General features: G+C 39.2%; 3 protein-coding genes and 1 pseudogene across 5 annotated transcripts; 1 reads left to right on the top strand and 3 right to left on the bottom strand.

Annotated features, from left to right (window-relative positions):
* Positions 1-15,935: 15,935 nt before the first annotated feature.
* Positions 15,936-16,874, bottom strand: LOC148007790 (olfactory receptor 5P55). The gene has a single exon (XM_087610265.1). It carries the CDS (start codon positions 16,866-16,868, stop codon positions 15,936-15,938), a length of 933 nt encoding a protein of 310 aa, XP_087466391.1. The 5' UTR covers positions 16,869-16,874.
* Positions 16,875-19,213: 2,339 nt separating this feature from the next.
* Positions 19,214-30,188, top strand: LOC148007789 (glyceraldehyde-3-phosphate dehydrogenase pseudogene; annotated as a pseudogene). Its single transcript, XR_015648820.1, has 2 exons — positions 19,214-19,244; positions 29,101-30,188. The product of XR_015648820.1 is annotated as a glyceraldehyde-3-phosphate dehydrogenase pseudogene (transcript).
* A 5,226-nt stretch (positions 30,189-35,414) lies between these two features.
* Positions 35,415-36,347, bottom strand: Or5p53 (olfactory receptor family 5 subfamily P member 53). The gene is given in 1 exon segment (NM_001000734.1): positions 35,415-36,347. A coding segment is annotated over 1 exon segment (933 nt).
* Positions 36,348-64,592: 28,245 nt separating this feature from the next.
* Or5p52 (olfactory receptor family 5 subfamily P member 52) lies at positions 64,593-70,927 on the bottom strand. Of its 2 annotated transcripts, none has more exon segments than NM_001408747.1 (2): positions 64,593-65,917; positions 67,665-67,730. In NM_001408747.1, coding segments are annotated over 2 exon segments (990 nt in total). In that variant the 5' UTR covers positions 67,704-67,730; the 3' UTR covers positions 64,593-64,966.
* Between the last annotated feature and the right edge of the window lie 1,162 nt (positions 70,928-72,089).

Genomic DNA, 72,089 nt, shown 5'->3' with positions numbered 1-72,089 from the left:
TAATGTAAAGCGGAAAAAGCTACTGGTCCAAAACATACAGGAAATCCAGGACTCAATGAGAAGATCAAACCTAAGGATAATAGGTATAGAAGAGAGTGAAGACTCCCAGCTCAAAGGACCAGTAAATATCTTCAACAAAATCATAGAAGAAAACTTCCCTAACCTAAAAAAAGAGATACCCATAGACATACAAGAAGCCTACAGAACTCCAAATAGATTGGACCAGAAAAGAAACACCTCCCGTCACATAATTGTCAAAACACCAAACGCACAAAATAAAGAAAGAATATTAAAAGCAGTAAGGGAAAAAGGTCAAGTAACATATAAAGGGAGACCTATCAGAATCACACCAGACTTCTCGCCAGAAACTATGAAGGCCAGAAGGTCCTGGACTGATGTCATACAGACCCTAAGAGAACACAAATGCCAGCCCAGGTGACTGTATCCAGCAAGACTCTCAATTAACATTGATGGAGAAACCAAGATATTCCATGACAAAACCAAATTTACACAATATCTTTCTACAAATCCAGCACTACAAAGGATAATAAATGGTAAAGCCCAACATAAGGAGGCAAGCTATAACCTAGAAGAAGCAAGAAACTAATCGTCTTGGCAACAAAACAAAGAGAATGAAAGCACACAAACATAACCTCACATCCAAATATGAATATAAAGGGAAGCAATAATCACTATTCCTTAATATCTCTCAATATCAATGGCCTCAACTCCCCAATAAAAAGACATAGATTAACAAACTGGATACGCAACGAGGACCCTGCATTCTGCTGCCTACAGGAAACACACCTCAGAGACAAAGACAGACACTACCTCAGAGTGAAAGGCTGGAAAACAACTTTCCAAGCAAATGGTCAGAAGAAGCAAGCTGGAGTAGCCATTCTAATATCAAATAAAATCATTTTCCAACTAAAGGTCATCAAAAAAGATAAGGAAGGACACTTCATATTCATCAAAGGAAAAATCCACCAAGATGAACTCTCAATCCTAAATATCTATGCCCCAAATACAAGGGCACCTACATACGTAAAAGAAACCTTACTAAAGCTCAAAACACACATTGCACCTCACACAATAATAGTGGGAGATTTCAACACCCCACTCTCATCAATGGACAGATCATGGAAACAGAAATTAAACAGTGATGTCGACAGACTAAGAGAAGTCATGAGCCAAATGGACTTAACGGATATTTATAGAACTTTCTATCCTAAAGCAAAAGGATATACCTTCTTCTCAGCTCCTCATGGTACTTTCTCCAAAATTGACCATATAATTGGTCAAAAAACGGGCCTCAACAGGTACAGAAAGATAGAAATAATCCCATGCGTGCTATCGGACCACCACGGCCTAAAACTGGTCTTCAATAACAATAAGGGAAGAATGCCCACATATACGTGGAAATTGAACAATGCTCTACTCAATGATAACCTGGTCAAGGAAGAAATAAAGAAAGAAATTAAAAACTTTTTAGAATTTAATAAAAATGAAGATACAACATACCCAAACTTATGGGACACAATGAAAGCTGTGCTAAGAGGAAAACTCATAGCGCTGTGTGCCTGCAGAAAGAAACAGGAAAGAGCATATGTCAGCAGCTTGACAGCACACCTAAAAGCTCTAGAACAAAAAGAAGCAAATACACCCAGGAGGAGTAAAAGGCAGGAAATAATCAAACTCAGAGCTGAAATTAAACAAGTAGAAACAAAAAGGACCATAGAAAGAATCAACAGAACCAAAAGTTGGTTCTTTGAGAAAATCAACAAGATAGATAAACCCTTAGCCAGACTAACGAGAGGACACAGAGAGTGCGTCCAAATTAACAAAATCAGAAATGAAAAGGGAGACATAACTACAGATTCAGAGGAAATTCAAAAAATCATCAGATCTTACTATAAAAACCTATATTCAACAAAATTTGAAAATCTTCAGGAAACGGACAATTTCCTAGACAGATACCAGGTATCGAAGTTAAATCAGGAACAGATAAACCAGTTAAACAACCCCATAACTCCTAAGGAAATAGACGCAGTCATTAAAGGTCTCCCAACCAAAAAGAGCCCAGGTCCAGACGGGTTTAGTGCAGAATTCTATCAAACCTTCATAGAAGACCTCATACCAATATTATCCAAACTATTCCACAAAATTGAAACAGATGGAGCACTACCGAATTCCTTCTACAAAGCCACAATTACTCTTATACCTAAACCACACAAAGACACAACAAAGAAAGAGAACTTCAGACCAATTTCCCTTATGAATATCGACGCAAAAATACTCAATAAAATTCTGGCAAACCGAATCCAAGAGCACATCAAAACAATCATCCACCATGATCAAGTAGGCTTCATCCCAGGCATGCAGGGATGGTTTAATATACGGAAAACCATCAACGTGATCCATTATATAAACAAACTATAAGAACAGAACCACATGATCATTTCATTAGATGCTTAGAAAGCATTTGACAAAATTCAACACCCCTTCATGATAAAAGTCCTGGAAAGAATAGGAATTCAAGGCCCATACCTAAACATAGTAAAAGCCATATAGAGCAAACCAGTTGCTAACATTAAACTAAATGGAGAGAAACTTGAAGCAATCCCACTAAAATCAGGGACTAGACAAGGCTGCCCACTCTCTCCCTACTTATTCAATATAGTTCTTGAAGTTCTAGCCAGAGCAATCAGACAACAAAAGGAGATCAAGGGGATACAGATCGGAAAAGAAGAGGTCAAAATATCACTATTTGCAGATGACATGATAGTATATTTAAGTGATCCCAAAAGTTCCACCAGAGAACTACTAAAGCTGATAAACAACTTCAGCTAAGTGGCTGGGTATAAAATTAACTCAAATAAATCAGTTGCCTTCCTCTATACAAAAGAGAAACAAGCCGAGAAAGAAATTAGGGAAACGACACCCTTCATAATAGACCCAAATAATATAAAGTACCTCGGTGTGACTTTAACCAAGCAAGTAAAAGATCTCTACAATAAGAACTTCAAGACACTGAGGAAAGAAATTGAAGAAGACCTCAGAAGATGGAAAGATCTCCCATGCTCATGGATTGGCAGGATTAATATAGTAAAAATGGCCATTTTACCAAAAGCGATCTACAGATTCAATGCAATCCCCATCAAAATACCAATCCAATTCTTCAAAGAGTTAGACAGAACAATTTGCAAATTCATCTGGAATGACAAAAAACCCAGGATAGCTAAAACTATCGTCAACAATAAAAAGACTTCCAGGGGAATCACTATCCCTAAACTCAAGCAGTATTACACAGCAATAGTGATAAAAAGTGCATGGTATTGGTACAGATACAGACAGATAGACCAGTGAAATAGAATTGAAGACCCAGAAATGAACCCACACACCTATGTTCACTTGACTTTTGACAAAGGAGCCAAAACCATCCAATGGAAAAAAGATAGCATTTTCAGCAAATGGTGCTGGTTCAACTGGAGGGCAACATGTAGAAGAATGCAGATCGATCCATGCTTATCACCCTGTACAAAGCTTAAGTCCAAGTGGATCAAGGACCTCCACATCAAACCAGACACACTCAAACTAATAGAAGAAAAACTAGGGAAGCATCTGGAACACATAGGCACTGGAAAAAATTTCCTGAACAAAACACCAATGGCGTATGCTCTAAGATCCAGAATCGACAAATGTGATCTCATAAAACTGCAAAGCTTCTGTAAGGCAAAGGACACTGTGGTTAGGACAAAACGGCAACCAACAGATTGGGAAAAGATCTTTACCAATCCTACAACAGATAGAGGCCTTATATCCAAAATATACAAAGAACTCAAGAAGTTAGACCGCAGGGAAACAAATAACCCTATTAAAAAATGGGGTTCAGAGCTAAACAAAGAATTCACAGCTGAGGAATGCCGAATGGCTGAGAAACACCTAAAGAAATGTTCAACATCTTTAGTCATAAGGGAAAGGCAAATCAAAACAACCCTGAGATTTCACCTCACACCAGTGAGAATGGCTAAGATCAAAAACTCAGGTGACAGCAGATGCTGGCGAGGATGTGGAGAAAGAGGAACACTCCTCCATTGTTGGTGGGATTGCAGACTGGTAAAACCATTCTGGAAATCAGTCTGGAGGTTCCTCAGAAAATTGGACAATGAACTGCCTGAGGATCCAGCTATACCTCTCTTGGGCATATACCCAAAAGATGCCTCAACATATAAAAGAGACACGTGCTCCACTATGTTCATCGCAGCCTTATTTATAATAGCCAGAAGCTGGAAAGAACCCAGATGCCCTTCAACAGAGGAATGGATACAGAAAATGTGGTACATCTACACAATGGAATATTACTCAGCTATCAAAAACAACGAGTTTATGAAATTCGTAGGCAAATGGTTGGAACTGGAAAATATCATCCTGAGTGAGCTAACCCAATCACAGAAAGACATACATGGTATGCACTCATTGATAAGTGGCTATTAGCCCAAATGCTTGAATTACCCTAGATCCCTAGAACAAACGAAACTCAAGACGGATGATCAAAATGTGAATGCTTCACTCCTTCTTTAAATGAGGAAAAAGAATACCCTTGGCAGGGAAGGGAGAGGCAAAGATTAAAACAGAGACTGAATGAACACCCATTCAGAGCCTGCCCCACATGTGGCCCATACATATACAGCCACCCAATTAGACAAGATGGATGAAGCAAAGAAGTGCAGACCGACAGGAGCCGGATGTAGATCGCTCCCGAGAGACACAGCCAGAATACAGCAAATACAGAGGCGAATGCCAGCAGCAAACCACTGAACTGAGAATAGGTCCCCTGTTGAAGGAATCAGAGAAAGAACTGGAAGAGCTTGAAGGGGCTCGAGACCCCAAAAGTACAACAATGCCAAGCAACCAGAGCTTCCAGGGACTAAGCCACTACCTAAAGACTATACATGGACTGACCCTGGACTCTGACCCCATAGGTAGCAATGAATATCCTAGTAAGAGCACCAGTGGAAGGGGAAGCCCTAGGTCCTGCTAAGACTGAACCCCCAGTGAACTAGTCTATGGGGGGAGGGTGGCAATGGGGGGAGGGTTGGGAGGGGAACACCCATAAGGAAGGGGAGGGGGGAGGGGATGTTTGCCCGGAAACCGGGAGGGGGAATAACACTCGAAATGTATATAAGAAATACTCAAGTTAATAAAAAAAAAAAGAAATATATCTCAATATCAAAGATAGATATTTCCTATGAGTAAAGGATTAGAAAAAGATTTTCTAAGCAAATGAACCAAAGAAGTAAGCTAGTATAGCTATTCTAATACCTATCAAAATAGACTTCCAACCAAAATTAACCAAAAGTAATGGAGAAGTCCATTTTACAATCCTCAAAGCAAGAGTCTACCATGATGGACTCTCCATTCTTTATGTATATACCATAAATACCAGGGGAATCACTTTCATAAAACAAATATTACTATAGCTTACATTATACATTAAACCTTACACATAGTTAGTGGGAGACTTCAATACCCCAGTCTCACCAATAAACAAAACAGGTCATCCAAGGACACATGGAAAAGATCATCCAGCATGATTAAATAGACTTCATCCCATGCATATGTAATCCATCATATAAACAAACAGTCAATCAAACAAAAAAAAAAAACACATGAATATCTCATTAGACCTGAAAACCCTTTGGAAACATACAATGTCCCTTCATGATAAAAGTCTTAGAGATCAGGCACTTTCAGATCCCTGTTCATGCACTTCCTCCAAGCTTGAAATCTCCCACTGGGCCAGGGTACAGGTCTCTATGAATAGCTTCCAGTACACAGACTGACAACAAATAATATGAAATGTCTTGGTGTAAGTCAAATCAAGCAGGTGAAATATCTATATGACAAGAACTTCAAGTCCCTGAAGAAAGAAATTAGAAAACAAAAAGATTTCCCACACTCATGGATTATTAAAAGTAGCATAGTGAAAATGGCCATCTTTCAAAAGGCAATGTATAGGTTCTATGCAATTTCCATCAAAATTGCAACCGTTTTTTACATATCTTGACTAAACAATACTCAACTTCATAAGAAAAAAACAAAACCCCAGGAGAGCAATAGCAATACTGAAAAATGAAAGAACCAGAAGTACAAAAATAAAGAGGTTCATCAATGGAATAGAATGAAAGACTGAAAATGAGCCTACACATCTATGGATATTTACTTAATTTTTCCAAAGAAGCCAAAATCATACAACAGAAGAAAGCATCTTCAACAGATGATGATACTAGGTATAATTGGATTTCTACATGTAGAAGAATGAAAATTGATCCATATTTATCACCCAGCACAAACCTCAAGTACAAGTGGATCAAGGACCTCAAAATAAAACTGAATACACTAAATCTAATAGAAGAGAAGATGGGAAATAGCCTTGAGAGCATTGGTACTGCAGATGATTTCCTGAACAGAATACCAGTGGCTCAGGTTCTAAGATCAATGGTTGATTAATGGGAATTCATAAGACTGGAAAGCTACTGACAATTAGGAAAAAAACAGTAAACTACACACTGTAGAAATTGTCTTCACTAAACCTACATTTGATAGAGAGCTAATATACAAAATATGTAAAGAATTCCAGAAATTAGACATCAACAAACAAAATAACCCTGTACAGAGATAAACAGAGAATTCTCAACAGAGGAATCTTGAATGGCCAAGAAGCACTTAAATATTCTTCAGAGACTGTTTTAAAGGATGTCATTTCCCTAATTTCTTTCTCAGCCCATTTATCCTTTGAGTAGAGGAAAGTTATGATTTTTTTTGAATTAATTTTACGTCTAGTCACGTTACTGAAATTGTTTACCAGCTGTAGGAGTTCTTTCGTAGGTTCTTTGGGGGGTGTCACATATGTATACTATCATGTCATCAACAAATAGTGATATTTTGACTTCCTCCTTTCCAATTTGTATCACTTTGATTTCCTTTTGATGCCTAATTGCTCTGGTTCGAACTTTAAGTACTATATTGGATAGAGAGGGAGAGAGTGGGCAGCCTTGTCTTGTACCTGATTTTAGTGGGATTGCTTCAAGTGTTTCCCCATTTCATTTGATCTTGGATATTGGCTTGCTGTATAATGCTTTTATTACATTTTTATATAGTAGATTTCATTGATGTAATTCCATTTATTGAAACATCCCTGCATCCCTAGGATGAAGCCTACTTGATCATAGTGAATGATCATTTTGATGTATTCTTGGATTCGTGTTGCAAGAAATTTTGCATCTATATTCATGTAGGAAATTAGTCTGAAGTTCTTTTTCTTTGTTGGGTCTTTGTATGCTTAAGGTTTCAGTATAACTACCACATCATAAAATGTATTAGGTAGTGTTGCTTCTATTTCTATTTTAGGAAATAGTTTGTGAAGTATTGGTATAAGATCTTCACTGAAGGCCTGATAGAATTCTGCACTTAAGCCACCTGGTTTTGGGGACTTTTTGTTTGTGCAACGTTAATTGACTGCTTCTATTTCCTTAGGGATTATGGGACAATTTAGATGGTTTATCTGAACCAGATTTAAACTTGGTACCTAGTATCTCTCTAGAAAATCATCCATTTCATCTAGATTTTCCAGTTTTATTGAGTATATACAGACAATATAATTAACTGGCCATATGAAACCCAAGAAGAATGAAGAACACACCAAAGTATGGTTGGTCATACTCAGAAGGAAGAAGAAAATGATCTCTGGAAATAGAGGGAGAGAGGTATCTGTAAGGGAGAGTGAAGTTGGAGAGAAAATGGGGCGGCAGTTTAGATGTGGGAGGATATACAGAGGGTCAGGAATTTTTTTCATCTTTATTAACTTGAGTATTACTTATTTACATTTCGATTGTTATTCCCCTACTCGGATAACAGGACAACATTCCCCCAACCACTCCCCCTCCCCTTCGCTATGGGTGTTCCCCTCCCCATACTTCCCCCATTACCGCCCTACTCCCAACAATCAACGTTCACTGGGGGTTCAGTCTTGGCAGGACCAAGGGCTTCCCCTTCCACTGGTGATCTTACTAGGCTATTCATTGCTACATATGCAGTACGATACCAAGATCAGTACATGCATACTCTTTGGGTAGTGGCTTAGTCCCTGGAAGCTCTGGTTGGTTGGCATTGTTGTGCATATGGGGTTTCAAGCCCCTTCAAGCTCTTTCAGTGCTTTCTAAGATTCCTTCAACTGCGGTCCTGTTCTCAGTTCAGTGGTTTAATGATGGAGTTCGCCTCTGTATTTGCTGTATTCTGGCTGTGTCTCTCAGGAGAGATCTACATCGTTCCTGCACTTCTTACCTTCATCCATCTTATCTAGTTTGGTGGCTGTATGTGTATGGGCGACATGTGGGGCAGGCTCTGAATGGGTGTTCCTTCTGCCTCTGTTCTACACATTGCCTCCCTACTCCCTCCCAAGGGTATTCTTCTTCCCGTTTAAAAGGAGTGAAGCATTTTCATTTTGGCCATCCTTCTTGAGTTTCATGTGTTCTGTGCATCTAGGGTAATTCGAGCATTTGGGCTAATAGCCAATAATCAGTGAGTGCATACCATGTGTGTTTTCCTGTGATTGGGTTACCTCACTCAGGATGATATTTTCCAGTTCCATCCATTTGCCTATGAATTTCATAAAGTCATTGCTTTTGATAGCTGAGTAATATTCCATTGTGTAGATGTACCACATTTTCTGTATCCATTCCACAGTTGAAGGGCATCTGGGTTCTTTCCAGCTTCTGGCTATTATAAATAAGGCTGCTGTGAACATAGTGGAGCACGTGTCTTTTTTATATGTTGGGGCATCTTTTGAGTATATGCCCAAGAGAGGTATAGCTGGGTCCTCAGGTAGTTCAATGTCCAATTTTCTGAGGAACCTCCAGATTGATTTCCAGAATGGTTGTACCAGTCTGCAATCCCACCAACAATGGAGGAGTGTTCCTCTTTCTCCACATCCTCGCCAGCATTTGCTGTCACCTGAGCTTTTGATCTTAGCCATTCTCATTGGTGTGAGGTGAAATCGCAGGGGTGTTTTGATTTGTATTTCCCTTATGACTAAAGATGTTGAACATTTCTTTAGGTGTTCCTCAGCCATTCAGCATTCCTCAGCTGTGAATTCTTTGTTTAGCTCTAAACCCCATTTTTAGTAGGGTTATTTGTCTCCCTGCAGTCTAACTTCTTGAGTTCTTTGTATATTTTGGATGTAAGCCCTCTATCAGTTGTAGGATTGGTAAACATCTTTTCCCAATCTGTTGGTTGTCGTTTTGTCCTAACAAGAGTGTATTTGCCTTACAGAAGCTTTGCAGTTTTATGAGATCCCATTTGTCGATTCTGGATCTTAGAGCATAAGCCAGTGGTGTTTTGTTCAGGAAACACTGTCCATGTGTTCGAGATTCTTCCCCACTTTTTCTTCTATTAGTTTGAGTGTATCTGGTTTGATGTGGAGGTCCTTGATCCACTTCGACTTAAGCTTTGTACAGGGTGATCAGCATGGATTGATCTGCCTTCTTGTACATGCTGACGTCCAGTTGAACCAGCACCATTTGCTGACAATGCTATCTGTTTTCCATTGGATGGTTTTGGCTCCTTTGTCAAAAATCAAGTGACCATAGGTGTGTGGCTTCATTTCTGGGTCTTCAATTCTATTTCACTGGTCTATCTGTCTGTATCTGTACCAATACCATGCACTTTTTATCACTATTGCTGTGTAATACTGCTTGAGTTTAGGGATATTGATTCCCCTGGAAGTCCTTTTATTGTTGAGGATAGTTTTAGCTATCCCGGGTTTTTTGTCATTCCAGATGAATTTGCAAATTGTTCTGTCTAACTCTCTGAAGAATTGGATTGGTATTTTGATGGGGATTGCATTGAATCTGTAGATCGCTTTTGGTAAAATAGCCATTTTTACTATATTAATCCTGCCAATCCATGAGCATGGGAGACCTTTCCATCTTCTAAGGTCTTCTTCAACTTCTTTCTTCACAGGCTTGAAGTTCTTATCATACAGGTCTTTCACATGCTTGGTTAAAGTCAGACCGAGGTATTTTATATTATTTGGGACTATTATGAAGGGTGTTGTTTCCCTAATTTCTTTCTCGGCTTGTTTCTCTTTTGTGTAGAGGAAGGCTACTGACTTATTTGAGTTAATTTTATTCCCAGTCACTTTGCTGAAGGTTTTTATCAGGTTTAGTAGTTCTCTGGTGGAACTTTTGGGATCACTTAAATATACTAACATATCATCTGCAAATAGTAATATTTTGACTTCTTCTTTTCCAATCTGTATCCCTTTGATCTCCTTTTGTTGTCTGATTGCTCTGGCTAGAACTTCAAGAACTATATTGAATAAGTAGGGAGAGAGTGGGCAGCTTTATCTAGTCCCTGGTCTTGGTGAGATTGCTTCAAGTTTCTCTCCATTTAGTTTAATGTTAGCTACTGGTTTGCTGTATATGGCTTTTACTATGTTTAGGTATGGGCCTTGAATTCCTATTCTTTCCAGGACTTTTATCATGAAGGGGTGTTGAATTTTGTCAAATGCTTTCTCAGCATCTAATGAAATGATCATGTGGTTTTGTTCTTTCAGTTTCTTTATATAATGGATTATGTTGATGGTTTTCCATATATTAAACCCTCCTTGCAAGCCTGGGATTAAGCCTACTTGATCATGGTGGATGATTATTTTGATGTGCTCTTAGATTCAGTTTGCAAGAATTTTATTGAGTATTTTTGCGTCAATATTCATAAGGGAAATTGGTCAGAAGTTCTCTTTCTTTGTTGTGTCTTTGTGTGGTTTAGGTATAAGAGTAATTGTGGCTTCATAGAAGGAATTCGGTAGCGCTTCATCTGTTTCAATTTTGTGGAATAGTTTGAATAGTATTGGTATGAGGTTTTCTATGAAGGTCTGATAGAATTCTGCACTGAACCCATCTGGACCTGGGCTCAGGAATTTGAAATGAGATGTGTAGGAGTGGAGGAAAAGGAACTTTGGGTAGCCACTGGAAAGTACCAGATTCCAGGGACCCAAGAGGTTCCTAGGACCTAACAGGAAGGACATTAGCCAAAATACACAACAAAGAGTAGAGAGAACCTGTAGAGACTATATCCAATGGATAGGCACAGCCCCCAGTTGAGGGTTGGGCCATACACCCACCTCAAAAATATTAATCCAGAATTTCTCCTGTCAAAAGGAATTGCAGGGACAAAATTTAGAGCAGAGACTGAAGGAAAGGCCATCCAGACACTGCTGCACCTAGGGATCCTTTCCATCTACAGACACCAAACCCAGACAATATTGCTGATACCAAGAAGAGCTTGCGGACGGGAGCTTGGTCAAGCTGTCCCCTGAGAGACTCTGCCAGAGCCTGACCAATAGAGCTGCGGACACACACAGCCAAACATCAGACTGAGCACAGGGATCCCAGTGTAGAAATTAGGGCAAAGACTGAAGGAGCTGAAGAAGTTCACAACCCAATAGGAAGAACAAGAATATCAACCAACCAGAGCCTCCAGGTCTCCCAGGAACTAAAAAAAAAAAACCAAAGAGTACATATGAGGGGACACATGGCTCTAGTTGGATATGCAGCAGATGATTGTCTTAACAGGCAGCACTAGGATGGGAGCCCCTTGGTCCTATGGAGCCTCACATTGTAGGTGAATGCGATAGTGCTGAGGCAGGAGTGGGTGGGTGGGTAGGTGAGGATGCATGATCATAGAGGCAGGAGCAGCAGGAGGGGAGGGTGTTTGTGGAGGGGAAACTGAGAAGTGGGATAACATTTGAAATGTAAATATATAAAATAACTAATAAAATGAAAAGAGGAAATATTCAACATCCTTTATCATCAGGGAAATGCAAATCAAAATGACTCTGAGATTACACATTACACAAGTATAGTCTGATATCTCCCCAGTACTTAACTAAGCCATCCATGTGTGTAATAATACTGACTGATTCTTAATTTTTCTATCATTGCCACTGGATACTTAAGGTCCAGAGTTTTCTACTAGTTTAATGCTTCTGAACCTGAATCAGAGACTCCAAACACTCAAATACCCCTTCTCTCAATGCACCTGTCATCTATGATCTTATCAAACGATAGAAGTGCAAGCCTAATCCAACCAAAGGCCTGCCTTTTATTCTGATGGCCTTTTCATAGACTTAGCTCTTTAAACTCAGCAATGGTTTTGGCTGCCAAAAATCATCCATACTCTCCTAAGTGAACTTAAACAGACTGGCCTAGGTGGGCAAGTAGCCACTACAGTGCCTCTCTAATGGATGGCATGCTTTCTACAAGATAAATGCTGAAATGGGCAAAATTAGTTTTTCATTTACTTTCTTCCTGAACAAATAATTCGCCTTCCTCCCAAATTCTTCTACTTGCATTTAAGAACAAAGTGTTTACATAGAATTATGATAAGGTTTCATAAGTAGAGTTATTCAATTAATTTGTCTAAATTGCTAGAGGCTGAACATTTTGTAGAATGAATAATTGAAAGAATCTTATGACCAAGAAACTTAATAACTATACATAGTAAGGATGGGGTTAGGTATCTATACATCATGAGAGAAAAGGGATTCTCCTCAAACATGACAAAACCTTGGAGACCACTATTGTTTGTCCCTTTTATTTAATTAACTATTTTATTTATTTACATTTCATCAATTTCCCAGTACCCCCTCACACAGTTCCTCACCCATTGCCTCTCTCTGAGAGAGTGAACTCCCAACCCCTGCAGGGACATCCTCCATCCCTGGGGCCTCAAACCTTTCAAGGGTTAGGCACATCTTCTCCCACTGAGGCTAAACTAGGCAGTCCTCTTCTAAAAATGTGCCAGGGGTCTCTGCAGCCTGTGTATGCTGCCTGGTTGATAACTCAATCTGTGGGAGCTCCCAGAGGTCTGAGATGGTTGAGACTGCTGGTCTTCCTATAGATTCACCCTTCCCTTCAGCTCCTTTAATCCTTCCCCTAATTCCTCCATAAGTGTCCCTAACTTTAGTCCATTGGTTAGGTTTAAGTATCTTCATCTATCCCAGTCAGCTACTGGTAGGGCCTCGTAGAGAACAGTCATGCTAGGCTCCTGTCTGTAAGCATACCATAGCATCAGTAATAGTACAGGCCTTAGTGTCATGCCCCACCACCACCACATGAGATGAATCCCAACTTGGGCTGGTCACCTGACAACATTTCCTTTAGTGTATTCTTCTTTTTTGTCCCAGAGGTTCTTTTAGACAGAAAAAATTCTAGGTAGGAATTTTTGACTGTTATTTGGCAATCCTGTCCCTCTACTTGGGGCGCTGTGTATCTTCTAGAGCTAGACGCTGAGTTCTTTTTCCCCCACTGAGTGTCCCTTTTAAATAAGTTCAAGAGTTTGCCTTATGGAATGATTATTGTCTGGCTAGCCTTCCCCCGCAGAACATACATAGTCTTTGGTGTGCTTCTGAATACTTATTGCTTGTATACTAAAAATAAAGACATTTGTTCCCAAATGAACATCCAATGTACAGAGCCTGACAAGCTTCAGTAGAGTTAGTGTGCTAGCATAGTACTTTCTGATAGCCTTTCAGTCAAATTGAAAAGCATCACTGAAATGATGGATAGAAAAGGAAGTAATGAAATGATTAGTTTCACTTGTTCTTCATTTTATTAAAGAGGAATAAAATAAGAAGGGTAAGCCTTTCATTATGTGTCTTCAACCCCTTTCTTCCTAACTTATAATATAATAACTTAAGAATCTATACTGAAGCATCTAAGCACCACCATGCCACTAGCCAGTAAGGGAAAAGCCAAGTATATGAAATGTTTGAATCATTTGAACTAGATGAAATCTTCCGTAAATGTGCTGAGGGTTCACATTATCAGTCACCATTCCTACTTCTCTTTGGAGTGGTTCCAGAAGGCCAAGCATCTGAATATGCTTCCTTTTGTGTACACAATAATTTTCTGGCTACACACTTGTTTATTTTCTTTAACATAAAGCCATTGGTGTATTTTTCTTCACTTATAGGCTGACCCACTGAAAGACCTTACTGTGCATAGTAACATGACTCTTCAGATGAGATCCTGCTTGCCTCAACAATATTGGGAGATGCAAATGTTTTGACCACAGGGACTTTGAGTACTATTTTTTATTTGCTCTTATTTAAATCACAGGCATAAATGCCCAAACATTTCTGGGTAAAGAAACGCAGGACTTCGATATAGTATATGGATTATTTTAGGTGAGAAAATTGCTTAATTTTCTCCTTGCCATCATGATACCTGACACTGAATAGATATTAAGATCATATGAACAGATGTGTCTCCAAAAACCCTGACAGAATAGCCCTTGGAGGACTGTATCCCTCCTGTTTGCAAGGTGCTAACTGAAGTGAAAGGAAACTTGACTTGTTCATGGGGATTTTCTTTCTGACAAGAGGATTATTCTCCATAAATGAGAGAAGGAATGCCCTCTTGTTTCTCAGAGAAAAGCTAAAGGTTTTCATTTTCACTCTGTGAAAAGTCCTTCTCATCATTTATTTAATTGTCTTAATTTTTGTATTCACTTGAAGGCAATAAATATTAAGATATGAGTAGTTTTAAGGCTGGAATAATTGTCATATTTTGCATATATATATAATTTTTCATTTCACTTCGTAAATTATAAATATTTTTCTTTCTATTAGTTAGTAAAATAGTATCTCCAAGTCCTTTTATCACTAGCTCTATTGCCATGGGAAATCAGATTCTAAATCTTGCTTTAAAAGAAAATAAACACTAACTTAAGTCCATTCTCTGCAGTTCCTATTTGAAAACCATTTTCACTTTAGCTTTTCCAGACTGATGATAAGGTCATAAATGTGTCAGGCAAAAAGATACTATGTACAATAAAACTGTATACTGTAACCTGTAGCATCATCTCTGGGTTATTATATGGGAAGAGTTGTTAATCCTAATTTCTTCATAGACCCAGATTTATGATTGATGTGGAAGCATTAATCAAAATACTTTAATTTATAGAATGGTCTTCTAATTTGTTATATGTACCATTATGTCAGAAGTCTGATATTAATGTGTATTTTAATATATGTGGAATGCTAACAAATTTGTACAAGTATGATGCTAAAATTTTATGTCCTCCAATGTAGGAATGAAGCCAATTTTTCCAGGTATAACCTACCTAAGGCATGCATAAACTATATAGTCTTTACAAAACCAACTTTCCTCAAAGATTATTAAGTCTTGATTACTATGGACAAATCTTGGATATCACAACAGTGCTTACAACCTTAGATTTATCACAACACGATACAAGAATTGAATCAACACTCATGTTACATAAAATATAAAATCAAAGGGAAGGGCTCTACATCTCTCTGGAGAAACTGCCTGATTTCCTCAATGCTTGATAGCCACCTCTGTAAAAAAAAAAGTGCCAACCTAATTAATGTATTATACAAACTAAATGTAAACCCAAAAACTATTCATTTCTAACTTTCTGAATGTTACTATTGATCTCATATCTCTGTTGCTTCATGATTATATGATGTATCAACATTTATTTTCACTGTCCAGACAGTTATTTTGCAAAAAAAAAAGTAATAACAATGTCATTGGCCACATTATTTGTTTTTTTCATAATAAATGGGTTCCCCGTGCAATTGATTTATATCATGTACTTAAATAGGCAAGATTGAATTGTTTCATTCATAAATTAAATGAATAAAACATCTTGACACATTCAATTATTTCATAATAGGAAAGATTATTGCTGTGTTATTATAACTTGACAGATCCTAAGATGTCTTCTTACTACATACAAGTGTAGGAAGGGAAAGCTGATGCAAATAGATAGGACATTAACTTACACAATCAGTTGAGAACTTACTCGGTACTAATAGTGACATGCATATATAAAATCCTTACAGTCTATGGAAATATTCTGATGATGGCCTTCCTAAGAGCCTCTTTTACATCTCTGTTCCTCAGACTGTAGATGAGTGGGTTAAGCATGGGAATGACTACTGTGTAGAATACAGACAGTATCTTGTTCTGTTCAGTAGAGTAGTTTGACTTGGGCATCACATAAATGAAGGTAATAGTTCCATAGTATAGAGTGACTGCAGTGAGGTGAGAGGTGCAGGTGGAGAAGGCCTTTTGTCGGCCCTCAGTGGAGCGCATCTTCAGAATGGTGATGAGGATGTAGGTGTAGGAGACAGCTATGACAAACACTGTGACCACAATGATGGTTCCAGCAGAGATAGAAGGAATCATTCCAATAATGGAGACATCTGAGCAAGAAAGTTTCAACACGGCAGGGAAATCACAGAAAAAATGATCTATCTGATTTGGTCCACAGAAGGACAGACTCAACAGACAACTAGTAAATGTCCATGAATTCACACAGCCACCCACATAGGAAGCTCCAACTAAAAGGAAGCAGATCCTGGGGGACATATGTGTTGAATAAAGCAGGGGTGAGCAGATGGCCACATAGCAGTCATAGGCCATGGCAGCTAGGAGGAAGCACTCAGCTGTCCCAAATGTCACTGTGATACAGAATTGGGCTTCACAAGCAGCTACAGAGATTATCATTTCATGTCCAAGAAATCCTGTAAACATTGTAGGCGTGATTGATGTGGAAAAGCCAATGTCCACAAAAGCCAGATGGCTAAGGAACAGATACATGGGTGTGTGGAGTTGGGGGCAGCTTCTTATTAAACTGATGATGCTGAAATTGCCCACTAAAGTAACAGCATATATCCCTAGAAATGTCATAAATAGGATGACACGCAGTGTGGAATTCTCTGTTAACCCCAAAAGGATGAACTCTGTCACAGTGGTGTGGTTTTGAGGCTCCATCTCAGGAATGAAATGTCCCTGTTGAGGGAAATGAGAAATTCTTTATTTTGGTATTGTTTTTTCAATGTTTCCTATGTTTTTTCTTTTATTAATCCACAGATAAAATAATAATCTCTTCCTTTGATCAAATATAAATATCTATGCTTTAAAGAATTGGGGACTTTGTTCCTTCTTCTTTCAATAAACTCTGTATAATTGTCTCAGCATTTTTTTCCCATTACCTTTCTTTCTTTATACAAAGTACCCTCAAACCTTGACTTCAGAGATCTTTCCCTCGGTGTTGAGGTCCATAATTTCAATGATCTCTTGAGATTCTCCTCATGCTCAAATGAATTAGAAATATCATTAAACACCTCAAACTTTGTCTTCTATAGTCTTCCTTAACCTCTCCACCAATATTTTATATTCTATGTATTTATTTTTATATGTTTTTGTTTTGTTTGAACATATGTCTGCACATCAGATGCATGTCTTATCCATGGAGATGAGATGAGGGCATTGAATTTCCTGGAAGTAGAGTTATGGACGGTTGTAAACCATCATGTCAATGCTGAAAGTTTAATCTGTTTCTTTTACAAGGACAGCCAGTTCTATTAACTGATAAACTATCTCTCCAAGGCCCGTCTCCAGTCATTCACAATATCATGTCTACAACTTTGTCACTTCCCTGGCCATCTTCCTCACATTATACTCTATCCTGAAAAAATCTTATTGATTTGTCTAATTTATTTTCAGGGTTTTTTTTTTCCTTTTTCATCTCCTTTTTCTATTCTCTGTGTCCCCATTTGGTTTAAATACCTGGTTATTTTTATTCTGCCTGCTTATTTACCTTCTAACTCACATTAATTTTTTTACAGTTTATGATACTATGGCATAATGAATTATTTCAAATAAAAAGAACACAATGCCAAAGGTTAATTCTTCTGACATTATTTCGGTCTTCATGATGAACTACAATGTCATTTGCATAATACTCACTATTCTTTCTGATTTCTCCCTTCATTTAACTGTGTTTCTCACAATCTTTCGATGCAGTTCTCATACTAACCCTGATATCCACCATAGCCTTTCATTCTCAGCAAATATTACATCAATAACTTTTATCTTTGTCTTAAACACCCAGTATTTAGGTGAAAATGTGCTAAAACTTTCGTTTAAGTATATGTATAATTACTGTAGTTAATAGGTTCTGCCAAGAGTACCTGCAATTTATGTTCCCTGCCCACAAAACAAGGCCTCAGAAAGAATAAAGTTAATTAAATATTTCTTGTAATATGTTACAAAACAATATATTTCATGCCTCAATTTCTCAATTTTAAATAAAAATTGAATGGTACAGATGGAGAAAACACTTGAAAATTCCTTTGACATATAGTTCCTATCACACATTCCAATCAATAGATATTTACCACATATCTTTCTATGTACCTTTTTTAATTTTTAATATACATTTTAAAAAGTCATCTGGAGAAAGAGCTCTTTTTCAAAAAATGTCTTGCGGGGTTGGGGATTTAGCTTAGTGGTAGAGCGCTTGCCTAGGAAGCGCAAGGCCCTGGGTTCGGTCCCCAGCTCCAAAAAAAAAAAAAAAAGAACCAAAAAAAATGTCTTGCTATACATAGACAAGTCCCAGCTCATCTCAAACTTGTGATACCCCTACTTCAATATGAGGTAAGAGACATGTGTCACCCTGCATGGTTCAGATGTATTTACATAATTCCACATTTAGTTATTTTTCTAAAGGCAACAATTTGAATAAAGTGTGCTCTGTGCTTCATGGTATGTTCACCATTAATATTTACAATAGCGAAAATACTAATTGCCAATTGGGCCCTATCATTCATTGATGGGTTCTGTTGACTGCATTTTGATTAAAGGTATTAATATTTTTCATCTCCCAAAACATGGTATGATATTCATATAAGTGTAATAGTCTGCTTACAATATTATCAATTCTCAAGGAGTTACACTTTTACCAGGCATAACAATATTAGTAATAAATGTCTACTAAATGCATAGATTCACTTACATTTTCTCACAGTAAATAAGCATATAATTAATTTGCTGGTGCAATTGATCAACTAACTTGGTGAACTGGGAAGTTCACTGAATCAGTATCCAAGAATGTCCCATCTCTTCTTTAATAGATCTTCCTGTTTAAGTTACTATAGTACCAGATAGCTTAATGCCTTCCACATTAGCTCTGTCATTAGAAGTTCATCTTTTAAACTTACTAATTATTTGCCATATGTTTAATGGTACAAAACTTCAACTGTTTAGATAAAATTATTGAGATGTTGGAACACGTCACACCTTCTTTGCTTTCACTTTTCTAAAAGAAAGCACCCATGAATGAATCCTTTGTCCATTCCACCTATGGTATGTTTTCCAGCTTTCTTGAAGTCTTCTTCTTCAGATTGAATGCAGTGAGTGCTGAAGAACAGACCAAGAACCAAGCACCAAGCACCAAGCACCCTTCATGGTCTTCCTTGTGGCTCAAACAGAGTTTAAAATGCAACTCTGATCTCATTCTGACTAACGCTAACTATTTGATGCTGACTGTGTAATTGTAATAGAAGGCAAGAAGGCAGACACACAAGATGTCTATATTAAGCTTATTAAATATCTTTTTTAACTTATTAAATTTCACATGACACTTAAAACTCTTTGATACTCAGTACATTTTTAACTTGAATAATGAGAGAATTGATCTCATAATTTAGCTTTGTTCTGAGATTAAAGGAGGAGATATTTCTGAAATGCCAGAGGTCCTTATTCACACAAAAGAATTAAGCATCTCCTCATTTAAGAAAAATCAAATAAAGTGTGAGTAGTGTTAGAATTGTTTAGTAGTTTTGTGACTATAGTTTTGCTTTCAATATGTCAGGTAATTTTACCACAAATCCAAAATAAGACAAGCAGTACAATGCCTATACAATCACATTTCTGAACTCTCCTATTCAAAAGCATAATACATAGAATCATTTTTGCTTTGCTTTGCTTTTCCACTGAACAATCAGTATCTAGAACTCTGTTTTGGCTTTCATGTTTATCACCTGAGGTCAGGGATGCTGACCACTCTAATATCCTTTCCCTCAAAGGATCAGTCACTATGGTGGGAAACTTACCTAGTTGAAATCAGGCTGTTTCTTCTTACTTCCTCTCCTTGTCTCATTCATCTCCTTAAGAATAACAACAATACAAGTTACCATACATCATCCACACAGTTCCCATATGCCTTATGTATCCCGGTCTACATGTGCCAAGAAACCACTGCACAGTGCTTTTTGCCAAGGTCATGTTTTCCACAAGGGTCAAGAGCCCAAACTCTTTAAAATACTTTCCTAAGTTTCAAATTCTTCTTGAGTTATTAAAAATATCTACCCTAATAAAGTCCATCAGTCTTTCATTTACCACTTAGAGTCAATACTGACACTGAAATCCAAAGAGGAGTTTATGAAATAGATGCACTTTATTTCCATAGAGAAAGTCAGGATTGCACACTCTGTATTAGTGTACTCACAGGTCATGTAGCTTAGCCACACACATGCAGAAAATATAAGTTTGGGTGTCTTTGTGCACATGTTAAGAAAGGGGGACAAAGGCTTAATCAAACCAGGCAAACCTTCAGGGATTATTGTTACTAGCCTCTTAAGAGAAAGTCCATGGGTTTCTTATACAGAGATGGCTTATAGAACCAGATGATTCATTAACTCCTGGCTTGCCCTCCCCAGGTGATACCCACATGGCATAGCATTCAATGGGATTCTTTTGCTTTGCTTTCTTGGGAGTGAAACATACAACAAAGAATATTTAACATTGAAAATAAAGGGGGGATGGGGAAGAGGGGAACATGATCTGGAATTGGGTGGGGGGGAAAGGACTGAAGCCCTGAGGACCAGACAAAAAAAATGAAAACAAGTGACCTCAGGAGGAAGGAGATTGGGAGGACCCTCTGGAATGTACCAGAGACCTGGGAAGTGAGAGAGTCTCAGGACTCAAAGGAGACCCACAGTGATGAAAGGCCCTACAGTGGGGAGAACTTATTGAATCCATCTCCAGCTGATAGACAGGGCATCAAGTGAGGGACGGTGTTGCTATCCCATAGCCAAAGCTCTGGCCCATAATTCTTCCTGTCTGAAAGAAATGCAGGGATGGGAATGGAGAAGAGCCTGAGGAAAAGAAGGCCCAAAGTGTGATCCAGCTCAAGGCGAGACCCAAAGATTTGACACCATTACTGAAGCTATGGGGCATTCACAAAAAGGGACCTACCATGACTGCTCTCCAAAAGACCTAACAAGTAGCTGAAAGAATCAGATGCAGATATGTGCACCCAACCAATGAACAGAAGATGCTGACCCCTCTGGTTGAATTAGAGGAAAGCTGAGGAAGCTAAGGAGGAGGGAAACCCTGTAAGAGGACCAGCACTCTCAATTAACCTGGACCCCTGAGATCTCTTAGACACTGGATCACCAACCAGGCAGCATACACCAGCTGAAATGAAGCTTCAAACACATATACAGCAGAGGACTCCCGGGTCTGGGTTCACACAGAGAAGATGCACCTAACCCTCAAGAGACTGGAGGTCCCAGTAAGTTTAGAGGTTTGGTGGGGTGGTTGGGGTGGGGACATGCTTGTGGATCTGGGGGAGAGTGGGTGGAGGTGGGGCAGGAATGAGGTATGGGATGTGGAACCTGCGGGGATGGACCGGGAGGGGAATAAAATCTAGAGTGTAAAATTAATTTAAAAAAATAAAGAAAGAAAATAATTAATCTGGTTAGTTTGAGATAATTTCATATTATTTTTCAATTATAATAATCATTGAATCAAAAAATTATTCTTTAATCCCTTTTTATAGTCCAGTCTTCATCCCCCACCTGATCAGCCACTGACTGCTCCCTATCCCATGACTCCTCTCCCAATCACCATCTCCAAAAAGATGTCTCCACCCACACACACGAACCCATACCATCAGAACTCCCTATTCTCTGGTGCCTTAAGTCTCTCGACAGTTAGGTGCATCTTCTCTCACTGAGGCCAGACCAGGCAGTCCTCTACTTTCTGTTATCTAGGTCCTCATATCAGTTGGGGTACGCTGCCTGGTTGGTGCCCCAGTGTCTGAGAGATCTTGGGGGTCCAGGTCACTTGAGATTACTGCTCTTCCCATGGGGCTGCCCTCCTCAGCCTCTTCCAGCTTTTTCTCAATTCAACAACAGGGATCCCTGCCATCCATCCATTAGATGGGTGCTAGTATCTGCATCTGACTTTTTCAAATGCTTGTGGGCCTCTCCGAGAGCATCCATCCTAGGCTCCTGTCTGCAAGTACACCACAGCATCAGTAACAGTGTCAGGTTCCTGGGGCCTCCCCTCGGGTCCCAGTTTGAGCCTTACACTGGATCTCTTAGCTCTGAGGCTCTTTTCCATTTTTGTCCCCGCAGTTCATTCAGACAGAAACAATTCTGGTTCAGAGCTTTTGACTGTAGGATGAACCCATCTCTCCACTTGATGTTCTCTCTCTCTACTGGAAGTGGACTCCACAAGTTCTCCCTCCCCACTGTAGAGTACTTCATCCAACATTCCACCCTTTGAGTCCTCAGAGTTTCTTGCCTCCCAGTCTCTGGTACATTCTAGACGGTCCACCTATATACTACATCCCTAGGTTGCCTGTTTTCATTTATTCTGCTGGCCTTCACTGTGTCACTCCTGCCCCCTACCACAATATCTGATCATGTTCCCCCATTCTCCTCTCTGTCCCTTCTCCTATCTAGGTCTCTCCCTCTGTCTGTGCTCTGTGATTTCTTTCTTCTCCCTCTTGAGTGGGATTGAGGCATTCACACTTGGGTCCTTCGCTTGTTAACTTTCTTGAGTTCTGTGGACGGTATTCTGGGTATTCTCTACTTTTTGGCTAATATCCACATATAAGTCAGTACATATCACTGCTTGTCCTTTTGGGTTTTAGTTATCTCACTCAGGATGATATTTTCTACTTCCATCCATTTCCTGCAAAACTCATGATGTCCTCATTCTTAAATCTGAGTAGTATTCAACAGTATAAATGAACAATATTTTCTATTTTTATCTTTCTTACTTTAATATATACACATATATGTGTGCATAAACACATATATGTATATGTATGTGTGTATATGTATGTATGCATATATATAATTGGTTATTTTATTTATTTACATTCAAATGCTCTTCCCCTCCACAAAACTCCCATCCTTCCTCCCCTTTGCCTCTGTGAGAGTACTCAATTAATCCATTCTGACATCATCATCCTAGCATTCCGCTATGCTGGGGCATTGATCCCCATAGGACCAAGGGGTCCCAGTGGTGCCCAATAAAACAATCCTCTGCTATATATCCAGCTGGAGCCAAAGGTTCCTCCGTGTGTACTCTGTGGCTGGTAGTTTAGTCCTTGGGACCTCTGGGGTGTCTGGTTGGTTAATTTTGTTGTTCTTCCTTCTAGGTTGCAAACCCCTTCAGCTCCTTCAGTCCTACCCCAAACGCATCCATTGCTGTCCCAGGGCTCAATCCAATGGTTGATTGTATTGATTAGGCTCCAGCAGAGCCTCTCAGGTGACATCCATATCTGGTTCTTGTCAGCAAGCACTTCTGGGCATCCAAAATAGTGTCTGGGTTTAGTGTCTACAGATAGGAAGGATCCCTAGGTAAGGAAGCCTCTAGATGGCCTTTCCATCAACCTCCACTCCACTATTTGTCCCTACATTTCCTTTATACAGGAGCAATTTTGGATTTATATTTTTGATTTTTATATTTTTTGGGTGGGTGGCTCCATCCCTCAACTGGGGATGTGCCTAACCTCTGAATGGTCTATACAGGTTCTCCTTCCCATTTGTTGGGTATTTCAGCTAATGTCATCCCTGTTGGGTCTTGGGAGCCTCTTGTTTCCCTGGGCATCTGGAACTATCTAGTGGCTACCCCCAGTTCCCCATTCCCCACTGCTACATATTTTTGTTTAATTTCTTGACCCTCTATACATGTTGCCTGTCTCTTCCTGTACCAGATCATGCACCCTCTTTTCCCTCCCCTCCTCATTCCCTCCCAGGTCTCTCCCTTCCTCTATACCCCATGATTATTTTGTTCCCACTTCTAAATAGGATTGAAGCATCCTCACTTCAGTCTTCCTTCTTCTTAAGGTTCATATGTTCTATGAGTTGTATCATGGGTATTCTGAGCTTTTGAGCTAATATCTACTATTCTGTGAGTACATATGATGTTATTCTTTTGTGACTAGGTTACCTCACTCAGGATGATATTTCCTAGTTCCATCCATTGGCAAACTTGATGAAATCATTGTTCTTAATGGCTGAGTTGTACTCCATTGGGTAAATGTATCACATTTTCTGTATCCACTCTTTCATTAGAGAAATCTGGGGTTTTTTTTCGCTTCTGGCTATTATAAATAAGGCTTCTATGAGCAGGTGTGCTTGATATATATTGGAATATACTTTGGGTATATGCCCAGGAGTGCTATAGCCATCTTCAGGAAGAAGTATTTACAATTTTTTGAGGAACTACCAGACTGATTTCCAGAGTAGTTGTACCAGTTTGCAGACACACCAGAAGTGGAGGAGTGCTCCTTTTTCTCCACATCTTTGCAAGCACAAACAGTCACCTGAGTTTTTAATCTTAGCAATTCTGACTGGTATGAGGTGGAATCTCATGATAATTTTGATTTTCACTTTTCTGATGACTAAGGATGTTGAACATTTCTTTAGGTGCCTCAGCCATTCAAGATTCTTCAGTTGAGAATTCTTTGGTTGTGTTATGTGGTTCTCTGCAGTCTAACTTCTTAAGTTCTTTGTGTATATTAAATATTAGCCATCTATTGGATGTAGGTCTTATAAAGATCATTTCTCAATCTTGAGTTTGCCATTTTGTCATGTTGACAGTGTCCTTTGCCTTACAGAAGTTTTTGAATTTTATGAGATCCCATTTCTCTACAGTTGATCTTAGAGCTTGAGCCATCGGTGTTCTATTGAGGAAAATTTCCCCTGGCCAATATGTTCAAGGCTCTTCCCCATTATAAGATTCCATGTATCTGGTTTTATGTGTAGGACCTTGAGCTTTGTACCAGGTAATAAGAATGACTCAACTTGCATTCTTATACATGCTGACCAGAAAGTTAACCAGCACCATTTGTTGAAAATGCCATCTTTTTTCCACTGGATTGTGTTGGAATCTATGTCAGAGATCAGGTGACCATAGGTGTATGGGTTCATTTCTGGATCTTCAATTCTCTTGATCTACCTATCTGTCTCTGTTCTAACACTGTGCAGTTTTTATCACTATTGCCTTCTACTACAGCTTGAGGTCAGGGATGGTGATTTTCCCAAAACTTCTTTTATTGTTCAAAATGGTTTTTGCTATCCTGGGATTTCTGTTACTTCAGATGAAGCTGAAACTTGTTTTTTCTATCTCTGTGATGAATTGAGTCCGAATATTGATGTGGGATTGCATTAAATCTGTAGATTGCTTTTGGTAAGATGGCCATTTTCACCATATTAATGCCACCAATCTATGAGCATGGGAGAACTTTCCACATTCTGAGGTTTTCTTTGATTTCTTTTTTCATAGACTTGAGGTTCTTGTCATGCATACCTTTCACTTGCTTGAAGAGTCATCACAATATATTTTGTATCATTTGAGACTATTATGAAGGGTGTCATTTCCCTTATGTATTTCTCAGTCTGTTTATCCTTTGAGTAGAAGAAGGCTACTGATTTGTTTGAGTTATTTTATATTCAGCCTCTTTGTTTAAGTTGGTTATCAACTGTAGGAGTTCTGTGGTGGAACTTTGGGGGTTACTTAAGTATACTATTAAATCAGCAAATAGTTATATCTTAATGTCTTCCTTTCCAATTTGTATCCCTTTGACTTCCTTTTGTTGTCTAATTGCCCTGGTTAGAACTTTGAGTATAATATTAAATAGACAGGGTGAGAGTGAGCAGCCTTGTCTTGTTCCTGGTTTTAGTGGGATTGATTCAAGTTCCTCTCCATTTAGTTTGTTGTTGTCTAATGTAGGATTAATGGTGGGGTCCAGTATCCACCACAGGGCTCGAGCTACTCAGGTGGATGTCAGGCTGTGGCAAGCTGCGGGACACCACTCCAGGGTGAGGAAGTGCAGTCTATGAGTAGGCTACAGCCAGAGTTGGCTCTGGGCCTGAAAGGAGGCCTGCAAGAAGCCTGTTCCATCTGATTCTCAGGCTCTCGGGGATCCAGGTGCCGCTGGGATGTCACAGAACAGCTGATAAAGGAGTGAGGGCCCTCGAGGCTGGATCTCGCCTGGGACCAAGGAGAATAGAGGAGGAGACTCGGACTGGTCCCTTGGGGAGAGTCCCTGCCTGGATGGCAGTAGGCTTGGTCTTAGTGGTAGTCGCTGGTTGGCTGTAGCTGAGTGGCTGCAGAGGCTGGGAATGCAGAGAGGTTTTCTATGGGATATTAGAATGTGGCTCTGTAGGCAAAAGCCTTCTCTGTGGCTCCCCAGTATGGATCCTGATGAAAAGAGACACTGTGATTTTGAGGCATTTATTGTCATGGCAGAAAGTAGATGAATAAAACTCTACCCCACTTCTCCGAGTAGACCTGAGATTAAATATCTTTTTCATGAAGGAGTGTATGGGAAGGGAAATTTACTGGCTAAGCCTCTAGGCCTTTAACTACCTCATTATAATGGAGATCTGTCTTGAGACTACATGACCTGTGGTGGTGTCTGTGAAGGGGCTTCTGCGGTTGCCCTTATAAAACTGATGATAACAAATCTATGGATTCTGGTTTCCTGGGAGTGAGGCAAAATGCCTGCTGTCCCTTCAGAGTCTCTGGCATTCAAGCCTCCTCAACTGGGAACCAGAGTACCTTTCACTGTCCCACAGTCCATTGGTTTGCTGTATACTGCTTTTATAATATTTAGATATGGGCCTTGAATTCCTGATTTTTCCAATCTTTTAACATGAAGGGGTGTTGTATTTTGTCAAATGCTTTTTCAGCATCTAATGAGATAATCATATGATTTTTTTTTTGTTTTGAGTTTGTTTATATACTGGATTACATTGATGTATTTTCTTATATTGAGCATCCCTGCATCCCTGGGAAGAAACCTACTTAATCGTGGTGAATGATCATTGTGATGTGTTCTTGGATTAAGTTTGCAAGAATTTTATTGAGTATTTCTGCATTGATATTCATAAGGCAAATTGGTCTGAAGTTCTCTTTCTTTGTAGGTTCTTTGTGTGGTTTAGGTATAAGCATAACTGTGGCTTCATAGAAGGAATTTGGTAGTGTTCCTTCTGTTTTTATTTTGTGGAATAGTTTGAAGAGTATTGGTATTAAGAAGATAGATATAAAATTCAAACTACTCAATAGCCTTCCTCTACTCTATGGATAAACAGTCTGAGAAGTAAATTATGGAAAATACACCCCTCATAATAGTCACAAACAATATAAAATACCTTCGTATGACTCTAACCAAGTAAGTGAAAGATTTGTATGACAAGAACTTCAAGACTCTGAAGAAAGAAATTGAAGATCTCAGAAGATGGATTGGCAGCATTAATATAGGAAAAATGTCCATCTTGCCAAAAGCAATCTAGAAACTCAATGCAATTCCCATCAAAATTCCAACTCAATTCTTCATAAGGGTAGAAAGAGCAATTTGCAAAGTCATTTGGAATAAAAAAGAACACAGGATAGCAAAAACTATTCTCAACAATAAAAGAATGGCTGGGGGGATAAAGATTCCCCAACCTCAAGCTGTATTACAGAGCAATTGTGATTTAAAATACTATGGTCAGGCAGGTAGATCAATGAAATAGAATTTAAAACCCAGTTATGAATCCACACACCTATGGTCACCTGATATTTGACATTGAATCCAATACCATCTAGTTGGGAGGGAAATGATGGCATTTTTAGCAAATGGTGCTGGTTCAACTGGAGGTCAGCCTATAGAAAAATGCAAATCAATCCATTCTTATGACACTGTAGAAAGCTCAAGTCCAAGTAGACCAAAAACCTCCACATAAAACCCGATACACTGAAGCTAATAGAAGAGAAAGTGGGGAAGAGCCTCAAATTTTTCACGCACAGTGAAAAATTTCCTGAAGAACACCAATGGCATATGCTCTAAGATCAAGAATCAACAAATGGGACCTCATAAAATGGCAAAGCTTCTGTAAAGCAAAGTACACTGTCATTTGAACTTACTGCTTTTAATAATCTTTCTTTGTATACCCTTGGGAGGGAAGAGGGAGGCAAAGTTTAGAAGAGAGGCTGAAGGAATACCCATTCAGAGCCTGCTCCACATGTGTCCCATACATATACAGCCACCAAACTAGATAAGATGGATGAAGCAAAGAAGTGCAGACTGACAGGAACCGGATGTAGATCTCTCCTGAGAGACATAGCCAGAATATGGCAAATACATAGGCGAATGCCAGCAGCAAACCACTGAACTGAGAACGGGACCCCTGTTGAAGGATTCAGAGAAATGAGTGAAAGAGCTTGAAGGGGCTTGAGACCCCATATGAACAACAATGCCAACCAACCAGAGCTTCCAGGGACTAAGCCACTACCCAAAGACTATACATGGACTGACCCTGGGCTCCAACTGCATAGGTAGCAATGAATATCCTAGTAAGGGCACCAGTGGAAGGGGAAGCCCTTGGTCCTGCCAAGTCTGAACCCCCAGTGAACATGATTGTTGGGGGCAGGGCAGTCACGGGGGGAGGATGGGGAGGGGAACACCCATATAGAAGGGGACGGGAGGAGTTAAGGGGATGTTGGCCTGGAAACCGGGAAAGGGAATAACAATTGAAATGTAAATAAGGAATACCAAATTTAATAAAGATGGAGGAAAAAAATAACAGTACCAACCAACCAAAGCTCCCAGGGACTAAACCACCATCCAAGTACATATGGACAGACCCATGGCTCCAGCTGCATATGTAGCAGAAGATGGCCTTTTTGAGCATCAATGGGAGGAGAAGCCCTTGGTCTTGCCAAGGCTGGACCCACCAGTGTAGGGAATATCAGGGCAGGGAGGCAGATAAGTGTGGGTGGTTGGGTGGAGAAACACCCTCTTAGAAGAAGGGGCTAAGTGATGGGATAGGGGATTTATTGACAGGAAACCTGGAAAAGGAATAACATTTGAAATGTAAATAAAAATATCCAATAAAAAATAAAATAGGCTCTCTGCTCCTCCCTTTTCCAGGGACAGCCACATCTTCTCATGCAGTGCCAGCCTCGTCTCATAGACAAGATGGTGAAAGTCGGTGTGTCCGTATTGAGCGCCTGGTTACCAGGGCTGCCTTCTGCTCTGCATCTGGCAAAGTGGACATTGTTGCCATCAATGGCCCCTTCATTGACCTCAACTACATGGTCTACATGTTCCAGTATGACTTTACCCATGGCAAGTTCAATGGCACAGTCAAGGCTGAGAATGGGAAGCTTGTCATCAACGGGAAGCCCATCACCATCTTACAGGAGTGAGATCCCGCTAACATCAAATGGGGTGACACTGGTGCTGAGTATATCATGGAGTCTACTGGCATCTTCTCCTCCATGGAGAAGGCTGGAGCTCACTTGAAGAGTGTGGCCAATAGGGTCATCATCTCTGTCCCTTCAGCTGATGCCCCGATGTTTGTGATGAGTATGAACCACAAGAAATATAACAACTCCCTCAAGATTGTCAGCAACGCATCCTGCACCACCAACTGCTTAGCCCCCCTGGCCAAGGTCATTCATGACCACTTTGGCATTGTGGAAGGGCTCATGACCACAGTCCATGACCACTGCCACTCAGAAGACTGTGGATGGCCCCTCTGGAAAGCTGTGGTGTGATGGCCATGGGGTAGCCCAGAACATCATCCCTGCATCCACTGGTGCTGCCAAGGCAGTGGGCAAAGTCATCCCAGAGCTGAATGGGAAGCTCACTGTCATGGCCGTCTGTGTTCCTGCCCCCATTGTATCCATTGTGGATCTGACATGCCACCTAGAGAAATCTGCCAAGTATGATGACATCAAGAAGGTGGTGAAGCAGGCATCTGACAGCCCACTAAAGGGCATCCTGGGCTACACTGAGGACCAGGTTGTCTCCTGCAACTTCAACAGCAACTCTCACTCTTCCACCTTTGATGCTGGGGCTAGCATTGCTCTCAATGACAACTTTGTAAAGCTCATTTCCTGGTATGACAATGAATACGGCTACAGAAACAGGGTGGTGGACCTCATGGCCTACATGGCCTCCAAGGAGTAAGAAACCCTGGACCACCCACCCCAGCAAGGACACTGAGAGCAAGAGAGAGGCCCTCTGTTGCTGAGGAGTCCCCATCCCAACTCAGTCCCCAACACTGAGCATCTCCCCCACAATTCCATTCCAGACCCCATAATAACAGGAGGGGCCTAGGGAGCCCTTCCTTCTCTCCTGAATATCATCAATAAAGTTCACTACACCCAAAAAATAAAATAAAAAGAATATTTAATCAAAAAAATGGACTTCATGAATTTTACAAGCAGATCTAGAAATATTATTCTCAGTGAGGTAACCCGGACCACAAAGGACATACACAGTATGTACTTGCTGATAAGTGTATATTAGTTTAAAATCTGAGAATATCCACAATACAACTCAAAGACCATATGAAGCTTAACAAGAAGGAAGATCAAAGCATGGATGCTTCAAGCCCACTTAGAAGAGGGAACAAAATAATCACAGGATGTAGAGGGAGGGAGCAACCTTGTTGAGGGAGTTGAGGGGGAAGAAAGGAGAAGGGGAGGATCAGGTATGGGAAAAAACAGCAGATAAGTTCAGAGAGCCAGGAGAATGAACAGAAATATGAAAAACATCAAGCAAAGACTGGAGGAAAGGCCATCCAGAGATTGCCCCAACTTGGGATCTATACCACGCACAGACATTATTGCCGATGTCAAGAACTGCTTGCAGACTGGAGCCTTGTATAGCTGTCCTCTGAGAGGCTCTGCCAGTACCTGACTAAGACAGATTCAGATACTCACAGTCAACCATTGAACTGAACCCAGAGACCCCAATGGAAGAGTTAGGGAAAGGACTGCAGGAGCTGAAGGGAATTGCAACCCCATAGGAAGAACAAAATCAACCAACCAGACCCATCAGAGCTTCCAGGGATGAAACCACCAACCAAAGAGTATACATGAATCATACCATGGCTCCCGTTACTTATGTATCAGAAGACTGCCTTATTTGGCATCAATGTGAGAGGAGGTGCTTGGTCCTATGGAGGCCTGTTGGCCCAATGAAGGGGGATGTTAGAGGGGTGAGGCTGGAGTGGGTGGGTGGGTGAGAGATCACCCTCTTAGAGGCAAAGGAGAAGGAAATGGTTGGGGATTTTCAGAGAAGAGACTGGGAAGGGGGACAACACCTGAAATGTAAAGAAATAAAATAATAAAAAAGAAAAGAAAATGTGGTACACCTACACAATGGAACACTATTCAACTATGAAAAGTAAAGGCATCATGAATTTTGCAGGCAAATAGATGGATCTTAAGAATATCATCCTGAGTGAGATAACCCAATCCCAAAAGGACACACATGGTATGGATTCACCTTTAAGTGAATATAAGCCATAAAATACAGGATGTCTATGCTATACTACACAGACCTGAGGAGGCTGTACAGGAAAGAGGGCACAATAGGATACTTTCATCTCACTTAGAATGGAAAAAATAGTCATAAGAAGCTGGTGCAGGAAGGGAACATGGAGGGAGGGGAGATGGGGAGAGGAATGAGAGGATTCAGGATCAGGTGTGGGAAAGGACAGGAGATAGCTAGATGGACATGAAAACAAGTGGAAATTTGCAACTGTTGGAGATGAGGTGGCAGACATCTCCAGAAAGAGACGGAGACCTGAGATAAGGGAAGAACCCAAGAATCAATGAGGGTGACATTACCTGTGACTCGTAGCACTGAAAATAAGGAGCCTGAAGAGGCATCTTCTATAGCCAGTCAGGAATCCCAGTGGAAGGATAGAGACATTAACCCACTCACAAAATTTTTGACCCCAATTTTATCCTGCCTGTGATGGTTTGCATATGCTTGACCCAGGGAGTGGCACTATTAGAAGGTGTAGCTTTGTTGGAAGAAGTATGTCACTGTGGGGGTGGGCTTGGAGACCCTCCTCCTAGTTGTCTGAGGATGATCAGTCTGCTCCTGACTTCCTTCGGATAAAGATGTAGAATTCAGCTCCTCCTGCACCATGCCTGCCTGGATGCTGCAATGCTGTCATGTTCCAGCCTTGATGATAATGGACTGAACTTCTGAACCTGTAAGTCAGCCCCAATTAAATGCTGTCCTTTATAAAACTTGGCATTGATCATGGTGTCTGTTCACAGCAATAAAACCTTAACTAAGACACTGCCTAAAAGAAATGTAGGGCTAGGTGATGGAGCAGAGACTGAGGGAATTGCCAACCAATAACTGGCCCAACTTGAGACCTATCCCATCAGCAAGCACCAATCCTTATCCTCCTTAATGATATTCAGTTCTTTTTGCAGAGGAGAGTCTAGCATGGCTGTCCTCCAAGAGGCTTCACCCACCAAATAATTCAGACAGATGCAGACACCCACAGCTAAACTGTGGATGGAGCTTGGGGATTCATATGGAAGAATAGGAGAAAGAATTGCAGCCCCTAAGGAGATAAGAATTCCACAGAAAGAACAATAGAATCAGCTTACCTGGACTTTTGGGGTTCTCAGAGGATGAACCACCAACCAAAGAACAAATGCAGGCTAAATTTAGGCCTCACTGAATATACATACCAGAAATACAGCTTGGTCTTCATGTGGGTTCCAAACAACTGGAGTGGGGACTAGCGCAAATGTTATTGCCTATAAATGGGATATGTCCTTCTAACTAGGCTTGCTTGTGTGACCTCAGTGAGAGAAGAAGAACCTAGCCTTACAGAGACTTGCAGTGCCAGGGTGGGGGATATCCAGGGGGACATCCATCTGCTGAGAAAAAGTGGAGGGGAGATGGAGGAAGGAGAGAGGCAGTAAGTAAAGTGAATAAGGGAAGAAAGGAAGGAAGGAAGGATGGAAGGAAGGAAGGAAGGAAAAAGCAAGTTCTTCCTTCATAGAGTGTATACTAAAAAAACTCAGAGGGGGCATTCAAGCAAGGCAAAGTAGGGTGGAATAAAGAAATATTGGAGAGTCATCCTCCTTTCGTATGTAAGATTACTATGTCCTTTAATTGGAACCTCACACTTTACTCCCATGGGGAGAAGCGGAGTGGGGGTGTATAGTCAAATTACGAACAATTTTCTCAGCTGTTAAGTGGTTTTATATCAACTATGAAAAGGTCCATTCATAAGAGACTGGGGTCAGCAGCAGTGCCCACTCATTAAAGGCATACCATGTAGGATTTCCTAACACTTCCTTCTACCTTCTTGTTGGCCAACGATCTAATAATGTCTACTCTTTATTATATATATTTTAGGTCAAGTTGTTCAAATTTATTCAATTTTCTTAATAGTGTTTCTTCATAGTAAATAAATTATTATACAGGAAAGAACCTAAAATGCAGAACAACATAATCTCATGTCCATTTAACTTATGCTGTTAGCTTTCAGTCTTCACTATAAATCTCCATTGTGATGCTTCAGTCCTTCTGAGAAGAGGGAAGAAAAATATTCACAGGAGGAAATATGGAGACAAATTTTGCAGCTGAGACTGAAGGAAAGGCCAACCAGAGACTGCCCCACCTGGGGCTCCAACCCACATACAGCCACCAAACCAAACAATATTGCCGATGCCAAGAAGTCCATGCTGACAGGAGCCTGATATAGTTATCTCCTGAGAAGGCTTGCCAGAACATGAAAAATATAGAAATATAGGCAAATGCTTGCAGCCCACCATTGAACTGAGAATTGGGTTCCCATTGGAGGAGTTATAGAAAGGATTGAAGGAGCTTAAGGGGTTTGCAACCCAATAAGAACAACGTTACTAGAGCTCCCAGGGACTAAACCATCAGACAAAGAGTACACATGAACAGAACCATGGCTCTTGCTGCATGTGTAGCAGAAGATGGCCTTGTTGGGCATCAATGGGAGGAGAAGCCCTTGGTCCTGCCAAGGCTCAATGCCCCAATGTAGGGGAATGTCAGGACAGGGAGGTGGGAAGGGGTGGAAAGGTGGGTGGGGGAACACCCTCTTAGAAGCAGGGAGACGAAGAATGGGATAGGGAGCTTTTGAATGGGAAACTGGGAAAGGGGATAACATTTGAAATGTAAATAAAAATATTCAATAAAAAGGGGAAATACTATGAACTTTCATGGTATAGACAATTAACTATTTTCTGTCTTGCTTTATAAATATATAAATATTTTTATAAATATCTCTATCTCTTTGTGCCTCTAATCCCATTATACTACGAAAAAAAGATTTGAGTTCTAAATCTTACTTTCTAATATCATAATTTCCTCAATATTGGTTATAGAAATCCCAAGACCTAACAAAACTCTGAATCTTTCCAGTCTCACAATGATGATCAGGTTAGTTAAAGTAGATCTTTCCCACAGGAAGAATATGAAGTTCATTACAAGATAATAGATCTAGTATATTTTATAAGTTCTTATTTGTTCACAGATTTTTACTGACAGAACTAAGACTGTTGCACAAGCATTAACAGTAATATGGAGATCATTAAATGCCCCTTCTAATACTCTTCAAGTACTAATGTTTACATCATTTCGAAAACTCTGTTTCTAAGTATGTATATAAATATGGCTAAAACTCAAGCCAAATATTGTAACTATGTTAACAAGACCTGATTTCCTAAAATATGGTAATTCACCTGTTTTTTTGAAGATTTATTCTTACTCTCTAGATATATAACTTAGATAATATTAGCATTACATTTATTAGAAAGGTTGACTCAACAATAACTTAAGATTGATAACTCTCAACACATCTTCTATATAATAGCAGTGCTGACACCATTATACAGGTTGTGCTGGAGTGTGGTGAAAGTACATGATGTGAAGGCTCACTGCTGAATCCACACTACTCTGTAAAAATCTATCCTATTTCTCCGAGTCACTTTTCTTGTCTATAAGCAGTAATTTATAATACCCAATCTCATTGATTCATTGTGGAATTGAATGTAGAGACTACAGACTTTTAGAGACCAATTACTTAGATAACAAAGACATCAATTCTTATATTCACAAGTGCATAGACAATCTACCTCCTGTCTTTGCTTAGACAATTTACACACACACACACACACACACACACACACACACACACCACCACCACCACCACCACCACCACCACCACCAACACCACCAACACCACCAACACCACCACAACAGCAACAACAAGACTATGTATTTAGGTTGTTGTGAGAAAGAAGTGAGTTCACATGAAAGAAATTAAAATTTAGTCTGATTTAAACCGGATTTAATATCAAGCAATCAGTTAGTTATCATTTAATAAATACTCAGTATGTCGTGGATAATGGAAATCACCACAAATTTCTTGAATTCAAGAGAATCTATGTATAAACTCTGACAGTTGCTTTCCTCAGGGCCTCCTTTACATCTCTGTTTCTCAGGCTATAGATGAGGGGATTCAGCATAGGAATCACCACTGTGTAGAATACAGAGAGCACCTTGTTCTGTTCAGTAGAGTAATTAGACTTGGGCATCACATAAATGAAGGTAATGGTCCCATAGTAGAGAGTGACTGCAGTGAGGTGGGAGGTGCAGGTGGAGAAGGCCTTGTGGCGGCCCTCAGTGGACCGCATCTTCAGGATGGTGATAAGAATGTAGATGTAGGAAACAGCTATGACAAGAATGGTCACCACAATAATGGAGCCAGAAGAGATAGAGGGGATGATTCCAATAATGGAGACATCTGAGCAGGAAAGTTTCAGCAAAGGAGAGAAGTCACAGAAAAAGTGATCTATCTGATTTGGTCCACAGAAGGACAGATTTAACAAACAACCAGTAAATGTCCAACCATTTGTACAGCCACCAACATAGGACATTCCCAACAATAGAAAATAGACTCTAGAGGACATGAGTGTTGAATAGAGGAGAGGTGAGCAGATTGCGACATAGCGATCATAGGCCATGGCAGCCAGTAGGAAGCACTCAGCTGACCCAAACGACACTGTAATACAGAGCTGAGCTGCACAGGCTGTCACAGGTAGGACCAGCCCATGTCCAAGGAGCTCCATAAGCATTATGACTGAGACTGAAGTTGAATATAAAATGTCTACAAAAGCCAGATGGCTGAGGAATAGATACATGGGTGTTTGCAGCTGGGAGGAAATTCTTATCAATGTGATGATGCTGATATTGCCTACTAAAGTGACAATGTATACTCCTAGAAATATCACAAAAAAGACTATACACAGCTTAGGGTCCTCTGTTAGTCCCAAGATGACTAGCTCTGCCACAGTGGTGTGGTTTTCAGCCTCCATCTCTTGTGTGAATTTTTCCTGTTGAGGGAAATGAAAATATTTATATTTATAATGTTCTCAGTTTGCACATTGTTGGATTTCTTTGATTGTTCTCATACTTATTCAAGGTTATCTCTGAAAATACTTTTGTCTGAAGAAGAAGGTTATGCACAGATTATTGTGCTTCCAGGTTTGATGTGCAATGACGCTGATCCTGCTTTCATTGTGACAGCATTAGGAGTCATTCTGTGCTGGCTTCAGCGTCCTAGGGAATGGAGTCAGACAAGGCACTTTGCCGAATGGATTAACCTGCACATAGTAGTTTTCTGTTCGTTCAGTGATGTTATTTGTCCATATACTCCAGCTTTGTGTGGATATCAAAAGAAATGAAATCTACAAGCCAACAGAGGTATTTTGTCATGTAGCTATGATAAATAACTTTTTCCTTTTATTAAAAATTTATTTTTTCTAATATAACCCATCCTGATCATCGGTACCCCTTCCTCTCCTCTTCCCAGGTCCACCCCTCCTTTCCTTCCATCTGGATCTACTAAATTTCTACATCTCCTTAGAAATATAACAGGTGTCAACTGGAATATATTAATATAATAGTATAGTGTAGAATAGTAGATAGAACAAAAAATAACCCATTGAAATAGAACTACAACAACAAAAATAAAACAATGAAAGAACTGAAGAGAAGAAACAGAGACCCACTCATTCACTCAAGAATCCCATAAAACACTAAACTGGTGTCCACAAAATATTACGCATACAGAACCTTGCAGAGCCATGCAGGCCCTGTCCATGCTGTCCCTGTCTCTGTGAGCTCATAGGAACATGGAACATGAGGATTTAGAAGGCCTTGTTTTCTTGCTGTCTTCTACCCCATCAGACTCTTGCATCTTTCTGCCTGCTCTTCCACAGGGTTCCCTGAACCCTGACGGGAGGGATTTATTAAATGAAATAAAAAGGAAAGACGGTGCTTGCAACTCTTCCATGTTTTGGAGAGCATAACTGTCCTTTCCACATGCCAGAATTTTCTATCGAGCTTCTCCAAGTAAGTGGAGTCTCCACTGCCTGTCCGAGTCTGGACTAAGTCACTCTCATGTGTACTTACTGACCCATACTTGACCTTCTCTTACTCCCAACTATACGCTGTGTTGCTGATCTCTAGACTGGTGTTTTGCTAGTAACCATGGGTTAGACACTGACCCCTCTAATATCCTCTCTCCTTATAGCACCAGTCACTTCTGATAGTAAACAGGGGACATAGGACTAGACACCTACTGCAACTTAAGTATCAGGCTCTTCCTGCAGATTTTGTTTCTCATATTCTCAGTTCTCAAGCTTAGCAATGGCTAATTAGCCAAAAATTTGGCTGTAATCAACTAATACTTTCCTGGGTTCCAAGGTTCAACTAGTTTAGCTGTATCAGGAACACCACAGGGCTTCTCTTGCTCACCTTCTTCCACCAATTAATATCCTTTTCATTATAATCCATCGCTCTTCCACTTACCATGTAGAAACAGAGTTGTGACGCTGAATTCCAAAAGGGACTTTATGAAGGTGTATTCCATTTAACTTAATAAAAAATTAGAGGCTGAATACAAAGTGAACTACTGAGTACTCTCACTGGACAAGGATATACATGCCGTGAAGATGGTGATGGATGTCTTTGAGCATGAAAGGAGAGAAAAGAGGCTCTTAGCATTCATGGCAAACCCTTGGGGCTATTTCAATCTGTCCCTTTGAGATGCAGGCCCATAGATTTCTGAGCTTTTATTTTTAATTTGTTTTTTTAGTATGATTTCTGGAACCAAGTGACTCATTAGGCCTGGCTAGTCATCCCTAGGGGTCATTTACTTTCTATGATGTGCTATGATGTACTTTCAAAATCTTTCTCCTTGTTTATCAAAATCCAATGAAATGGCTTTAGTTTCCCAGAAGAATATAGGACATCCATAAAAACTAAAAAACTTTGTTAATTTATGCTAACTAGTATGGTAATATAAGAGGACATTTCAGTTAAACTTTGAATCAAATTTAAAAGCCATATTCAAAATGAAAGACAAAATAGTAAATAATGGACATATTACTTCAAGCTATTGTTCATTTTCCTGAAGAAGCATTATGATGATGACAAAATTCTGTATATAATATTCACCATTTTTAGGTATCTTGAACCTATATCTTCCTACCACTCAATACAGCAACTTAGGCCTTCTAAAGTACCTGAGTACCCACATTGCTTTGTGGACAATACATCCTGTACATTAAATACTTGACTCAATTCACCCAAATACTCTTCCTTCCTCTCCGTGTCTTAAGGGTTTGATGTAAGCATCCAACATTTCTATGATTCTTTGAAGAATAAGAGACTGCAGAGCACCTGAAAGTGATTATTGTGGTGTACATAAATATCATTGTCTGCCCTCTTATTCTACATTTATTCAGACATTTATTTCATGCCTATTGTAGGATCATTTGACCATATGTATATTCTTCAACACAAAGCCACCAGAGAATTTTTCTTTTCCCACAGGTGCATATAGGATCACGGTAGATCTTGAAATGGCTCTGTGAGGCAGCTTCAATTTCTGTCAAGCACAGTCTAAGACCACAACCTGTATGAATAAAAGGTACTTCTGATCATAAAGACAAATTTAAAGATCTTAGCTTCAATTCACCCATTCACTAAAACTATGATATATTTTTTAGTACAGCCTACACAGTCATTGACACTTCTGACTGCCCCAACTTAGCAGTACTCCCATGGACCCTAAGGAAATACAACAAACTCAGCACATCTGCAGTCTCTCTCTCTCTCTCTCTCTCTCTCTCTCTCTCTCTCTCTCTCTCTCTCTCTCTCTGTGTGTGTGTGTGTGTGTGTGTGTGTGTGTGTGAGTGTGTTGATGTGTTGATGTGAGCCTACATCTTAACCCCAACCCTGTAGTCCATGGTACTGGAGTTAGATATTCATACAGAGAAGAGCAATGGTTCTTATTTACTAGAACCCTGGTAGCAAGCTCATTGACATGGATCCCACTGTGGATCCAGAAATTGTTAGTAACATAGTCAAAAATTCACAAAGAAAGGGAGATGACCCACTAGTCCTATGTTCTACCACAAAAGAAAATTAACTTAAAAATTGCCATTGATATAGATACAAACAAAAGAAAGTAAATTTCTAGAGCTAAATATGAAAGAAATACTTTCTTTGGGACAAAAGTAGAGTACAGCACAAGAACCATAAACTATAAAGAACTGCAAAACAGAAACATGTCTGGTTCTTCTGAGTTTGTATGTTCAACCATATGTTGAAAATAATCAAACCTTATTCTTATCTACATTTATTTCACCTTTTCAATTGTTATTCATATCTACATAAATTTTAGAATTAACTTTAAAACATATACAAAATTTCCCCAATATCATTATGATTTCAATGACTATATGGTTAAATTTATTGCTTGCAATAGCAGTTTGTATCATCTTACTAATTCTTAAGGATTTATTTTGATTAAGTTAACATTGCATTGTGCCTACATATGTGGGTGATGGCACATATAACTGCAATTCTAAAAGAGGGGATTAAATCCCTTAGAGGTAGACTTACTGGCAGTTATAAACCACCTAATATGGGTACTGTGTATTGAACTCGTGTTCTCTGGAAGCATTAAACCACTGAACTATCCCTTGAGCTTCTTTTTTATTAAATTTAAGCTAGAATACAAAGTAACCAGTTTCAATACGGCATTTTTGTACACATACACTATGAAATTTTGGGCTTTAATCATCCAACTACCTATTCTATTCCCAGTGTCACTCCTACTGGTCCATAATCATCCTTTAAAACAATCCCCTTAATGCCATAATATCATATGCATCCTGTTTCCATCTCATACATCCTCTATATTTCCCTTCCCTTAAAATTGTTTCCCTCTCTCATTGTAGTCCATTTTGCTTTCACATTCTGCATGAATATATGTATACCTGCATACAGACATATACCTATATAAAAATGAATTCTAGATTCAGCAGATGAAACAAAACCTGATATTTGTGTTCCAGGATACTGACGAAACTTTCTTATATAGTTATCTCCTGCTCCATCCATACTTTAAATTGTATTCATTCTTCATGACCAAAAGATAAATTCCATTGCATCTGCATGTGTGTGCATGTGTGCACCTGTGTGCATGTGGATACAAGTGCATGTGCATGTGCACACGTGCACGTGTGTGTGTGTGTGTGTGTAACACATTTCTGTGTCTTTGTACATTTGTCAACACTTAGGTTTGTGCCATAGCATAACTATTGTGAATTATAACATGGTAAAGATGGATGTGTAGGTATCTTCTTAGCATGTTGATTTAGATTGCTCTGATTTTTACCAAAAATCATATAGTCATGTTAGAACTCCACTCTCAAATATTTTAGAAACCTCAACATTGATTTCTATAGTGATTAAGCCAGTTTACTTGCCTCCAGGGATAAGAGTTTTCCAGTCCCCCACATATCCATCATTATTCATTTCCATTCAGTTTCCTTATGATGGCCATTCAAAGCAGGATGAGATGAATTTCATAGTACTGTTATAGATTGCATTTCTTGGACAGCAAAGTATGTTGAACACTTTCTCAAATATTTGTTGACCATTTACATTTCTTCTTTTGTTGAGTTTATAAATTGAGTTTATTAGACTTTCTGATGATTGGATGATTTGTTTTTCAGTGTTTAATTTTTACAATTTCTTATAGAGTCTAGATATTAAACCTCTATATGATTGTAGGTAGGCAATAATGTTTGCCATTCTACATGATGTCTCTTCACTCTTATAATTGTTTCCTCTGCTGCATAGGAGTTTTAGTTCATATAGTCCCTTTTTCACTTCCAGGGATTATCCACTGTGCTACCACTGTCTTTTTCATAAGGTCTTTATGTATCTGTATCTTGAGTGCATCAAACATGTTATCCTCCAGAAGTTGCAGGTTTCAAGTATTAAGTTGTCTTTGATCCACTTTGAATAGATTCTGTTGTTGTTGTTGTTGTTGTTGTTGTTGTTGTTGTTCAGAGTGAAAGTATGGTTTCATTCTTTGTCATGTGGAAATCCAGTTTCTCTAGCATTATTTGTTAAAGAACCTTGCTTTTGGCAACTATTTTTATTTATTTTCTTTAACCTTTTGTCAAAATTGTACGGCAATAACTATTTGCCTTTGTTTCTGTGTTCTGCATTTTATTGCATTGATCTGTATGTCTGTCTCTGTTACAGTACAATACAGGAATTATGGCTCTGTCATATGATTGAAATCAATTATAGTGATATCTTCCAACTTGCTCTTTCTGCTCAGTGTTATATTGGCTTTTGTGCTTTCTTGTAACCTTTACCATCAGATTTTCTATATATGTGAAAAATGTCTTTTGGGATTATGTTGACTCTGTAGATCACTTTTAGCAAGATAAGCTAATTTTACAATACTAATTCTGCTACTCTTCAAGTGTCTTTTTTAATTTCTTCAGTGTTTTAACATTTTCATCATACAAGACTTTCAATACTTTAGTTTGGGCTATTTTTCCTGATTTCTTTCTCCATTTAGTACATAGAAAGGCTATTGGAGATTTTGTGTTGGTGTTGTACCTACTACATTTATCAGGATATTTATTCATTATATTGCAATAGGTGTGTAAAGTTTATAATGCTTTAATGCAGTTAATTGTCTTTCCTTTTAAATATTTCCTCATTTTTAAGTGTGAACATTTTTAAGCCTTTGGTGTGTCTTTTCCTTTTTCCCCTAACATAAAGGGTTAACATATAGTTGTTCTTACAGTCATGAGAACAATTCCTAGAAGATCCATAAGTTCAAAAGTATGCTGTCTTTTTAAATAATATTTTCTGCAAACCCTTACTAGTTGATAGGTGTAGTCTGACAGATTATTCAAGAAATATTCCCAAAAAGTACATGAGAATGGGCTGGGAGGCACCTCATTGAGTAAAATCCTTGTGGTTGGAGTATGGGGACATGAATTTGAAATCCCAGAACCTCTGTAAGATCAGGTTCTACTGTGCACATTTATAACTACAGCATTGAAGAGAAGTGAGATAAGCAGAGACAGAAGATTGGAGAATCTCAATAGCCAGAGAACTTAGCTAAAACATCAAGCTTCAGGTCTTGTGGCTATGCAAGCCTGTATGTAGTAACCTCAGAACCAAAGCAAATACCAGCATATCTTATGATCTCACTGGGCTGAGAGCCAAATCAAAAATGCACAGTTCTGATCCAAAGAAAGGATCTTTCTCACGAAAATGAAAATTATAGTAACAGTGAAAGACATTCAACATCCTCCTCTGGTGTCTACATACACATGTACAAACACAGTCAGCCACACAATACATTGAAATATATACACAATATAAATCACACCTGTGCATGAAGTTATGCACACATGCACAGACATAAAATTAATAAATAAAAGCCTGAATGAGATAGGAACACAAATAGATATATAGACTCATGGATTAGATTATAGGACCCAGGGATAATAAGAACACACAAAATCCCTACCTTCCCTCAAGACTCTCCATGCCCTAGGTACAGAACCCCAAATCCCACATGATTGATATGTGCCTGCCTGTCCACTGGCCACCCCACTACCATAACTCCATGCCAAGTTCAAGTGCAAGCCATGGCAGTCAGAATAACAGAGACCCCAAAATGAACCAAAAACCATCTTAGTTTCTTGAACTCCAGTCTCCAACTCTGACGGAAACTCTCTGCTGGAGAAGAGGTTACATGTGCCACCAGAAACACAGATCATGATGACCAGAAGAACTAAGAGAAAACATACAACAAGACACAAATATGCATCCAACAAAAACAAAACAGGTAATTGGCAATTAGACCAATATTCATCCCAAAAACATACCTAGATGCCAGTGTAAGAACACAAACAAACAAAGCTTTGTGATATAGTACCACCAGAGATCAACTGTCCTATTACAGCAACCCTAAATATTCTAACAAAGCTGAAGCACAAAGAATCAACATTGAAACCAATTTCATGAAGATGATAGAGCTTCTTAAAAAGAATATCAATGAAAAACTCCCTTTTAAAAATAAAGGAAATGATTTTTTTTTTAAAAATCAGTGAAAATCAAGAAATCCCTTAAATAATGCCATAGAAAACAGGAAAAAACAGTCACATCATTGAAAGAAATTAATGATATGTATTCTAGACTTGTAATGGAAAGAAAAGCATAAAGAAAACACAAGCTGAGGAGATTCTGGATGTAGAATATCTAGCTAACCAAACAGGAATTACAGATGCAAGCATCACCAAAAGAATAGGAGAGATGGAAGAGAAAATCTCAGGCATTAAAGACTTGATAGAAGGACAGATACTTTTGTCAGAGAAAATATTAAATTTTAGAAGTTCATGAAACCTACACACTAAAGAAGACCAAAACTAAGAATGATAGGAGTAGAAAAAGGATAAGATTCCTAGCTCAAAAGTCCAGAAAACATTTTAAACAAAATCATAGAAAAAATCCCCTAAACTAAAGAAGAACATTCCTATAAAAATATACAAAGCTTACAGAACACTGAGCAGATTGGAACAGAAAAGAAAGTTCTTTTATCACATATTAATCAAAACACAAAATATACCCAACAAAGGAAGACTATAAAAAACTACAAGCAAGTGAAAAAGAGCCAAGTAATACATAAAGATAAACTCATTAGACTTATACCCAACTTCTCTTCAAACACAATAAAAGTCAGACATATTTCTTCTGAGACAAAAGAATCACAGATACCAGTCCAGACCTCTATACCCAGCAAATTGTTCAATCACCATAGATGGAGAAAACAAGATATTCTATGACAAAGTCAAATTTAAACATCTATCAACAAATCCAGCCATACATAAGTACTAGAAGAAAATTTCAGACACAAGGTTAACTATACCCAAAACCACAATACAGAAAACAAGTACTATCAGAACAGCAAAACCAAAGGAATGTCGCTTCTGTCTCCAACCTACAGAAAAGAGCAACGACACAGCGCTCTTCTCAAAGCAGTTTATTCAGGAACCTTACAGCATGCAAGCAGGAATCTTTCTTTTCTTTTCTTCCCTCTCCCCTCACACTCTCTCCCTGAGCACACTCCCTTATATCCTCCCTCAACTCCGCCTCGTCAGTCCAGTCTGCATAATCTCAGTTCATAGGTCCACGTCACATGGCCTGATCTTGCATCATGGTGTGCCAGAGCAGCTCTCACAATGGACGTGGCTAGTTTCAGGTGTCTGAGGAAGTCAGGTGCTAGTCATGAGACTTAGCTGCAGTCCCGGGCGCCATCTTGGGACTACCACCACACCCGCTCCCCACAGAGGAAGAGAGGCACGCACGCACACACACACACACACACACACACACACACACACACACACAAACACACACACATACAGACCCACTACAAACACCAACAGCAAAATAAAAGAAATTAATAATGATTGGCCATTAATATCTCCCAATATCAATGAACTCAATTTCCCAATAAAAAGACACTGACTATCAAAATGGATGCAAAAACAGAATCCATTCTTCTGCTGTATTCAAGAAACACACTTACATATCAAAGATAGACATTACCTAGGAGTAAGGTTTGGAAAAAGATTTTCGAAGCAAATGAACCCAAAAAGCAAGCTAGTATACCTATTGTTCTCTCTCTCTCTCTCTCTCTCTCTCTCTCTCTCTCTCTCTCTCTCTCTCTCCTCAACAATAAGAGCTGATATGAGAGAGCTGGGAGAGTAAATCAAAATTAATGTCTTGAAGTGGCAGAACATGACACGACATATCTAGGACATGCTAGAGATCTGGAATGGGAGAGACTCCAGGGAGACTACAAGGGTGACTCTAGTTGAGACTCCTAGCAGGAGGGAATATGGAGCCTGAAGTGGCCACCTCCTGTGGCCAGTCAGGACTCCAGTGGAGGAATAAAGACACCAAGCACCACTCAAAACATTCAACCCAAATTTAGTTCTGCCAACGAGAAGTACAGGAACAGGGATAAAACAGGGACTAGGGACAGGAACAACCAATGATCAAATTGAGACCCATCCTATGGGCAAGAATCAATATCTGACCCCATTGATGATATTCAGTTATGCTTGCAGACATGAACCTAGCTTATCTGTCCTTTGAGACGCTGTAATTATGAGCTGAGCAAAACAGTTGCAGAGACCCACAGCCAAGCATTAGATGGAGCTTGGGGAGTCTTGCGGAAGAGTTGGGCAAGAATTGAGAGACCCAGGAGGATAGGAACTCTATAGGAAGACCAATAGAGTCAACGAACCTGGTCTTTTAGGGGCTTCAAACAGTATACATGAACTGGAACGAGCCCCCCTGCACACATATATAGCAGATATACAACTTAGTCTTTATGTGGATCCTGTCCCCAAAGGAGTGGGGACTGTCCCTGACTCTGTTGTCTGACCATGGATCCTGTTCCCCTAACTGGCTGACTTGCCTCTAGCCTCAAGGGAAATGGAACAGTCCTTCAGTAACTTGATGTGCCAAGATGGATTGGTAACCAAAGTGGCCCTTCCCTCTTCTCAGAGGAGAAGAAGAGGAGGAAATGGGGAAGAACTGTATGAGGTGAGAAATTGGAGCAGGCTGTAATCAGGATATAAACTGAATGATAAATTAATTAGTGGAAAAGTTTACAAGAAATGAACATTTTTTTCTTCTATAGCACTTATCAATCTAAGTCAAGATTAGATAAACAATTTAAATAGACCTATAACTACTAAGGAAATTGAAGCAATCATTAAAAGGCTCTTAACAAATTAAATCCCAGGGCCAGATTGTTTTCGTAGAGAATTCTACTGGACTTCCAAAGACAGAATGATGCCAATATTACTCAAATTATTCTACAAAATAAAAACAGAAGAAATATTGCCAAATTCATTTTACTAGGCTACCATTACCCCGCTACCTAAACCACAAAACAAAGAAAGAATTACAGACATATTTTCCTTGTGAATATTGATGCAAAAATAATCAATGAAATACTCACAAACAAATCCAAGAACACATCAAAAAAATCATCCATCGTATATGGACTCTGGGAACCTGAATATAGGAGCACTGGAGATGCAGGTCCCCCATGCTCCAGACACCGCCCGGACCTGAAGGGACCAGATCAACAGTTCTCTGCACCCAAATCCCGTGGGAGGGAGAGCTAAACCTTCAAATGGGGCAGACATGCCTGGGAAGCCAGAAGAGACTACACTCTGCCCACATTTCTTACTTCAGAGGAAAACACCTAATGCCATCTGGGACCCCAGTGCACTGGGCTCCTGGAAAAGGTGGCACAGGCCCTCCTGGTTGCCGCCCTCAAGGAGAGCTCAAAAGCAACCACCCACGAGGAAACTTGAGCCATAGGACCACAGGTAAGACCAACTTTTCTGCTCCAAGCGACCTGCCTGGTAGTCTCATGACACACAGAGGCAAAATTCATCTGGGACCAGAAACTTCTGGTGTTTAGCTGGAGACCCAACCTCGCTGATCCCAGCCCGCAGCTCACTGCTCCCAAACCCCTTGGGAAGAGAGCTCACCGCTCGAACAAGTGGGCACTCCTGAGACTTCAGAGCAGGAGAGACCAACAATACTGCCCACCCCTGCCCACATCCCTGGCCCAAGAGGAAACTGTATACGGCCTCTGGAAACCAGAAGATAGGGGCACTGAAGCTGCAGGTCCCTGGCGCTCCAGACACCGCCCGGACCTGAAGGGTCCTGATCAACAGTTCTCTGCACCCAAATCCCATGGGAGGAAAAGCTAAATTTTCAGAGGGGCAGACATGCCTGGGAAGCCAGAGGAGACTATACTCTGCCCACATTTCTGACTCCAGAGGAAAACACCTAATGCCATCTGGGAACCCAGTGCAAGGGGGCTCCCAGAAAAGGCAGCACAGGTCCTGCTGGTTGCTGCCCTCGTGGAGAGCTCAAAAGCAACACCCATGAGCAAACTTGAGCCTCTGAACCACAGGTAAGACCAACTTTTCTGTTCCAAGTGACCTGCCTGGTAAACTCAGGACACAGGCCCACAGGAACAGCTGAAGACCTGTAGACAAGAAAAACTACATGCCCGAAAGCAGGACACACTGTTCCCATAACTGGCTGAAAGAAAATGGGAAAACAGGTCTACAGCACTCCTGACACACAGGCTTATAGGACAGTCTAGCCACTGTCAGAAATAGAAGAACAAAGTAACACCAGAGATGGCAGGAGGCAAGCACAGGAACCCAAGCAACAGAAACCAAGACTACATGGCAATATCAGAGCCCAATTCTCCCGCCAAAGCGCACAATGAATATGCAAACACACCAGAAAAGCTAGATCTAGATTTAAAATCATATTTGATCATGATGCTGAAGGACTTCAAGAAAGGTATGAAGAACTCCCTTAGAGAAATGCAGGAAAACATAAATAAACAAGGAGAAGCATATAGAGAGGAATCACAAAAATCCCTGAAAGAATTTCAGGAAAACGCAATCAAACAGTTGAAGGAATTAAAAATGGAAATAGAAGTAATGAAGAAAGCACACAGGGAGACAACCCTGGATATAGAAAACCAAAAGAAGAGACAAGGAGCCACAGATACAAGCATCAACAACAGAATACAAGACATAGAAGAGAGAATCTCAGGAGCAGAAGATTCCATAGAAATCATAGACACAACTGTCAAAAATAATGTAAAACGGAACAAGCTATTGGTCCAAAACATACAGGAATCCAGCACTCAATGAGAAGATCAAACCTAAGGATAATAGGTATAGAAGAGAGTGAAGACTTCCAGCTCAAAGGACCAGTAAATATCTTCAACAAAATCATAGAAGAAAACTTTACTAACCTGAAGAAAGAGATGCCCATAAACATACAAGAAGCCTACAGAACTCCAAATAGATTGGACCAGAAAAGAAACCCCTCCCATCACATAATAGTCAAAACACCAAATGCACAAAATAAAGAAAGAATTTTAAAAGCAGTAAGGGAAAAAGGTCAAATAACATATAAAGACAGACCTATCAGAATCACACCACACTTCTCGCCAGAGACTATGAAAGTCAGAAGATCCTGGACAGATGTCATACAGACACTAAGAGAACACAAATGCCAGCCCAGGTTACTGTATCCTGCAAAACTCTCAATTAACATAGATGGAGAAACCAAGATATTCCATGAAAAAACCAAATTTACACAATATCTTTCTACAAATCCAGCACTACAAAGGATAATAAATGGTAAAGCCCAACACAGGGAGGCAAGCTTTACCCTAGAAAAAGGAAGAAACTAATCATCTAGCAACAAAACAAAGAGAAGAAAAGCATATAAATATAATCTCACATCCAAACATGAATATAACAGGAAGCAACAATAACTTATTCCTTAATAGCTCTCAACATCAGTGGACTCAATTCCCCAAACAAAAAGACACAGATAAACAAACTGGATATGAAATGAGGACCCTGAATTCTGCTGCCTACAGGAAACACACCTCAGAGACAAAGACAGACACTACTTCAGAGAGAAAGGCTGGAAAACAAATTTCCAAGCAAATGGTCTGAAGAAGCAAGCTGGAGTAGCCATTCTAATATCGAATAAAATTGATTTTCAGAGAAAACTCATCAAAAAAAGCTAAGGAAGGAAACTTCATATTCATCAAAGGCAAAATCCACCAAGATAAACCCTCAATCCTAAATATCTATGCTCCAAATACAAGGGCACCTACATACAGAAAAGAAACCTTACTAAAGCTCAAAGCACACATTGCACCTCACACAATAATAGTAGAACATTTCAAAACCCCACTCTCATCAATGGACAGGTCATGGAAACAGAAATTAAACAGAGACATAGACAGATTAAGAGAAGTCATGAACCAAATGGACTTAACAGATATTTACAGAACATTCTATCCTAAAACAAAAGGATATACATTCTTTTCAGCACCTCATGGTACTTTCTCCAAAACTGACCATATAATTGGTCATAAAACAGGCCTCAACAGATACAGAAAGATAGAAACAATCCCATGCGTCCTATCAGACCACCACGGGCTAAGGCTGGTCTTCACTAACAATAAAGGAAGAATGCCCACATATACATGGAAGTTGAACAATGCTCTACTCAATGATAACCTGGTCAAGGAAGAAATAAAGAAAGAAATTAAAGACTTCTTAGAACTTAATGAAAATGAAGGTACAACATACCCAAACTTATGGGACACAATGAAAGCTGTGCTAAGAGGAAAACTCATAGCTCTGAGTGCCTGCAGAAAGAAACAGGAGAGAGCATATGTCAGCAGCTTGACAGCACACCTAAAATCTCTAGAACAAAAAGAAGCAAATACACCCAGGAGGAGTAGAAGGCAGGAAATAATCAAACTCAGACATGAAATCAACCAAGTAGAAACAAAAAGGACCATAGAAAGAATCAACAGAACCAAAAGTTGGTTCTTTGAGAAAATCAAAAAGATAGATAAACCCTTAGCCAGACTAATGAGAGGACACAGAGAGTATGTCCAAATTAACAAAATCAGAAATGAAAAGGGAGACATAACTACAGAATCAGAGGAAATTCAAAAACTCATCAGATCCTAGTACAAAACCCTATATTCAACAAAACTTGAAAATCTGGAGGAAATGGAAAATTTTCTAGACAGATACTAAGTTCCGAAGTTAAATCAGGAACAGATAAATCATCTAGACAACCCCATATCTCCTAAAGAAATAGAAGCAGTCATTAAAAGTCTCCCATCCAGAAAGAGCCCGGGGCCAGATCAGTTCAGTGTATAATTCTATCAGATCTTCATAGAAGACCTCATACCAATAATATCCATACTATTCCACAAAATTGAAACAGATGGAGCACTACCGAATTCCTTCTATGAAGCCACAATTACTCTTATACCTAAACCATACAAAGACCCAACAAAGAAAGAGAACTTCAGACCAACTTCCCTTAGGAATATCGATGAAAAAATACTCAATTAAATTTTTGCAAACCGAATCCAAGAGGACATCAAAACAATTATCCATCATGAACAAGTAGGCTTCATCCCAGGCATGCAGGGATGGTTTAATATATGGAAAACCATCAACGTAAACCACAATATAAAAAAACTAAAAAATAAAAACCACATGATCATTGCATTAGATACTGAGAAAGCATTTGACAAAATTGAACATCCCTTCATGATAAAAGTCCTGGAAAGAATAGGATTCAAGGCCCATACCTGAACATAGTAAAAGCCATATGCAGCAAACCAGTAGCTAATATTAAACTAAAAGGAGAGAAACTTGAAGTGATCCCACTAAAATCAGGGACTAGACAAGGCTGCACATTCTCTCCCTACTTATTCAATACAGTTCTTCAAGTTATAGCCAGAGCAATCAGGCAACAAAAGGAGATCAAAGGATACAGATTGGAAAGGAAGAAGTCAGAATATCACTATTTCTGGAAGATATGATAGTATAATTCAGTGATCCCAAAAGTTGCTCCAGAGAATTACTAAACTTGATAAACACCTTCAGCAAAGTGCCTGGGTATAAAATTAACTCAAATAAATCAGTACCCTTCCTCTACACAAAAGTGAAACAAGCCGAGAAAGAAAATTGGGAAACAACACCCTTCATGATAGTCCCAAGTAATAGAAAATACCTTGGTGTGATCTAACCAAGCAAGTGAAACACCTGTATGATAAGAACGTCAAGCCTCTGAAGAAAGAAATTGAAGAAGATCTCAGAAGTTGGAAAGATCTCCCATGCTCATGGATTGGCAGGATTAATATAGTAAAAATGGCCATTTTACTAAAAGTGATCTACAGATTCAATGCAACGTCCATCAAAATACCAATCCAATTCTTCAGAGAGTTAGACAGAACAATTTGCAAATTTATCTGGAATAACAAAAAACTCAGGATAGCTAAAACTATCCTCAACAATAAAGGACTTCAGGGGGAATCACTATCCCTGAACTCAAGCAGTATTACAGAGCAATAGTGATTAAAAACTACATGGCACTGGTACAGAGACAGACAGATAGACTAGGGGAATAGAATTGAAGACCCAGAAGTGAACCAACATACCTATGGTCACTTGATTTTGACAAAGGAGCCAAAACCATCCAATGGAAAAAAGATAGCATTTTCAACAAATGGTGCTGGTTCAACTGTGGGTCAGCATGTAGAGGAATGCAGATCAATCCATTCTTATCACCCTGTACAAAGCTTAAGTCCAAGTGGATCAAGGACCTCCACATCAAACCAGATACACTCAAACTAATAGAAGAAAAAGAGGGGAAGAATCTCGAACACATGGGCACTGGAACAAATTTCATAAACAAAGCACCAATGGCTTATGCTCTAAGATCAAGAATCGACAAATGGGATCTCATAAAACTGCAAAGCAAAGGACACTGTGGTTAGGACAAAACTGCAACCAACAGATTGGGAAAAGATCTTTACCAATCCTACAACAGATAGAGGGCATATATCCAAAAATACTAAGAACTCGTGATGTTAGACTGCAGGGAGAAAAATAAACCTATTAAAATATGGGGTTCAAAGCTAAACAAGTAATTCACAGCGGAGGAATGTCGAATGGCTGAGAAACATAAAGAAATGTTCAACATCTTTAGTCATAAGGGAAATGCAAATCAAAACAACTCTGAGATTTCACCTCACACTAGTGAGAATAGCTAAGATCAGAAACTCAGGTGACAGCAGATGCTGGCAAGGATGTGGAGAAAGAAGAACACTCCTTCATTGTTGGTGGGATTGCAGACTGGTACAACCACTCTGGAAATCAGTCTGGAGGTTCCTCAGAAAATTGGACATTGAACTACCTGAGGACCCAGCTATAACTCTCTTGGGCATATACCCAAAAGATGACCCAACATATAACAAATACACATTCTCCACTCTGTCTATAGCATCCTTATTTATAATAGCCAGAAGCTGGAAAGAATCCAGATGACCTTCAACAGAGGAATGGATACAGAAAATGTGGTACATCTACACAATGGAATACTACTCAGCTATCAAAAAAATTACTTTATGAAATTCATAGGCTAATGGATGGATCTGGAAAATATCATCCTGAGTGAGGTAACCCAATCACAGAAAAACACACACTGTATGTACTCATTGATAAGTGGATATTAGCCTAAATGCTCAAATTACCCTAGATGCACAGAACACAGGAAACTGAAGAAGGATGACCAAAATGCGAGTGCTTCACTCCTTCTTTAAAAGGGGAACAAGAATACCCTTGGGAGGGAATAGGGAGACAAAGTTTACAACAGAGGCAGAAGGAACACCCATTCAGAGCCTGCCCCACATGTGGCCCATACATATACAGCCACCAAACTAGATAAGATGGATGAAGCAAAGAAGTGCAGGCTGACAGGAACCGGATGCAGATCTCTCCTGAGAGACACAGGCAGAATACAGCAAATACAGAGGTGAATGCCAGCAGCAAACCACTGAACTGAGAACAGGACCCCCGTTGAAGGAATCAGAGAAAGGACTAAAAGAGCTTGAAGGGGCTTGAGACCCCATATGAACAACAATGCCAACTAACCAGAGCTTCCAGGGACTAAGCCACTACCCAAAGACTCTACATGGACTGACCCTGGGCTCCAACCGCATAAGTAGCAATGAATAGCCTAGTAAGAGCACCAGTGGAAGGGGAAGCCCTTGGTTCTGCCAAGGCTGGACCCCCAGCGAAAGTGATTGTTGCGGGGAGGGCGGTAATGGGGGAAGGATGGGGAGGGGAACACCCATAATGTAGGGGAGGTGGAGGGGTTAGGGGGATCTTGGCTTGGAAACCGGGAAATAGAATCACAATCAAAATGTAAATAAGAAATACCCAAGCTAATAAAGATAGAAAAAATATATCATTCTGAGTAAGTTAACCCATCACAAAGAAACACAAATGGTATTCACTCATTGATAAGTGGATATTAGCCCAAAAGCTTGAATTACCCAAGATAAAATCCACAGACCACATGAAACTCAAGAAGAAGGACAACCAAAGTGCAGATGCTTCAGTCCTTCTTAAAATAGTGAAGAAAAATATTCACAGGAGGGGATATGGGGATATGGAGACAAAGTTTGGAGCAGAGAATGAAGGAATGGCCATTCAAAGCCTGCCCCACCTCTCTGTCTCCTGAGAGGCTCTGCCAGTGTATGTCAAGTACAGAGGCAAATGCTAGCAGCAAACCATTAAACTGAGAATCTGCATATGGAATCCCCATTGGAGGAATTAAAGAAAGGATTAAAGGAGCTGAAGGAGTTTGCAACCCCATAAGAACAACAATTCCAACCAGCCAGAGCTCCCAAGGATTAAACCACCATCCAAAGACTACACATGGACAGACCCACGACTCCAGCTGCATATGTAGCAGAAGATGGTCTTGTTGAGCACCAATGGGAGGAGAAGTCCTTGGTCCTGACAAGGCTGGACCCCCCCAGTGCAGGAGAATGTTGGGGGTAAAGGGTATTTGGGGTTGAGGATTTAGCTCAGTGGTAGAGCATTTGCCTAGAAAGCTCCTGGGTTCGGTCCTTGGCTCCCAAAAAAATTAAAGAAAAAAAAGCAGGCAGAATGAAGAAAACGTGAAAAACAAAAGGGGATGTTTGGGGAGGGGGAACACCCTTATGGAAGAAGGGGAAGGGATGGGGGCTTATTGCTGGGAAATCAGGAAGAAATAACATTTGAAATGTAAATAAAAAATATCTAATAGACCGTAAAAAGAAAATCAACAGGAAATAATAAAATAAAATATCATCAGATTCTACTACAAAAGCCTATTCTTAACAAAACTGGAAAATCAGGATGAAATGTACAATTTCCTAAACAGGCTTCAGGTACCAAAGTTAAATCAGGATCAAATAAATCATCTAAACAGTCCCATAACCGCTAAAGAAATAGAAGCAGTCATTAAATGTCTCCCAACCAAAGAAAGCCCAGAACCAGATGGCTTTAGTGCAGAATTCCATCAGACTTTCCAAGAAGACCTAACACCAATACTCTTAAACTATTCCACAAAGCAGTAACAGAAGGAATATTATCCAATTCATTCTATGAAGCCACAATTACACCTATACCTAAACCAAACAAAAACTCAAAAAGAAAGACAACTTCAGACCAATTTCCCTTGTGAATATCAATGCAAAAATACTCAATAAAATTCTCACAAACTGAATCCAAGAACACATCAAAACAATCATATATCCTTATCAAATAGACTTTATCCCAGGGATGCAGAATCAATGCAATCCCCATCAAAATTCCAACTCAATTCTTCATAGAGTAAGATAGAATCATTTGCAAACTCATTTGGAATAACCAAGAACCCAGGATAGCTAAGACTATTCTCAACAACAAAAGAACATCTAGGGGAATCATCATCCCTGAACTCAAGCTGTATAACAAAGCAATCATGATAAAAACATGCATTGTATTGGTACAGAGACAGACAGGTAGATCAATGGAATAAAGCTGAAGATCCAGAAATGAACCCACACAACTATGGTCACTTGATCTTTGACAAAGGAGCTAAAACCATCCCGTGGGAAAAAGACAGCATTTTCAATCAGTGATCAGCATGCAGAAGAACGAAAGTTGATCCATTCTTCTTGCCTTGTATAAAGCACAAGTGCAAGTGGATCAATGATGTCCACATAAAACCAGATACAGTGAAACTAATAGAAGAGAAAGTGGAGAAGAGCCTTGAGCACATGGACACAGGGGAAATTTTCCTGAACAAAACACCAATGACTTATGCTCTAAGATCAACAACAAACAAGTGGGACCACTTAAAATTGCAAAGCTTTTGTAAGGCAAAGGACATTCTCAATAGGACAAAATATCAACCAACAGATTAGGAAAAGATCTTTAATAATCCTACATCTGATAGAGGACTAATATCCAATATATACAAAGAACTCAAGAAGTTAGACTCCACAGAACCAAACAATCCTATTAAAAATGGGGTGCAGAGCTAAACAAAGAATTCTCAACTGAGGAATATCAAATGGTCAAGAAGCACCTAAAGAAGTGTTCAGCATCCTTAGTCATTAGGGAAATGCAAATCAAAACAAGATCCTAAGATTCCACATCACACCAGTCAGAGTGGCTAAGATCAAAAACTCTAACGACAGCAGATGCTGGTGAGGATGTGGAGAAAGAGGAACACTCTTCTATTGTTGGTGGGATTGCAAACTGGTACAACCACTCTGTAAATCAGTCTAAAGGTTCCTCAGAAAATTAGACATAGTATGACCTTAGGACCCAGCTATTATACTTCTGGGCATACACCCAAAATATGCCCTAACATATAACAAGGACACATGCTCCACTATGTTAATAGCAGCCTCATTTATAATAATGAGAACCTGGAAAGAACCCAGATGTCCTTCAACAAAGAAATGGATACAGAAAATGTGGTACATTTACACATTGGAGTACTACTCAGCTATTAAAAACAATGACTTCATGAAATTCTTAGGCAAATGGATATAATTATAAAATAACATACTGAGTGAGGTAACCCAATCACAAAAGAACACATCTGATATGCATTCACTGATAAGTGGATATTACCCCAAAAGTTCAGAATACCCAAGATACAATTCACAGACCGCCTGAAGCTCAAGAAGAAGGAAGACCAAAGTGTGAAGTCTCCAGTCCTTACAGGACGAAATACAAACTGTGGAGCAGAGACTGAAGGAAAGGCCATCCAGAGACTGCCCATCCTTGTGATCCATCCCACATACAAACACCAAACACAGACACTATTGCGGATGCCAAGAAGTACTTGCTGACAAGAGCTTGATATAGCTGTCTCCTGAAAAGCTCTGCCTGAGCCTCTCAAATACAGAGGCAGAAGCTCATAGCCAACCATTGGACTAAGCATAGGTCCCCAATGAAGGAGTTATAAAAAGGTCTAAAGGTACCTGAAGGGGTTTGCAACATCATAGGAAGAACAACAAAATCAACCAATCAGAAGGCCCAGAGCTCCCAGGGACTAAGCTACCAACCAAAGAGTACACATTGAGGGACCCTTAGCTTCAGCTGAATATATAGAAAAGAAGGGCCTTGTTGGGCAACAATGGGAGGAGAGGACCTTGGTCCTGTGAGGGCTTGATGTCCCAGTGTAGGGGAATGCAGTGTAGGGAGGCTAGAGTAGGTGAGGGAGGAGCACCCTCATAGAAGCAGGGGAAGGGGTGATGGGATCAGAGGTTTCCAGTGGGAAAACCAGGAAAAAAGATAACATGTAAAATGTAAATAAATAAAATATCTAATAAAAATAAAAAATATAAAAGAAAAAAGAACAAATTGCTCATGAGTAGATGCCTCTTGAGGATTCACAGTAGAAATAACTGTTTTTATATAAAAGCTTAGATTTATTATTCTTTTAAGATTCTTATGAGATTACACTTTAAGATAAATACTAAAATAATCTATTCTCTCGTAACCACAAATTGTAGCTTTCTAATAAGAGAAAATGGCTGAGGATATTCCCCTGTTTGCTTATGCTTTGCTAATCTATAACAAGTTGCTTAGTTGGAAATGCATGTGGGATCTTGGGAATAATTGTTCTTTCACTTGAAATATGTAAAATGTTTATTCATGTGATGTATTGGGGAACATGTATTTTCTTACATATACTCATTGTAATCATTCACCAGAAGAAAAATAGAATATAGTTATGTGGTAATTTTGATACTGCTTGAAACATATTTCTGGGATCTATAAGTTTAGGAGAAAAAAATAAAGTTGTTGCTTGCTCATGAGAAACCAGAAAAAAAAAGCTACAAGCCACAGATCCAAAGAAGATAAGTAACATGGAAGGTCCCAGGGGAAATGATTGAATCTCACTAAGAAGGGGAAATAGTTTAGACATCAGAGAGTAGAGGGAGGGAGTGGCCTGGGTGGGGAAGGGGAAGGCATGAGAACATTAGGGATAAGGTAAAGAGAGTAGAGAGGGAAAGAATACTGAGAAAAACAACTGGAAGGAGGGAGCATCTCTGGGCCAAGCAAGAAACCTATGATAATAGAAAACCCCCAGGAACTTATGAGTGGGACCTACCTAAGACTCTTAGAAATAGGGTATAGTTTGAAATTTTTAATAAATCCCAGTATGGGGTTACTACCCACCTCAGTGGTTTATATTCCTGAATGAAAGACACAAACTCAGCCTTTGTATTTTAATATTCCTTAAGCTGCACACTATCTGGACAACTGCCTAACCTCCATGCTGTTAGATTCTACCTCCTACTGCTAACTCCAAGTTACTACTTACTAATTTCTATGTTCCATCTTGGCTGCTCATGACCCAGCTGAGCCATGTTCTCTTGGCCCCTTCACATGGTGGCTCTGCTTCTTTCTCCTTCATGTCATTACCTGTTCGTGGCAGCCTCCATGTCTCCTCTCCTCCACACTCTCCTAAGATATGCTCTCCTCCAGCTTCCTCACAGTCCCAAGTCCAGGGACCTAAATTTCTCTCTCTCTCTCTCTCTCTCTCTCTCTCTCTCTCTCTCTCTCTCTCTCTCTCTCTCTCTCTGCACTTCCCAGCTATTAACTGCTGGCATGACATCTGTTATCTATTATCTATTAGCTGTATGACATCTGTCCAGGATCTTCTGGCTTTCATAGTCTCTGGTGAGAAGTCTGCTGTAATTCTGATAGGTCTGCTTTTATATGTTACAAGACCTTTTCCCCTTATTGCTTTTAATATTCTTTGATTTATGCATTTTGTGTTTTGACTATTATGTAATGGGAGGAATCTCTTTCCTGGTCCAATCTATTTCGAGTTCTGTAGGCTTCTTGTATGCTATGGGTATCTCTTTCTTTAGGTTAGGGAAGTTTTCTTCTATAATTTTGTTGAATATATTTTCTGGCCCTTTAAGTTGGGAGTCTTCACTCTCTTCTATACCTATTATCCTTAGGTTTGATCTTCTCATTGTGTCCTGGATTTCCTGGATGTTTTGGGTTAGGAGATTTTTTTGTTTTACATGTTCTTTGACTGTTGTGTCAATGTTTGCTATGGTATCTTCTGCCCCTGAGATTCTCTCTTCTATCTCTTGTATTCTGTTGGTGATGCTTAAATCTATGACTCCTGATCTCTTCCCTAGGTTTTCTATCTCCAAGGTTGTCTCCATTTGTACTTTCTTTAGTGTTTCTATTTCCATTTTTAAATCCTGGATTGTTTTGTTCAATTTCTTCACCTTTTTGTCTGTGTTTTCCTGTAATTCTTTAAGGGATTTTTGTGTTTCCTCATTAAGGGCTTCTACTTGTTGTTGTCCTGTATTTCTTTAAGAGAGTTATTTATGTCCTTCTTAAAGTCTTCTATCACCATCATGAGATGTGATTTTAAATCAAAATCTTGCTTTTCTGATGTGTTTGGATATCTGCTATTTGCTTTGGTGGGAGACCTAAGCTCTGATGATGCCAAGTAGTCTTGGTTTCTGTTGCTTAGGTTCCTGCACTTGCCTCTAGCCATCAGGTTGTCTCTGGTGTTAGCTTGTCTTGTTGTCTCTGACAGTGGCTTGATCCTCCTGTGAACCTGTGTGTCAGCACTCCTGAAGACCTGTTTTCTTTCATGCAGATCTGAGAACAGAGAGCTGTTTCTGGGTTTATGTGTCCTGAAGCCTCCAGGGAGGTCACTTGGAGCAAAAGAGTTGGTCTTACTTCTGTTCTCGGGTATGTCAGCTCTCCAGGTGACTGGCTTTCAGCTCTTGGCTCAGGCAGAAACCAGAAGGGTCCTGCCCCTGACTGCTCTTGTGTTCCTATATCCAGAGGGCACTAGGCAGGTTCCCCTTGGGCCAGGAATGTGAGCAGAAGTGGCAGTCTCCCCTGAGCTCTCAGGATTGTCTGTACTTCTGAGAGTCCAGCTCTCTCCCCTGCAGGATTCGGGTACAGAGAGTTGTGGGGGCTGTTCAACTCTGGGCAGAAACCAGAAGTGACCTGTCCCAGACTGTTCCTGCCTTTGTGTGTCCTGAAGCCACTATGCAGGTCACTTTGAGCAGAAGACTTGGTCTTACCTCTGTTCACAAGTATATCGGAGATCCTGGACACTGGCTTTCAGCTCTGGATGCAGGCAGAAACTGGAAGGATCCTGCCCCCTTACTGCTCCTAGGATCCTGAGCCCAGAGTGCACAAAGAGCACTAGGCAGGTTCCTCTTCAGTCAGGAATATGGGCAGAAGTCATTTATTTATTTTTCAATAGTAATCCTTCACAGTAAATAAAATATTGGAATAGGAGAAATCTAAAATGCAGAACAATATAATGTCATTTCCATTTGACTTATCCTTGTTAGCTTTCAGTCTTCAGTATAAATTTCTATTGAAAATATTATGGAGGTCCTACTATTGCTCTGATGTCCTCCATCACGCCTGCTGAAAAAGGAACATCCAAGCCCACTGAACTACCAGGTTATATCCATTCTCCCCAGGTTCCCTTCCTATGCCTCAGAGTGTTCCCAACTGTCCCGGGACAGCTTCAGACTCTCCTTGGATCTCCAGTACCTTTACCAAACAAGGAACATTCAGACTCACCTCACAAGGAATATCCTGGCCTGCTACATCAAGAACATCCAGTCCAAGGCTGCCTGCAGGAGGTCTTGTGCACAAGAAACAGCCACATTAGGCCTACTTCCAATACCTACTAAACTAGGAGTATTCAGAGACAACCAGATGGCTAAAGGTCAACATAAGAACAGAAACAACAAGAGCCAGGACAACATGGCACCTTCAGATCACATCTATCACACTACAGCAAGACCTGGGTGTCCTAACACAACTGAAGCACATAGCCTTATAAAGATTATAGATACCTTTAAAGAGGAAAAGAATAAATCCCACAAAGAAATACAGGAAATTACAATCAATCAGGTAAAGACCTCTAAAGAGGAAACATAAATCCCTTAAAAAATAAAGGAAAATACAATAAGTACAATTAAATAAGTGAAGGAAATAAATAAAACTATTCAAGAACTAATAAATGGAAGTAGAAGCAATAAACAAAACAGAATCTGATGAAAACCTAGGAAAATATTGTGGAGGTGGAAATCATAGGAAAGAGAACAGGAACAACAGACAATAGCATCACCAACAGAACACAAGAGATGGAAGAGAAAATCCTAGAAGTAGAAGATACAACGGAAGAAATTGATACACCTGTAAAAGGAAATGTTAAATCTAAAATGTTCCTGACCCTCAAAAAAAATCCAGGAAAGCTCGCATACTATAAATACTAACCTAAGAACAACAGGAATAAAGGAGGTGAAAAGTCCCAGCCCCAAGGTCCAAAAACATTTTCAACAAAATCGTAGAAGAAAATTTTTCCAACTTAAAGAGATACATATAAACATACAAGAAGCTTGGAGAACACTGATTAGATTGAACAAGAATAGAAAATTCTCCTACCACATAATAATCAAAACACAAAATCTATAAAACAAAGAAATAAAATTAAAGGCTCCAAGGGAGGAAAGCCAAATAATAAAGGTAGACCTATCAGAACTACTCTGGAATTACATCCTACAGCCATCAGAATAGCTAAGATCAAAAACCCAAGGGACAACACATGGTGGCAAGGATGTAGAGCAAGGAGAATACTCCTTCAGTGCTACTGGGAGTGAAAACTTATACAGCAACTATGAAAATCTATCTAGAAGTTTCTCAAAAAATTGGGAATAGTCTACCTCAAGACCCAGGTATACTATTCCTGGGCCAAAAGACACCCTACTATACCAGAGGGACATTTGGTAAATTATGTTCATGGCTGCTTTGTTCACTGTAGCTAGGAACTGGAAACAACCTAGATGTCCTTCAATTGAAGAATAGATAAAGAAAATGTGGTATATTTACACAATGGAATACTATTAGGCTATTAAAAACAAGGACATCAAGAAATTTGCAGGCAAATGGATGGTACTTGAAAATATCATCCTAAGTAAGGTAACACAAACCCAGAAAGACATGTATGGTATGTTCTCACTTATAATTGGATATTAGCTATAAATCGCAAGACAACCACCATGTTATAATCCACAGACCCAAAGAAACTGAATACAAAGGAGGACCTAAGGGAGAATGTATGAATCTCACTCAGATGGGGAAACAAATACTCATCAGAGATGAATGGAGAGAGGGAACTGGGTGGGAGAGGAGGTGGTATGTATATGGTTATGCCAATCAGGTGTGGGAGTTGGGGGCAGGAGAGGGATGGGGATAGGATGGAAATAAGTAGAGGACATCTCTGGGACTAGCTGGAGACATGGGTTTCAGGGGGCCTATGAAGGTGACCCTAACTGATATTACTGATATTACTACTAGCAGGGATATAGAGACTGAAGTACCTACCTCTTATAGCAAGGCAGGACTCCCAATGGAAGTCCACCCACAAAACTTTCAACCCAAAATTTGTCCAGCCTACAGATACTAAGTAAAAAAGATGGACCAGAGACTGAGGAATAGTCATCCCCAAATGCCTGGTCCAACTTGAGATCCATACCATAGGAGAGCACCAACTCCTCACACTTTTAATGATCCTCATTATGCTTGCAGACAAGAACTTAGCATAACTGTCTCCTGAGAGTCTTCATGCAGCAGCAGATGGAAACAGATGCAGAGAACCATAGCCAAATGTCAGTTGGAGATTGGACTATCTTGTGGAATAATGGGGTAGGATTAAAGGAGCCTGAGGAGTCAAAGACATCACAAGAAGACCTACAGAGTCAAACAACCTGGGCCCATGGGGGCTCACAGATACTGAACCACCAGCCGAAAAACATACAGGGGCTGGCCCTAGGTACACACACACACACACACACACACACACACACACACACACACACACACACACACATTTGTAGAAAATGTACAGCTTGGTTTTCATGTGGGTCCTCTAACAGTTGGAATGGGGGCTGCGTCTGACTTTGTTGCCTGCAATTGTATCCCCTTCCCCTACTGGACTGCCTGGTTTAGCCTTAGTGGAAGAGGAGGTGCTTAGTCTTCTGGGAATGGATGACCCAGGGTGGGGTAGCACCTAAGGGAGGCCTGCCCTTCTTCTCAGATTAGAGGAGGGGTAGTGGGAAAATGAATTTGGAAAAGTAGGACTGGGAGGAGAGGAGGAAGAGTGGCTGCAATTAAATTTTTTCACAATTTATTTTATTTTTAAAATTCACATTATATCCCAATTGCAGCCACACTGAGAAGTAACGTGAAATTTAGAAATATTAATTGACTTATATCATGTATGTGTTAGACTAGTACCTAGTATATATTGGTAATAATCAATGTTGTTGAATTAATGATGCAATAATCAAAATTATACCAAGTCCCATAGTTTTATAATTATTTAGTATTTTCATTTTAGACTTAGATTTTTTTCAGAACCTACTTTAATAAGGGGTCTTAAATGCCCTTCTAAGGCAACACCCACCAGAAGTAGTGAAAAGGAAAGGTTAATAGGGCAAAGGGCAATGTGGATCTGTTTAAAAATAGTTCTTTGGGGGTGATTCCAATCTTCATTGTCAGAATATCAGCAGTTCAGTTCACAGGAATCAGCAGCAGTATCTCAATTCACTCAAACAACATTCACAAATTAGCAATGGCAGTTTGATCCAGAAAAGAAGCAAGGCTCTTCTAACTGACCCGAGTCCATGCAGAAGGGGCAAGAAGCTGCAAGAATATTATGAGAAGTTCTTTGGTGCCTTTCTCTCTATGAAGTCAGAGACAAACAATGATCATGAAAGAAGGCAAGGCAAACCAATTTCTTGCATCATCATTAAAGACCAGCAAAGACTGACAAGGCGAACCAGTGGCATAATGTTGTCCACTGACTGTTGGCTTATGCTTGTACCCTTTCCATACATCATGTGTCCCCTCAACCATCTGTTCCAGCAAAATATCCCATACTCTTTTCCAGGCATCTTCCAGAAAAATAGCACTTGTACCTTTTCTTAGCAAAACATCCTCCCATGTGTCTGACTCAGCAAAATAGCCTCTCCTAAGCCAGTTTCCAGAAAGACATCACATAACACAACTGAGTCTTCAAAGAAACTAGAAATTTCTACTTCATAGCATTATATCATATTTTCATCTTATATTTTAATAGCTATAGAGTTAATTAATTATTCAGTCAGTTTTATTCAATAAAATTTTTATCATGTATTCTAGTCAGTGGCTCCACCCTTAAAATTTTTGATTTCCTTGCCCTCGAATGAGATTTAGACACAGATAGTTCATTTTTTGTTTGTTTGCTTGCTTGTTTATTAAAATTAAAGACTTAAAAAAATGAATCCTATGCACTTTCATATTATAGACAATTATGTTTTTCTGTCTGGTTGGAATTGATAATTATCACTATCTCCTTGTGTCTTTAATCCCATTACTCTAAGGAAAAAACATTGAATTCTCATCTTTGTTTTTCATGATCATAGTTTTCTCCGTATTTTATAGAGTTCCCATAATCTATCAAAACCCATCATCTCCAGTCTTATAATGATATTCATGTTAGTTAAAGTAGATACTCTCCACTGGATGAATGGGAGGTTCATTCAGAGATATTAGTTCTACTATTTTTATATGTTCTAATTTGTTCATTGAGCTATATCCACAGCTATTAACAGTAGCACAAAGATTTTTAAATGCCCCTTGTATCTCTGTAAGTACTAATGTTTATATCACTTCAAATACTCTATTCTTAAATACCTATGTAAATATGACTACAACTCAAGTCAAATCTTATGTTTATGATATCAATATCTGATTTAATAAAAATAGGTTTTTGATATTCATATTAATTATTTAATGTGAATAACTTAAGTCATATTTCCATACCGTTCATTAGAAAGATTGACTCAATACACTAACTTAGCATGAATAACTATCAACATATCCTTTATAGGATAAGTGTGCTAACATGATTATTCAGGTTGTGGTGGCGTATACTCTAAGTGCATGATGCAAAGAATCACTCCTGAATCTATATACTCCTCTGGAAAAACTATTTCACTTCTCCAAGATTCATATTTCTCATCTGCAAATAGGTTAATTTATAATACCTAATCAAATAAATACATTATTAAATGTAGAAACTGAAGGATTTTAAAAACCAACTCTTTAATAGAAATAAACTCAATGCATATCTTCATGAGTATATGTTCAGTGTACTTCCTGTCTTTGCCCAGGCAATTTTTCCACAAAATTAAATAAAGGTACTACTTTGTTAGTTGTTGTTGTGAGAAACAAATAAATTCATATAGCATGAAGATAAAATTTTTTAAAAAGTCTGACGTGTAGATGGCACAAATTGTTGTTTGCTACGTAAATAAGATAAAGGCAATGAGATTTGCTATCTTGCAGAAGTTCTGTAGTAGAAATGACTATTCCTATCACTTCACGGGCATCGGGTAGTCCTGCAAATGATTCATACATACATAAAAGTAAGAATAGTTCAAAGACACAGGTTTTAATATGAAGCATTCAGTATAGTCTCGTGTGATAGATGCTAGGTCTGACATGAGGAAAGAAAATTATGACAAATTACTTGAATTCAAGAGGGTCTATGAATATACTCTGACAATTGCTTTCCTTAGAGCATCCTTTACATCCCTGTTCCTCAGACTATAAATGAGGGGATTGAGCATAGGAATGACCACTGTGTAGAATAAAGAGAGCACCTTGTTCTGTTCAGTAGAGTAGCTCGACTTGGGCATCACATAAATGAAGGTAATGGTCCCATAAAACAGAGTGACTGCAGTGAGGTGGGAGGTACAGGTGGAGAAGGCCTTGTGGCGGCCCTCAGTGGACTGCATCTTCAGGATAGTGATAAGAATGTAGATGTAGGAAACAGCTATGACAAGAATTGTCACCACAATAATGGAGCCAGAAGAGATAGAGGGGATGATTCCAATAATGGAGACATCTGAGCAAGACACCTTCAGCAAAGGGGAGAAGTCACAGAAAAAGTGATTTATCTGATTTGGTTCACAGAAGGACAGACTTAACACACAACCAGTAAATGTCCAACCATTCATGCAGCCACCAACATAGGACACCCCCAACAATAGAAAGCAGACTCTAGAGGACATGAGTGTAGAGTAGAGGAGAGGTGAACAGATTGCTACATAGCGATCATAGGCCATGGCAGCCAGAAGGAAGCACTCAGCTGACCCAAACGACACTGTAATACAGAGCTGAGCTGCACAGGTAGCCACAGGTAGGACCAGCCCATGTCCAAGGAGCTCCATAAGCATTATGACTGAGACTGAGCTTGAAAATACAACATCTACAAAAGCCAGATGGCTGAGGAATAGATACATGGGTGTGTGCAGCTGGGAGGAAATTCTTATCAATGTGATGATGCTGATATTGCCTACTAAAGTGATGATGTATACTCCTAGAAATATCACAAAAAAGACTATACACAGCTTAGGGTCCTCTGTTAGTCCCAAGATGACGAGCTCTGCCACAGTGGTGTGGTTTCCAGCTTCTGTCTCTTGTGTGAACTTTTCCTGTTGAGGGAAATGAAAATATTTATATTTATAATATTCTCAGTTTGCACACTGATAGATTTCTTTCATTGGTCACCTACTTATTTGTGGTTATCTCTTCTGCTCAGCACATAAATACCCTTCTCTTGGAAATGTCGTTTTGCCCTTTCCTCTGAAAATGAAGCTGATGAGCTGCAGTCTCTGTCACTTGGAATTCTTTGTATGTTTCTTTAAAGTTACTACTCAGTGTTTCACTATTAATATCTCCCTAGAATGCTTCAGGTCCATAAACTCAAATAATCTATTCTCATGATACTCATCATTTATGGATATTCCCGCATACACCTCTCACACTCTGTTCCATATCAAACATCCTTTTCTTCAACCACTCCACCTATACTTTATATCTGAGTGATACCTTTCTTCTTTCTTCAAATTGGTAGCCTCCCTAGCCTTTTTGTTGTGCTGTATATAATAAGATATAATTACATGCCATTTAATTCCCAATTTTACAGGTTTGTTAACACAAAAACATATCTATCACCCCTAAGGCATAGACCTAGTATATTCTGGAGTCAGATATGAGTGATCATAGCCCAGGAACATACAGTCAAGTTGCTTCAACTACCCTTTGTGACAACAGTTTTATAAGGATTTTAATAGTTACATAAAAGAAAGTTGTAACCTGTCACTTTACAAATGTGTATGGTGGAAACATCAGGCAAGGAGATTATAGCAATACCGGGAAAATCTCTGTTTAGATCTCAAATGTTGTCTGATTACATTCTTAGCTTTAGAAGTGAGTAAATCCCAAAATGTTTCATATAATAGTACAAAAATGTTATATTAGACACCAAAACGTGGGATCAATTGTTAGTAAGGGGTATATGACAACCCAAGAATATTTAAGGTAAGTTTGGCTTTTCTTTTTTTCAATTTACATCCTCATCCTATTTTTGTTAGCACTGTGGTCAGGGCTCTGTACATTTTAACCACTATGCCCAATTTAGATATATTTTAATTGTGCTATGTTTAAAGTTAAAATATAAGAATATAAGAATTTGGTTTACATTATCAATCCTTACCCATATAACTTTTGAAACAGCATGATAAGCCCTGAATGAGTAGAACATAACTTATCAGCATTCTTTTCAGATATGAATCTTTATAACTGTTAACTACCACACGTAGAAATCCCAAAAATATCTCAACCACCATGATACTAACATGAAAAATATGTTAATTTATTACAGCAATTCAATGCTTACTTGGTTATTTTAGGACAATAATTCAAAACAATTACCTTTTGAGCTTCAAGGTTTATCTACCTAATTCTGATTAAAGAAAACCACTGAGCCAAATTTCTCTATATACTTTATTGACTTCTGGAATTCTTTCTTGATTAAAGTGCTTATGGAACTGCATATGCCTGCATGATGTTCAGTGATATGAAATACTGCACAGAATCTATGTCATCTTCCTGGGTCCAATATCCAGAATACTGTAGTCTTCATTCATGATTTCTCAAAATATATCTCCCTATAACATATAGTTCTTGTAAAATAGTTTATTTTAATATAAATGTATATAGTGAACTAATCTGGCAGCTATATTTCTTTACCTTTGCTAGTCCCTAATAACTACACAAAGAAACCAAGATTTTTCTCAAGCTGCACCTCAATAGCTGAGCAATTAAATAATTTATATTAAACGCTAATGCTAATCTGGCTACCTCCCATGATTCAAATTAATACTTGCATATTATTACCAATCTGGCTCTTTGAGCTTCTGATGTTTTTCTTCTCATTTTGTCCTCTTGGACCCTTCCTCGTGGCTCTTCATCCTCATGACAGATCTGAACCACTACTACCACCCCTTGCCCTCCTTCCTATGGCTGGTGGAAGTTTCTACCCTATTCTGTTTTCTTTCAAACCACAGGGGATCAGAATTTATTGACAAGGCAGAGAACAAATGTGAAGAATTGTTCACACAAAGTTGTGTCAGTGGATTCTTGGTATAAGCATTAGAATGCTATGTCCAGATTGAAACAAGGTATGATGTCAGAGAAATCAACATTTGAATAACACAGGGATAACCTTTACATAGTGTACAAAAACATTATGCCTAAATTATTTCTTCCAATTACATAATTTTCAAGAGTCATTCTAGAAGATGCTATGATTATATCCACAGACTTACTAAATACAATATGTATAGTATACAATTTTCTGCTAAGTTTGTTTATGCAGCTCTTGGGAATCTAAACGTTTATTACAACCAATAATATCAGTATTCAATATCTTTCCAGAACTAAGTAACAATTCCTTAAAAGACTCAATTGTTTTTCCTTTAGTAAAAAATAAGCATTTAGTTTCACTGATGAGGAGCCTGAGTTCTTCCAATAAGTTAACTGGGAAGAGCAATGACTCATTGTTCAATATCTGTAGCCCATTCAAGAATAACTTGTACCATTTCTACAATATAACTTGATTGTATTCAAATTACACTAATAACAGATAGTAATCCTCCATGTTAGCTCTATTGTTAAAACGTTATTTTCACCTGTATTAATGTCAATATGCAATGGTACAAACTGTTTTATGCATAAAACGATTGAAATACTTGAATAAAGCGTGTATACCTCCACTGCTTTCTTTTTCTAATTTAAATATTCATAATTTCTTAGCTTGGAGTAATGATGCAGTAAGGAGGGAGGATATTAGAGTAGCCAGAGCTCTTGAGCCATGGTAACAAGCAACAAAAAATCATTCTAATCTATTCTGACAAGGAAAATCATCCTAACTTTATCAAGCTTGCTGGGTCCTCTCTTTAGACTCTGAAAATACTTTAAACTGACAATCGCTTTGGCTCCAAGTTTTGTGTTTGTTCAGTGATGTTATCTGTCAATATACTGAAGCTCTGTTTTGAGATTAAATGTAATGGAATCTACAAACCAACAGAGGTATCTTCTCACATAGCTATGTTAGATAACTTTTTTCCTCTTTTGTTGAAAATTAATATTTTCTGACATCCTCTACTCCTTCCAGTTCCTACCCATCCCTCCTTCTATCTGGATCTACTCCATTTATGTCTCTCATTAGACAGCAAACAGGTGTCTATGGGAATATAATATAATAATACAGTAGTATAATATTGAGTATTAGATAAGATAAAACAAAACTGGCACATTGGAATCAAACAAACAGCAACGAAAAACACCCAAGAGAAGATTCAGAGACCCACTCATTCAAACACTCAGGAATCCCATAAAAACTCTAAATTGCTATCCAGAGAGGACCTGGTGCAGACACATGCAGACTCACATAAGTTATGTGTATACTGCCTCAGTTTCTGAGTCCATATGATATGTGACCTTGTGGATTTAGAGGGCCTTGTCTTCATGGTATCCTCCATTCCTTCTGGCTTTTACATCCATCTGCCTCCTTTTCCACAGCGTTCCCTGACCCCTGAAGTGAGGGATTTGTTTGATGAAATAAAAATGAAATGGTGGTACTTTCAACTGTTTCCATGTTTTGAAGGGCATAACTGTCCTTTCCACATGCCAGAGCTTCCTATTGCACTACTCCAAATAAGCAAAATCTCCCCTGTCTGCCTGGGTCTGGACTAAGATATTCTTATGTGTACTTACTGGCCTTCTCTTACTCCCAACTACACAGTTGTGTTGCTGACATCTAGACTGGCTTTTTTCTTGTCACCATGGATCAGGAGGTCTGACCACTCTAATATCCTGTCTCCCTATTACATCAGGCATCAGTAATGGTAAATAGAACATAGGACTAGACATGTACTCCAAACTAAGTATCAGTCTTTCCCTCCAGACTCCTCTTTTCATATTTTCAGCTTTCAAGCTTAGTTGTGGCTGCTGTTGACCACTATTTTCTGGGTCCACAAATCCAACTAGTTTGCTGTATTGGGAGAAACAAGGGCCTCTCTTGCTTACCTTCTTCAACGAATGAACATCCTTGTCATTTTAAGCCATGACTCTTGGACTTACCATCTAGAAGCAGAGCTGTGACAATGAATTCAGAAAGGAACTTTTTGAAAGTGTAATCCATTTACTTTCATAAAATTTTGCTGTCTGAATTCAAGGTGAATTATTAAATATTCTTGCTAGCCAAAGATGTCCATGTAGCAGGACTGGTGGTGGATATCTTTGAGCATGCAGGGAGAGAAAAGAGGCTCTGTGTAAGCATACCAAACCCTCAGGGTTATTGCTATCTGTCCTTTTGAGAGACAGGTCCTTCAGTTTTTTATACAGAAATAACAAAGTGACTCATTAATTCCTGGCTGACCCTCCCTATGGAGCATCTACAAGCTATAGTGTACTTTGGAATTCTTCTGTATTGGTCACTGAAAGAGAGCAAAATGGTTTTGGTTTCCCAGAAGAATATATGACATTCAAAAATAACTAATTTTGTTAATTGATGATAACTAGTGTGGTTGATGTAAGAGTACTTTCTAGTTTAACTTTAAATCAAATTGAAAAGCCATTTTCAAAATGAAAGGCAAAATAGTAAATAATGAACATATTACCTCAAACTGTTGTTTTTTTCTGAAGAAACATTATGATGATGCTAAAAATATGTATATAAGATTCACTCCTTTTTAGGTATCTTAAGCAACTATCTAACACCCCTCAATATAGCAACCTATATCCACATTGCATTGCAAGCAATAAGTCAAGTACATAAAATATTGACTTAAGGGTTTGAGGTAGCCATCCATCATTTCTAAAAATCTTTGATGAATAACAGGATGCAGAACATCTGAAGTGACACATTGTTTATATATATATGTATATATATATAATTATCATTGTCTGCACTCTTATTCTGCATCAGGTGTTTATTTCATGCATGTTGTAGGATCATTTGTCTATATGTACATTCTTCAACACAAAGCCATCAGAGAATTTTTCTTCTCCTAAAGGTGAAGTAAACTGTAGATCTTGAAATGGCTTTGTAAGGCAGCTCCAACTTTTATAAAGTACATTCTAAGACCACAACCCATATAAATAAAGGTGTCTGTGATCATAGGAATATACATAAAAGCCTTATGTTCATCTCAACCATTCACTAAAACTATGATATACATTCACCATCTCCCAAACACCCATTGTCAGTTCTGACTGCCCAGACACTTCACAGTCTTCCACTAAGGAGAACCCCATGGACCATAAGGAAACTTAACAAACTCACCATATCAGCTGACTCCATGTGTTTGTATATGCATACATAAATGTATACATATATGTATACACATATATTATATGCATATAATATACATCAGATACATATATGCATATGCATATATATTGCAATGAGCATCTATCATAACCCTAGCCCTGTAAACCATGGAACTGGAGTTAAGACAGTCACTCACAGAACAGCAGTGATCCATATTCACTAGAACCTTGATATCAAAGTCATTGACATGGAGCCCAGTGTGGATCCAGGAATTGTTAGTGATATAGATATAATACCAGATGCTGGCGAGGATGTGGAGAAAGAGGAACACTCCTCCTTTGTTGGTGGGACTGCAGACTGGTGCAACCATTCTGGAAATCAGTCTGGAGGTTCCTCAGAAAATTGGACATTGAACTACCTGAGGACCCAGCTATACTTCTCTTGGGCATATACCCACAAGATGCCCCAACATATAACAAACACACATGCTCCACTATGTTCATAGCAGCCTTATTTATAATAGCCAGAAGCTGGAAAGAACCCAGATGCCCTTCAACAGAGGAATGGATACAGAACATGGGGTACATCTACACAATGGAATATTACTCAGCTATCAAAAACAATGACTTTATGAAATTCATAGGCAAATGGATGGAACTGGAAAATATCTTCCTGAGTGAGGTAACCCAATCACAGAAAAACACACAGGGTATGCACTCATTGATAAGTGGATATTAGCCCAAATGGTTGAATTACCCTAAATGCACAGAACACATGAAACTCAAAAAGAATGACCAAAATGTGAATGCTTCACTTCTTCTTTAAAAGGGGAACAAAAATACCCTTGGCAGGGAATAGGGAGGCAAAGTTTAGAAAAGAGACAGAAGGAAGACCCATTCAGAGCCTGCCCCACATGTGGCCCATACATATACAGCCACCAAACTAGATAAGATGGATGAAGTGCAGGTTGACAGGAACTGGATGTA

The sequence above is a fragment of the Rattus norvegicus genome, chromosome 1 (assembly GCF_021556685.1).
Source record: "Rattus norvegicus strain SHRSP/BbbUtx chromosome 1, alternate assembly SHRSP_T2T, whole genome shotgun sequence".
Classification (NCBI taxonomy): Eukaryota; Metazoa; Chordata; class Mammalia; order Rodentia; family Muridae; genus Rattus; species Rattus norvegicus.
Note: the sequence above shows the minus strand (reverse complement) of the source record. Positions and strands in the feature narration are given on the sequence as shown.

Bases quoted from the DNA above. Each gene is read 5' to 3' on its own strand.
- LOC148007790 (XM_087610265.1), bottom strand. From the start codon at position 16,868: ATGGAGCCTCAAAACCACACCACTGTGACAGAGTTCATCCTTTTGGGG.